Here is a 72089-nt window from a genome sequence, read left to right as displayed (position 1 = left end):
TTGTTGCTTTTTTCTTGATGCTTTTAATATTCTTTCTGTGTGTTTAATCTTTGTTAGTTTGATTAATATGTGTCTTGGCATGTTTCTCCTTGGGTTTATCCTGTATAGGACTCTGCTCTTCTTGGACTTGATTGACTATTTCTTTTCTCATGTAGTGGAAATTTTCAATTATAATCTTAAAAAAATTTTTCCCATATCTTTTTTTTTTTTCTTCTTCTTCTTCTGGGAACACTATAATTCAAGTATTGGTGCATTTAATATTGTCTCAATGGTCTCTGAGACTATCCTCAGTTCTTTTCATTCTTTTTACTTTATTCTGCTCTTCAGCAGTTATTTCCACTATTCTATCTTCCAACTCACTTATTCATTCTTCTGCCTCAGATATTCTGCTATTGATTCCTTCTGGAGTATTTTTAGTTTCAGTAATTATGTTGCTTGTCTCTCTGTGTTTATTCTTTATTTCTTCTAGGTCTTTGCTAATTGATTCTTGCATTTTCTCTGTTCTATTTTTGACGTTTTGGATCATCTTTGCTTTATTATTCTGAACTCTTTTTCAGGTAGTTTGCCTATTTCCTCTTCACTTATTTGGACTTCTGTGTCTCTAGGTTGTTCCTTTGTGCAGTATTTCTGTCTTTTTATTACTATTATTATTTTAAAACTTATTGTTAAAGCCTCCTTTTCCCAGGCTTCATAGTCAAATTCTTTCTTCCTGTTGGTTTCTGGCCTTATACGGATGGTCCAGTGTTTTGTGTAAGCTCCACATAGGGTGTGATTTGTGTTTACACTCTGGTGGGAGGAGGTGAGTTGTTGTGTTTTTTTCCTCTGATGGGCAGGGTTGAGTGAGGTGGTAATCTTGTCTGCTGATAATTAGGTTTCTATTTTTGTCTTGCTTGTTGTTTGGATGGGGCATCCTGCACAAGGTTCTACTGGCAGTTGTGTAATGCCAGGCCTTGTATGCAAGTCATTGCCTTTGTGGGAGTTCTCACTATTTGATACTCCCTAGGGTTAGGCGTTCTCTGTTAGTGTAGGGTATTGGAGTCAGTGCTCCCACTCCAAAGGCTCATTGCTTGATCTCTGGCCAGGAAAAGAGATTCCACAGGTGGTTTGATATGGAGTTAAACAGGATTGAAGCAAATTCACAAAAATGAGATACAGAAGGCAAGCCCCCAGACATATGCCAATTACAAAATCAGGCAAATAAGTAAAGTCATGTAATATATGCACATACATATACACCCATAAGCAAAACCAAAACAGCCCAATAAACAAAATACAATAGAAAAAGCCAGCAGAGGGGAGGAGCCAAGATGGCGGAGGAGTAGGACGGGGAGAACACTTTCTCCCCCACAAATTCATCAAAAGAGCATTTAAACGTCGAGTAAATTCCACAAAACAACTTCTGAATGCCGGCAGAGGACATCAGGCACCCAGAAAAGCAACCCAACTCTTCGAAAGGAGCGCGACTGAACAAGTAAGCCTAAAAAAAAAAAAAAAGTGTCCTCCACCGTGCCCTTTGAGTCAGGGCGGAAACCAGATACTGAAGAGACTAGCAAACAGAAGAAGATATAACAGAGGGAAACGCCTTGGAAGCTACAGGCAATAGATCAAAACCCTGTGGTTACTACGGACTACATAGGAAGGGGCCTATAGATCTTGAGAAATATAAATCTGACCAAGGAACTAGCCAAAAATGAACTGAACCCACAATACCCACAAAAAAAGAAACAAAAAAGTCCTAGATATATTTTTATTATTTTTACGATCATTCTTTCTTTTTTTTTTTTTTTTAAGAGAAAAAAAAAATTTTAAGTCCTCTATTGTTCCTTTAATTTTCACTTTTATAACCTATTACTTTGCAAAAAAAAAAAAAAAAAAAAGACCCTATTTTTTTCTTCTTCAGCAAACTTCATATATATATATTTTATAATTTTTTGACCTTGTTTTTTTTGTTGTTGGTTTTTGGTTTTTTCTTCTTTTCTTTAACATTGTATTTTTGAAATTCCAAACTCTACTCTAGATTTTTAATTTTCGCTTTTTGGTATATGTTATCAATTTTGTACCTATAGTTTTTTTTTATATAATTTCTGTGATTTTTTTTTTTTTCTTCTTCTTCTCTGTTTCTTTCTCTTCTTCTTTTATATAACATTGTATATCTGAAATTCCAAACGTTACTCTAAATTTTCAATTTATGCTTTTTGGTATTTGATATCAATTTTGTACCTGTATTTTCTTTATAATTTTTGTGACATTGTTCGTATTTGTTTGTTTGTTTTCTCTCTTTATTTTTCTTCTTCTTTTTTTTTTTTTTTTTTAACATTGTATTTTTGAAATTCCAAACTCTACTCTAGATTTTTAATTTTTGCTTTCTGGTATTAGTTATCAATTTTGTACCTGTACTTTCTTTATAATTTTCACGACCTTGTTTGTTTTTGTTTGTTCATTTTTTCTCTCTTTCTTTTCCTTCTTCTTTTCTTTAACATCGTATTTTTGAAATTCCAAACTATACTCTAGATTTTTAATTTTCGCTCTCTGGTATTAGTTATCAATTTTGTACCTGTACTTTCTTTATAATTTTTGCGACCTTGTTTGTTTTTGTTTGTTCGTTCTTTCTCTCTTTCTTTTCCTTCTTCTTTTCTTTAACATCGTATTTTTGAAATTCCAAACTCTACTCTAGATTTTTAATTTTTGCTTTTATGTATTTGTTACCAATTTTGTACCTTTAAGGACCCAATCTTCAGGACCCATTTTTCACTAGGGAGTGAGATTACTGGCTTGACTGCTCTCTCTCCCTTTGGACCCTCCTTTTTCTCCACCAGGTCGCCTGTGTCTCCTCCCTAACCTCTCTCTACTCTACCCAACTCTGTGAATTTCTGAGTGTTCCAGACGGTGGAGAACACTTAGGGAACTGATTACTGGCTGGATCTGTCTCCCTCCTTTTCATTCCCCCTTTTATCCTTCTGGCCACCTTTGTTACCTTCCTCCTTCTTCTCTTCTCTGTATAACCCCGTGAACATCTCTGAGTGGTCCAGTTGTGGAGTGCACATAAGGAAGTGACTACTGGCTAGCCCACTCTCTCCACTATTGATTCACCTCATCTCATTTGGGTCACCTCTAACTCCCTCCTCCCTCTTCTGTTCTCCATGTAACCCTGTGAACCTCTCTGAGTGACCCTCACTGTAGAGAAACTTATCATCTTTAATGTAGATGTTTTATCAATGGTGCTGTATAGAAGGAGAAGTTTTGAAACTACTGTAAAAATAAGACCGATAATCGGAAGCAGGAGACTTAAGTCCAAACCCTGACTCCAGGGAACTCCTGACTCCAAGGAACATTCATTCACAGGAGCTCATCAAATGCCTCCATACCGACACTGAAACTAAGCACCACACAAGGGCCAATAAGTTCCAGGGCAAGACATACCAAGCAAATTCTCCAGCAACAAAGGAACACAGTCCTGAGCTTCAAGATACAGGCTGCCCAAAGTCACCCCAAAACTATAGACATCTCATAACTCATTACTGGACATTTCATTGCACTCCAGAGAGAAGAAATACAGCTCCACCCACCAGAACACCGACACAAGCTTCCCTAACCAGGAAACCTTGACAAGCCACCTGTACAAACCCACACACAGTGAGGAAACGCCATAATAAAGAGAACTCCACAAACTGCCAGAATACAGAAAGGACACCCCAAACTCAGCAATTTAAACAAGATGAAGAGACAGAGGAATACTCAGCAGATAAAGGAACAGGATAAATGCCCACCAAACCAAACAAAAGAGGAAGAGATAGGGAATCTACCTGATAAAGAATTCCGAATAATGATAGTGAAATTGATCCAAAATCTTGAAACTAAAATGGAATCACAGATAAATAGCCTGGAGACAAGGATTGAGAAGATGCAAGAAAGGTTTAACAAGGACCTAGAAGAAATAAAAAAGAGTCAATATATAATGAATAATGCAATAAGTGAAATTAAAAACACTCTGGAGGCAACAAATAGTAGAATAACAGAGGCAGAAGACAGGATTAGTGAATTAGAAGATAGAATGGTAGAAATAAATGAATCAGAGAGGATAAAAGAAAAACGAATTAAAAGAAATGAGGACAATCTCAGAGACCTCCAGGACAATATTAAACGCTACAACATTCGAATCATAGGGGTTCCAGAAGAAGAAGACAAAAAGAAAGACCATGAGAAAATACTTGAGGAGATAATAGTGGAAAACTTCCCTAAAATGGGGAAGGAAATAATCACCCAAGTCCAAGAAACCCAGAGAGTACCAAACAGGATAAACCCAAGGAGAAACACCCCAAGACACATATTAATCAAATTAACAAAGATCAAACACAAAGAGCAAATATTAAAAGCAGCAAGGGAAAAACAACAAATAACACACAAGGGAATTCCCATAAGGATAACAGCTGATCTTTCAATAGAAACTCTTCAAGCCAGGAGGGAATGGCAAGACATACTTAAAATGATGAAAGAAAATAACCTACAGCCCAGATTATTGTACCCAGCAAGGATCTCATTCAAGTATGAAGGAGAAATCAAAAGCTTTTCAGACAAGCAAAAGCTGAGAGAATTCTGCACCACCAAACCAGCTCTCCAACAAATACTAAAGGATATTCTCTAGACAGGAAACACAAAAACGGTGTATAAACTCGAACCCAAAACAATAAAGTAAATGGCAACGGGAACATACTTATCAGTAATTACCTTAAATGTAAATGGGTTGAATGCCCCAACCAAAAGACAAAGACTGGCTGAATGGATACAAAAACAAGACCCCTACATATGTTGTCTACAAGAGACCCACCTCAAAACAGGGGACACATACAGACTGAAAGTGAAGGGCTGGAAAAAGATTTTCCATGCAAATAGGGACCAAAAGAAAGCAGGAGTAGCAATACTCATATCAGATAAAATAGACTTTAAAACAAAGGCGGTGAAAAGAGACAAAGAAGGTCACTACATAATGATCAAAGGATCAATCCAAGAAGAAGATATAACAATTATAAACATATATGCACCCAACACGGGAGCACCACAGTACGTAAGACAAATGCTAACAAGTATGAAAGGAGAAATTAACAATAACACAATAATAGTGGGAGACTTTAATACCCCACTTACACCTATGGATAGATCAACTAAACAGAAAATTAACAAGGAAACACAAACTTTAAACGATACAATAGACCAGTTAGACCTAATTGATATCTATAGGTCATTTCATCCCAAAACAATGAATTTCACCTTTTTCTCAAGCGCACATGGAACCTTCTCCAGGATAGATCACATCCTGGGCCATAAAGCTAGCCTTGGTAAATTCAAAAAAATAGAAATCATTCCAAGCATTTTTTCTGACCACAATGCAGTAAGATTAGATCTCAATTACAGGAGAAAAACTATTAAAAATTCCAACATATGGAGGCTGAACAACACGCTGCTGAATAACCAACAAATCACAGAAGAAATCAAAAAAGAAATCAAAATTTGCATAGAAACGAATGAAAATGAAAACACAACAACCCAAAACCTGTGGGACACGGTAAAAGCAGTCCTAAGGGGAAAGTTCATAGCAATACAGGCACACCTCAAGAAACAAGAAAAAAGTCAAATAAATAACCTAACTCTACACCTAAAGCAACTAGAAAAGGAAGAAATGAAGAACCCCAGGGTTAGTAGAAGGAAAGAAATCTTAAAAATTAGAGCAGAAATAAATGCAAAAGAAACAAAAGAGACCATAGCAAAAATCAACAAAACCAAAAGCTGGTTCTTTGAAAGGATAAATAAAATTGACAAACCATTAGCCAGACTCATCAAGAAACAAAGGGAGAAAAATCAAATCAACAAAATTAGAAACGAAAATGGAGAGATCACAACAGACAACACAGAAATACAAAGGATCATAAGAGACTACTATCAACAATTATATGCCAATAAAATGGACAACGTGGAAGAAATGGACAAATTCTTAGAAAAGTACAACTTTCCAAAACTGGACCAGGAAGAAATAGAAAATCTTAACAGACCCATCACAAGCATGGAAATTGAAACTGTAATCAAAAATCTTCCAGCAAACAAAAGCCCCGGTCCAGACGGCTTCACAGCTGAATTCTACCAAAAATTTAGAGAAGAGCTAACACCTATCCTGCTCAAACTCTTCCAGAAAATTGCAGAGGAAGGTAAACTTCCAAACTCATTCTATGAGGCCACCATCACCCTAATACCAAAACCTGACAAAGATCCCACAAAAAAAGAAAACTACAGGCCAATATCACTGATGAACATAGATGCAAAAATCCTTAACAAAATTCTAGCAATCAGAATCCAACAACACATTAAAAAGATCATACACCATGATCAAGTGGGCTTTATCCCAGGGATGCAAGGATTCTTCAATATCCGCAAATCAATCAATGTAATACACCACATTAACAAATTGAAAAATAAAAACCATATGATTATCTCAATAGATGCAGAAAAGCCTTTGACAAAATTCAACATCCATTTATGATAAAAACTCTCCAGAAAGCAGGAATAGAAGGAACATACCTCAACATAATAAAAGCTATATATGACAAACCCACTGCAAACATTATCCTCAATGGTGAAAAATTGAAAGCATTTCCTCTAAAGTCAGGAACAAGACAAGGGTGCCCACTTTCACCATTACTATTCAACATAGTTTTGGAAGTTTTGGCCACAGCAATCAGAGCAGAAAAAGAAATAAAAGGAATCCAAATTGGAAAAGAAGAAGTAAAACTCTCACTATTTGCAGATGACATGATCCTCTACATAGAAAACCCTAAAGAGTCCACCAGAAAATTACTAGAAATAATCAATGACTACAGTAAAGTTGCAGGATATAAAATCAACACACAGAAATCCCTTGCATTCCTATACACTAATAATGAGAAAACAGAAAGAGAAATTAAGGAAACAATTCCATTCACCATTGCAACGGAAAGAATAAAATACTTAGGAATATATCTACCTAAAGAAACTAAAGACCTATATATAGAAAACTATAAAACACTGGTGAAAGAAATCAAAGAGGACACTAATAGATGGAGAAATATACCATGTTCATGGATTGGAAGAATCAATATAGTGAAAATGAGTATACTACCCAAAGCAATTTATAGATTCAACGCAATCCCTATCAAGCTACCAACAGTATTCTTCACAGAGCTAGAACAAATCATTTCACAATTTGTATGGAAATACAAAAAACCTCGAATAGCCAAAGCGATCTTGAGAAAGAAGAATGGAACTGGAGGAATCAACTTACCTGACTTCAGGCTCTACTACAAAGCCACAGTTATCAAGACAGTATGGTACTGGCACAAAGACAGAAATATTGATCAATGGAATAAAATAGAAAGCCCAGAGATAAATCCACGCACATATGGACACCTTATCTTCGACAAAGGAGGCAAGAATATACAATGGATTAAAGACAATCTCTTTAACAAGTGGTGCTGGGAAATCTGGTCAACCACTTGTAAAAGAATGAAACTGGACCACTTTCTAACACCATACACAAAAATAAACTCAAAATGGATTAAAGATCTAAACGTAAGACCAGAAACTATAAAACTCCTAGAGGAGAACATAGGCAAAACACTCTCCGACATACATCACAGCAGGATCCTCTATGACCCACCTCCCAGAATATTGGAAATAAAAGCAAAAATAAACAAATGGGACCTAATTAACCTTAAAAGCTTCTGCACATCAAAGGAAACTATTAGCAAGGTGAAAAGACAGCCTTCAGAATGGGAGAAAATAATAGCAAATGAAGCAACCGACAAACAACTAATCTCAAAAATATACAAGCAACTCCTACAGCTCAACTCCAGAAAAATAAACGACCCAATCAAAAAATGGGCCAAAGAACTAAATAGACATTTCTCCAAAAAGACATACAGATGGCTAACAAACACATGAAAAGATGCTCAACATCACTCATTATCAGAGAAATGCAAATCAAAACCACTATGAGGTACCATTTCACACCAGTCAGAATGGCTGCGATCCAAAAGTCTACAAATAATAAATGCTGGAGAGGGTGTGGAGAAAAGGGAACCCTCTTACACTGTTGGTGGGAATGCAAACTAGTACAGCCACTATGGAGAACAGTGTGGAGATTCCTTAAAAAACTGGAAATAGAACTGCCTTATGACCCAGCAATCCCACTGCTGGGCATACACACTGAGGAAACCAGAAGGGAAAGAGACACGTGTACTCCAATGTTCATCGCAGCACTGTTTATAATAGCCAAGACGTGGAAGCAACCTAGATGTCCATCAGCAGATGAATGGATAAGAAAGCTGTGGTACATATACACAATGGAGTATTACTCAGCCATTAAAAAGAATACATTTGAATCAGTTCTAATGAGGTGGATGAAACTGGAGCCTATTATACAGAGTGAAGTAAGCCAGAAGGAAAAACATAAATACAGTATACTAACACATATATATGGAATTTAGAAAGATGGTAACAATAACCCGGTGTACGAGACAGCAAAAGAGACACTGATGTATAGAACAGTCTTATGGACTCTGTGGGAGAGGGAGAGGGTGGGAAGATGTGGGAGAATGGCAATGAAACATGTAAAATATCATGTAGGAAACGAGTTGCCAGTCCAGGTTCGATGCATGATGCTGGATGCTTGGGGCTGGTGCACTGGGACGGCCCAGAGGGATGGTATGGGGAGGGAGGAGGGAGGAGGGTTCGGGATGGGGAACACATGTATACCTGTGGCGGATTCATTTTGATATTTGGCAAAACTAATACAATTATGTAAAGTTTAAAAATAAAATAAAATTGGAAGAATAAAAAAAAAAATAAATAAATAAATAAATAAAAAAAAAAAAAAAAAAAAAAGCCAGCAAACAAAGGAAACCAAAAATGATATCCAACAGTTAAGAAAAAAACTAATTAAAGCATAAACGAGACAGCAAAAGAGACATTGATGTACAGAACAGTCTTTTGGACTCTGTGGGAGAGGGAGAGGGTGGGATAATTTGGGAGAATGGCATTGAAACATGTATAATATCATATATGAAATGAGTCACCAGTCCAGGTTTAATGCATGATACTGGATGCTTGGGGTAGGTGCACTGGGACGACCCAGAGGGATGGTATGGGAGGGAGGAGGGAGGAGGGTTCAGGATGGGGAACACATGTATACCTGTGTCAGATTCATTTTGACATATGGCAAAACCAATACAATATTGTAAAGTTAAAAAATAAAATAAAAAAATAAACTGGAAAACAAAATTAGGCAAAGTGTCAACTGGGGAATAAAGCAATTAAAACAAAACAATCTAACAAATATGGTTAGAAAAAGAAAGAATAGAAATGCTAAGTTAAATAGTGGTAGATAAAGAAGATTTATATATATTAAACATTAATTGCAATAGGAAAATAAGAGTAGAAAAGCAAACAAAGGAATAAAGGTACAAATAATAATAATACACTTTTATTTAGTCATTTATTTAAATTATTGTATTTGGAGGATAATTACTCTACGATACTTGGTGGTTTTTCCATGTATCGACATGGATCAGACATGAGTATGTATGTGTCTCCCCACCCCATCCTGGAACTCATCCTACCTCCCTCCCCACCCCATCCCTCTGGGTTAAGTGCCCTGCTTCAGGTATCAAACTTGCATTGGTCATCTATTTCACATACAGTAATATACATGTTTCAATGCTATTCTCTCAAATCATACCACCCTCATCTTCTTTCACATAGTCCAACAGTCTGTTTTTACATCTCTCTCTTTTGCTGCCTAGCATATAGAACTATTGTTACTGTCTTTTTAAATTCCATATATATGCATTAATATACTGCATTGGTGTTTCTCTTTCTGACTTAGTTGACTCTGTATAATAGATTCCAGTTTAATCCACCTCATTAGAACTGACTCATGTGTTCCATTTTATAGCTGAGTAATATTCCATTGTGTATACGTACCACAACTTCCTTATCCATTTATCTGCTGATAGACATCTAAGTTGCTTCCATGTCCTAGCTATTATGAACAGTACTGCAACGAACATTGGACATGTATCTCTTTCATTTCTGATTACCTCAGTGTTTATGAACAGAAGTGGGAATGCTGGGTCACATGGCAGTTATGTTTCCAGTTTTTTTAAGGAATCTCCACTTTTTATCTTAAGTTTTATTTTAAAGTTGTTTTTTATTATAAAGAACAGGAATCTGTTCTTTATAATAGCTGTACCAGTTTGCATTTGCACCAACAGTGTTAGAGAGTTCTCTTTTCTCCACACACTCTCAAAAATTTATTGTTTGTAGACTTTTTGATGGCAGCAATTCTGACTAGTGGAAGATGGTACTTCTATGTGTATCTGACTTGCATTACTCCAATATTGAGTGAGGTTGACCATCGTTCAATGTGTTCATAGCCATCTGTATGTCTTGTTTGAAGAAATGTCGGCTTAGTTCTTCAGCCCACTTTCAAAATTAATTAATTTATTTTAATTGGAGAATAATTACATTACAATATTATGGTGGAAGACTAGAGGTCTCATCTCTTCAAGAAAATTAGAGATACCAAGGGAACATTTCATACAAAGACGGGCTTGATAAAGGACAGAAATGGTATGCACCTAACAGAAGCAGAAGGTATTAAGAAGAGGTGACAAGAATACACAGAAGAACTGTAAAAAACGATCTTCATGATCAAGATAATCACGATGGTGTGATCACTTACCTAGAGCGATCACTCACCTTCGCATCTTGGAATGTGAAGTCAAGTGGGCCTTAGCAAGCATCACTATGAACAAAGCTAGTGGAGGTGATGGAATTCCAGTGGAGCTATTTCAAATCCTGAAAAATGATGCTATGAAAGTGCTGCACTCAATATACCAGCAAATTTGGAAAACTCAGCAGTGGCCACAGGACTGGAAAAGGTCACTTTTCATTCCAATCCCAAAGAAAGACAATGCCAAAGAATGCCCAAACTACTGCACAATTGCACTCATCTCACATGCTAGTAAAGTAATGCTCAAAATTCTCCAAGCCAGGCTTCAGAAATATGTGAACCATGAACTTCCAGATGTTCAAGCTGGTTTTAGAAAAGGGAGAGGAACCAGAGATCAAATTGCCAACATCTGCTGGATCATGGAAAAAGAAAGAGAGTTCCAGAAAAACATCTATTTCTGCTTTATTGACTATGCCAAAGCCTTTGACTGTGTGGATCACAATAAACTGTGGAAAATTCTGAAAGAGATGGGAATACCAGACCACCTGACCTGCCTCTTGAGAAATCTGTATGCAGGTCAGGAAGCAACAGTTAGAACTGGACATGGAACAACAGACTAATTCCAAATAGGAAAAGGAGTACGTCAAGGCTGTATATTGTCACCCTGCTTTTTTAACTTCTATGCAGAGTACATCATGAGAAACACTGGGCTGGAAGAAGCACAAGCTGGAATCAAGATTGCCAGGAGAAATATCAATAACCTCAGATATGCAGATGACACCACCCTTATGGCAGGAAAAAAAAAAAAAACTCTCTTGATGAAAGTGAAAGAGAAGAGTGAAAAAGTTGGCTTAAAGTTCAACATTCAGAAAATGAAGATCATGGCATCTGATCCCATCACTTCAAAGGAAATAGTTGGGGAAACAGCGGAAACAGTGTCAGACTTTATTTTTGGGGTCTCCAAAATCACTGCAGATGGTGATTGCAGCCATGAGATTAAAAGATGCTAACCCCTTGGAAGGAGAGTTATAACCAACCTAGATAGCATATTCAAAAGCAGAGACATTACTTTGCCAACAAAGGTCCGTCTAGTAAAGGCTATGGTTTTTCCAGTGGGCATGTATGAATGTGAGAGTTGGACTGTGAAGAAAGCTGAGCACCAAAGAATTGATGCTTTTGAACTGTGGTGTTGGAGAAGACTCTTGAGAATCCCTTGGACTACAAGGAGATCCAACCAGTCCATCCTAAAGTAGATCAGTCCTCAATGTTTATTGGAAGGACTGATGCTAAAGCTGAATCTCCAATACTTTGGCCACTTCACGTGAAGAGTTGACTCGTTGGAAAAGACTCTGATGCTGGGAGGAATTGGGGGCAGGAGGAGAAGGGGATGACAGAGGATGAGATGGCTGGATGGCATCACTGACTTGATGGTCGTGAGTCTGAGTGAACTCTGGGAGTTGGTGATGTACAGGGAGGCCTGGCATGCTGCAATTCATGGGGACCCCAAGAGTCAGACATGACTGAGTGACTGAACTGAACTGATAATGGTGGTGGGAGGGAGGTTCTGGATGAGAGGACACATGTGTACCCATTGCTGATTCATGTCAATGTATGGCCCAATTTTAGATTGTATTGTTCATTTTTCTGGTATTGAGCTGCATGAGTTGCTTGTATATTTTGGAAAATAATCCTTTGTCAGTTGCTCCAGTTACTATTATTTCCTCCCATTCTGAAGGCTGCCTTTTCACCTTGCTTATAATTTCCTTCGTTGTGCAGAAGCTTTTAAGCTTAATTAGGTCCCATTTGTTTTTCTTTTTTTTATTTCCATTACTCTGGGAGATGGATCATAGAGGATCTTGCTGTGTTTTATGTCAGAGAAGGTTCTGCCTATGTTTTCCTCTAAGAGTTTTATAGTTTCTGGTCTCACATTTAGATCTTTAATCCCTTCTGAGTTTTATTTTTGTGTATTGTGTTAAAAAGTGTTCTGGTTTCATTCTTTTACACATGATTCACCAGTTTTCCCAGCACCACTTGTTAAAGAGATTGTCTTTTCTCCATTGTATATTTTTGCCTCCTTTGTCTAAGATAAGTTGTCCATAGGTTTGTGGATTTATCTCTGGGCTTTCCATTTTCTTCCATTGATCTATATTTCTGTCTTTGTGCCAGTACCATACTGTCTTGATGACTGTAGCTTTGTAATATAGTCTGAATCAGGCAGGATGATTCTACCAGTTCCATTCTTCTTTCTCAAGATTGCTTTTGACTATTTGAAGTTTTTTGTGTTTCCATGCTAATTGTGAAATTATTTTCTCTAGTTCTGTGAAAAATACCATTGGTAGCTTGATAGGGATTTCATTGAATCTATAGATTGCTTTGTGTAGTATACTCATTTTGGCTACATTGATTCTTCTAATCCATAGGCATGCTATATTTCTCTATTTATTTGTGTCATCTTTGATTTCTTTCATCAGTGTCTTATACTTTACTATATTTAAGTCCTTTGTTTCTTTAGGTAAATGTAATCCTAAGTAATTTATTTTTCTCATTGCAATGGCGAATGGGATTTTTCTAAATTTCTCTGTTTTTTCATTGTTAGTGTATATGAGTGCAATGGATATCTGTGTATTAATTTTATATCCTGCAACTTTACTATACTAATTGGCTAGCTCTAGTAATTTTCTGGTGGAGTCTTTAAGGCTTTCTATGTAGAGGATCATGTCATCTGCAAATAATGAGGGTTGTACATTTTCTTTTCCAATCTGGATTCCTCTTATTTATTTTTCTTCTCTGCTTGCTGTTGCTAGGACTTCCAAAACTATGTTGAATAGTAATGGTGAGAACGGGCACCCTTGTCCTGATTTTAGAGGAAAGGCTTTCACTTTTTAACCGTTGAGGGTAATGTTTGCTGTGGGTTCCTCATATATGGCTTTTATTATATTGAGGTATGTTCCTTGTATGTCTGCTTTCTGGATAGTTTTTATCACAAATGGATGCTGAATTTCGTCAAAGGCTTTCTCTGCATTTATTGAGATAATCATATGGTTTTTATCTTTCAATTTGTTAATATGATGTATCACATTAATTGATTTGGGAATACTGAAAAATCCTTGCATCCCTGGAATAAAGCTCACTTGGTCATGATGTATGATCTGTTTAATATGTTGTTTGATTCTGTTTGCAAAAGTTGTGTTGAGGATTTTTGCATCTATGTTCATCAGTGGTATTGGCCTGCAGTTTTATGTTTTTGTGGCATTTTTGTCTGGCTTTGGTATCAGGGTGATGGTGGCTTCATAGAATGAGTTTGAGATCTTGCTATCTTCTGCAATTTTCTGGAAGAGTTTGAGTAGCATAGGTGTTAGCCTTTCTCTAAATTCTTGGGAGAATTCACCTGTGAAGCCATCTTCCTGGGCTTTTGTTTGTTGGAAGATTTTTTATCACAGTTTCTATTTCTGTTCTTCTGATGGGTCTGTTGAGACTTTCTGTTTCTCCCTGGTTCAGTTTGGAAGGTTATACTTTTTAAAGAATTTGCCCATTTTTTCTAAGTTGTCCATTTTATTGGCATATAATTACTCATAGTAGTCTCTTATGATCTTTTGTACTTCTGTGTTGTCTATTGTGATTTCTCTATTGTCATTTCTAATTTTACTGATTTTATTCTTCTCCCTTTTCTTCTTGGTAAGTCTGGCTAAAATGTTTGTCTATTCTATTTATCTTCTCAAAAATCCAGCTTTTAGCATTATTGATTTTTGCTTTGGTCTCCTTCATTTCTTTTTAATTTATTCTTGTCTGATTTTTATGATTTCTTTCCTTCTAGTGACCTTGGGATTCTTCTTTTGTTCTTTTTCTGGATGGTGTAGGTGTAAAATTAGGTTGCCTATTTGATGTTTGTCTTTTTTCTTGAGGTAGGCTTGCATTGCTATCAACCTTCTTCTAAGCAATGCTTTTACTGAATCCCATAGGTTTCGGGTTGTTGTGTTTTCATTTTCATTTATTTCTATGCATATTCTGATTTCCTTTTTTTGTTGTTGTTTTTTCCATGATCTTTTGGTTACTGTGAAGCCTGTTGCTTAGCCTCCAGACGTTTGTGGGGTTTTTTTATAGTTTTTTTTTTTTTTCCCCTGTATTCAATATCTAATTTTACCCCATTGTGATCAGAAAAGATGTTTGAAATTATTTCAATTTTTAAAAATTTGCCAAGGTTTTATTCATGTCCCAGGATGTGACCTATCCTGGAGAATATTCCTTGCGCACTTGAGAAAAAGGTGAAATATATTGTTTTGGGGTGAAATGCCCTGTAGATATCAATTAGATCTAACTGGTCAATTGTATCATTTAAAGCTTTTGTTTCCTTGCTAATTTTGTGTTTGGTTGATCTATCCATAGGTGTGAGTTGGATATTAAAGGCCTTCACTATTTTGTGTTACTGGTAATTTCCCCTTTCACACTTTTTAGCATTTGCCTTACATATTGAGGTGTTCCATTGTTGGGTGCTTATATACTTATAATTGTTATATCTTCTTCTTGGATTGATCCCTGGAGCATTATATAGTGTCCTTCTTGTCTCTTATCACAGTCTTTATTTCAAAGTGTATTTTATCTGATAGGAGTATTGCTACTCCTGCTTTCTTTTGGTCTCCATTTGCATGAAATATCTTTTTCCACATCCCCCGCCCCCCACAACTTTCAGTTTGTAAGTTTGAGGTGGGTCTTTTATAGACAGCAAATATAGGGGTTTTGTTTTTGTATCCATTCAGCTAGTCTTTGTCTTTTGGTCAGAGCATTTAACCCTCTTACATTTAAGGTAATTATTGATAAGTATGATCCCATTACCATTTATTTCATTGTTTTGAGTTCGTTTTTATAAACCTTTCCTGTGTTTCCTGTCTGGAGAAAATCCTTGAGCATTTGTTGAAGAGCTGGTTTGGTGGTGCTGAATTCTGTCAGCTTTTGCTAGTCTGTTAAGCTTTTGATTTCTCCTTCATATCTGAAAGAGATCCTTGCTGGGTAGAGTAATCTTGGTTGTAGGTTTTTCTCTTTCATCACTTTAAGTATATCCTGCCATTCCCTTCTGACCTAAAGAGTTTCTATAACATCAGCTATTATCTTTATGGGGATCTTCTTGTGTGTTATTTGTTGCTTTTCCCTTGCTGTTTTTAATATTTGCTCTTTGTGTTTAATTTTTGTTAGTTTTGTCTTGGGATGTTTTGCCTTAGGTTGATCCTCTTTGGGACTCTCTGGGTTCCTTGGACGTGGGTGGCTATTATCTTTCCCATTTTAGGAAAGTTTTTGGCTATTATCTCCTCAGTGATTTCTCATGCCCTTTCTTTTTGTCTTCTTCTTCTGGGACATATATGGTTTTAATGTTGGGGCATTTAACATTGTCCCAGAGGTCTCTGAGGTTGTCTTTATTTCTTTTTATTCTTTTTCCTTTTTTGTCTCTCTGCTTAATTTCTTTCCACCATTCTATCTTCCACCTCACTTATCCTCTCTTCTGCCTCTGTTATTCTACTGCTGATTCCCTCCAGAGTGTTATTAATATGAGTTATTAGGTGGTTCATTATTGATGACTCTTCTTCATTTCTTCTAGCTCCTTGTTAAACATTTCTTAACATCTTTTAAATCTTTGTCTCTAGTCTATTTATCTTTAACTCCATTTGGTGTTCAAGATTTTGGATCCTCTTTACTATCATTATTCTGAATTCTTTTTCAGGTAGACTCCTTATCTCCTCCTCTTTTGTTTGATTTTTATCATGTTCCTTCACCTAGGGAACTTTTTCCTGCCTTTTTGTTTTGTTTAAATTGCTGTGTTTGGGATGCCCTCTCTGAAGGTTGGAACATCATGGTTGCTCTTAATTGTGGAGTCTTCTCTCCGTGGATAGGGTTTTACCAGTGTCTTGTCAAGTTTTCTTGAATGGGGAAACTTGTATCTGTTCTTTGGTGGGTGACGCTTAATCTCTTTTCTCTGGAGTGCTATAAAGTGTCCAGTAGTGAGTTTTGTGGGTGTCTATGGATTTGGTATGGCTTTGGGCAGCCTGTCTTTTAAAGTTCAGAATTGTGTTCTTGTTTTGCTGGAGAATTATCATGATATGCTTTTCAATGGACGTTGTTGGCTCTTGGGTGGAGCTTTGTTTCAGTGTAGGTATGGAGACTTCTGGGTGGGGCCTTGTCTATTAATGTTCCCTGGAGTCAGGACTTCTCTGATGTTATAAACTTCTGGAGGTGAGCCTCCTGCCTCTGGGTTTCAGTCCTCCTCTTACAGTAGCATCAAGATTTCTCCATCCATACTGCACAAAAGATAAAACCCCTAAGTTAGTGGTGAAACAACTCTTCACACCCAGGAGCCCCCAGAGAGATTCACAGAGTTATATAGAGAAGAGGAAGGAAGGAGTCAGAGGTGACCAGGGGGAGAAAAGGGACAGTCAAAAGGGGAGAGAGCAATCAAACCAGTCATCAAATCCCTAAGTGAAAATGGATACTGAAGATTAGATTCTTAAAGGTGCAAAATTGATAACAAATATCAAAAAGCAGAGACTAAAAACCTAGAATAGAGGTTAGGTTCTCAAAGATACAATATAAAAATACAAAACTAAATTGATCACAATAATTGAAAATATATATGTGGAATTTGTCTTTTAAAAACAGTATTTTTTAAAGGTATCAGTATGATACAAAAATGAAAGTTAGAGTAATATGGAATTATTTTTTTTAATTGATAAGTGATAAGAGTAAAAATATATCTAGGACTTTCTTTGGTGCTGTTGTGGACAATGTGGGGTCAGTTCAACATCAGATAGTCCCTTGTTCTTGCTTGCACTTTTTCTCAAGGTCTATAGTTGCCCCTCAAATGCACAGTCTCAGCCTTAACTGCAGTTTTAATCTGTTGTACCTGTCACTTTGGGGACGGTTCCCTCTTCTTTGTTTATTTTTTATTCCTTTATTTGAAAGTCTCTTCAATGTCTAATTTCTTCTCTGACATGAGGATGCAAAGGTGAACACTTATTTAGCCTCACTTGTTCAGCTGTGCTGTGGGGAGGGAGGGACACTGCAAACAAATACTGCTGGCTTGTGTGGGGAGTGCTCACAGTGGATGTACCACCCTGGGTTTGCCTCAACCCAAGGCAGCATGTACTTCATGGGTCCACACTGCACAGGCTCCAGCCCGCTCTGCAAAGGAACTGTCCCAAGTGAGCCCTACATTGCATGCACTTCCCATGTCTATGTGCTCAGGGTCTCCGATGCTCCACAAGGGAACAGACCCAGATGTGCTGTGTGGTTTTTACCTTTACTGGGTCCAAGCCACTAAGGTGACCAGGTTCTTGGTAAGTTCACTGTCCCAGGTTGGCCGTGCATCTTATGCACCTCCCCAGTCCCTGCTACCTTTTTCCCAGGTATGTTGCAAGGGCACCGTTCCAAGTGTTGTCATATATCTGCTCTGTGAAGGTGATCTCAGGCTGTGATCCTCCTGGTGGATGTTGAAAAGTTGTTGCTGCTGCTGCTAAGTCGCATCAGTCGTGTCCAACTCTGTGTGACCCCAGAGACGGCAGCCCACCAGCCTCCCCCGTCCCTGGGATTCTCCAGGCAAGAACACTGGAGTGGGTTGCCATTTCCCTCTCCAATGCATGAAAGTGAGAAGTGAAAGTGAAGTCGCTCAGTACTTACCCACAAAAACATGCCAGGATTCTTGGCCTCTGGAAGAGAAGAAGTCAATCTGGGGCCAGAGATGAGGCTTGATTGCTCAGAGCTTTTGTGCAATAGAGTTTTATTAAAGTATAAAAGACAAAGAAAGCTTCTGACTTAGACATTAGAAGGGGGCAGAAAGAGTACCCCCTTGCTAGTGTTAGCAATGGAGTTATATACCTTTTAATTAGTTGTTACAATGAATCAAAAGAATGTCTCAAGTTTGTGAAAATTTTACCAGACCCACTCCCACAATTTACATTTCAGGATAACAAGATTAGAATTTAACAATAGAAAGATCCTCCAGACCCACTCCCACAATATACATTCTAAGATATCAGGATTAGTCAGTAGGTTTTCAGGAAGGAGAAACTGCCCTCCAGACAGATACATTGTTGTTGTACAATCCCTAGCACAGAGTTTAAACTGAGTTATGTAATTGACTAAGACTAAGGAATGTAGAGAGAAAAAAAAATTTTTTTTTTTTTTTTGTCCTTTTCTCCTCCTTGAGAATACTAGACTCCCAATCTCCACTTTGAGAGTCCCAGACCCCTTTTTCCTCCTTGGGGACCCTAGACTTCTTATCAATCTGCTTAGGAATTGACTCTCTCATTCCCCGCTTTTCTTTTAGGAGAATTATGTTGCCTAGGGAATAGGGCGTCATTCTTATTCCACAATTGCTTCTGAGCTGATAAAGGGTGCTGTCCCTAAATTGGTGAGACAACATATTCCCCTAACCCTCATATTGAAGGTTTCTGATCCAGGGGCCCCAAGTAATAGTTGGAGGAGGCTGTGGCACTCGTAGGAGCTTGTACAACCATTTGTAGCTTAAAAGCTTTCAGACGGTTAGAAACAAGCCCTGTTTTACAGTTACAGATGTAAGTCAAAATAGTAATTAAACCAAGTTAAAACCTAATCAAAATTAAAAGTTACATTATGTCCATAATTATATCAGTCCATCTTAGGATTGTTAGGTGTCATCACAGAGTTGAAGAAAGCCATTTTCTTTGAGTGGAGAAATCCACCACGTTCAGTTCAGTTCGGTTCAGTTCAGTCACTCAGTCATGTCCGACTCTTTGCTGCCCCATGAGTCGCAGCACGCCAGGCCTCCCTGTCCACCACCAACTCCCAGAGTTCACTCAGACTCACGTCCATCAAGTCAGTGATGCCATCCAGCCATCTCATTCTCTGTCGTCCCCTTCTCCTCCTGTCCCCAATCCCTCCCAGCACCAGAGTATTTTCCAATGAGTCAACTCGTTGCATGAGGTGGCCAAAGTACTGGAGTTTCAGCTTTAGCATCATTCCTTCCAAAGAAATCCCAGGGCTGATCTCCTTCAGAATGGACTGGTTGTCAATTGATGAGGAGGGGAGTGCTCTGCAGACCCAGCAATTAGACTGATTGTGGAATGCAGCATAGGAATGAGCCCAGGACAGGAATGCATTATCTTGAGGGTCAAATGGCAGACTCAGGATTTTTGGAGTCAGCAGATGTAGGCTCATATAGATTATCAAGCCCATCTGAAAAGTACAAAGTCAGAGCATAGGAAGTAAAGACATAAAATGATGCCACTTAGTTCTGGTCAGAGTGCCACCTCTTAAGTCAAGAGTGATAAACCCACGAATCAATTCCTGGCACTTTGACAGCTGTGGGAGTAGAAAGAATAACCTGGTAAGGGCCTTCCCAAAGGGGCTTAAGGGATTGGCCCCCAGATCCCAAAGTGTTTATCAGAACCTCGGTTCCTGGTTCAAACAGAGGCTTGCTTGACTCAGAGGCTGGGTCAGGAGTAATCTCCTGAAGTTCTGTTAATGCTTGTTGAAAAGCTGAGAACTGAGGTGCATAATTAGTTAATTCCAAGGCTTCAGGGTATATAACAATGTCTGTGCACAAGAAAGTCCTTCCATAAATATATTCAAAGGGGGATATTTTGGGGGGCAGGCCGAGCCCTCATTAAAGCTATGGGTAGAACTTTAATCCAGTTGTCCTTCAATCTCTTGAGTTAATTTGCACAGATGTCTTTTGATTTAATAATGTCATTAGCCTTTTCCACCTTTCCTGAGGATTGGGGTCTCCAGGAACAGTGTAAGTGATATTCTATTCCTAGGGCTTTAGATACACCCTGAGTTACAGCAGCTTTAAAGGTGGAGCCATTGTCACTCTGAAGATCCCTGATATGATTGGGCCCAGATATCTAACTAATTGTTGACAAAGCTGAGCCTTTTCTCTTGATGCCTTGTAACCACAGCCTGCCAGAAAGTTTAAGACATCTTCTGAGGCTTGTGAACAAGCTTCCCCTGTCTCAGCACAGAGTAGAATATCATCTACATACTGTAGTACCACTGCTTCAGAGCTATTAAAGTTTTGTAGATCCTGTGACAAACTTTGTCAAAATAAGTGAGGACTGTCATGAAATCTCTGGGGCAAAGCTGGCCAGGTTAACTGAGAAGCTGGCTGCTAGGGTCTTCAAAGGCAAATAGAAATTGACTTTTCTCCACCAAAGGGACTGAATAGAAGGCATCTTTTAAATCAATTACTGAGAAATATTTGGCTCATTCAGGAATTTCAGACAATAGAGTATAAGGATTAGGCACCACAGGGTGTAAAGGAACTACAGCCTCATTTATTATACATAAATCTTGAACTAGTCTCCATTTACCATTTGGTTTCTTTATACCCAAAATAGGAGTGTTGTATGGACTGTAACAGGGAATTAATAGCCCCCGCTCCTTTAAATTCTCGATGATGGGTTTTAACCCTTCCATCACCTCAGGTTTCAGTGGATACTGCTTCTTACGTGGAAATAAGTGTGGGTCTTTTAGCCTGACAACTATAGGAATAGCATTTCGTCCTTGACCCACAGATTTTCCAACATCCCACACTCTAGGGTTTGCATTTTGTTCAATTAAAGGGAGAGAAAGGGAGGGCTCCATATTCATGAAAACGGAGGCCTGGATATTGCTCAGTATATCCCTTCCCAAAAGGGGTGAGGGAGACTGGCATGATTAGAAACTCTTGTGAAAATAGCACAGAGTCCCAGTTACAGAACAACAGAAATAACACCTTTTGGCTTGTCCAGACAACTCCATTACGGAAGCGGATCAAGAAGAAAGTGGGCCAGGGGCTTCAGTAAGCACAGAGAAAGTTGCCCAAGTATCTAAAAGGAAATCGACGGATTGGCCCCCTACAGTTATTAATATCTGGGGTTCCTCAGGTGTAATTAGGATGGGAGCTTGTGTGGGGACCCCCGGGCACCTTCAGTCCTGATTGTCTTGAGAGTCTGACCTCTGAAACTTACACCTGTGGGGGCAGTCTCTCCTCCAATGTGGTCCCTTGCAGACCGGATGTGGAGCTGGGGTCAGCTTGGATGCCTGAGGGCAATCCCGCTCGAGGTGCCCCTCCCTTTCACAGTAATAGCAAACCCATCCCTTTTCACCTGGGTCCCTCTGGGCATTTTTCTCAGGTTGTTTAAGAACGGTTCTTACAACAATTATGAGGGCTTCTGCCTGTTCCTTTGTCTTTCTGCATTTCTTTCTATTCCTCATGTTCCCTACCATAATAAACTGTTTGAACCAGTTGTAACAGATTATCTAAAGACTGATTTGGTCCATACGCCTATTTTAACAGCTTACAGCGGATATCTGGAGCTGACTGAATGAGAAATCTATCTTTTAAGATCACTCTTCCCTCTTCAATTTCAGGATCAATCTCAGTGAATCTGCAAAGGGCTTCTCTCAGTTTATCTAGGAATTTACCAGGAGCTTTCTTCTTCTCCTGTTCTGTGTTTGCCAATTTTCCATAGTTTAAAGGCTTAGCACGTGCCTGCCTGAATACATGTAAGAAAAATGTATTCCTTCAAGAATACATTTGAAAAAATGACTCTGATCCCATCTTCCTTTAGCTGTGTTGTAGTCCCAGTCTGGTTCTGTAGTTGGGACCACCTGATTCCCAGTCGGGAGGGCGGATATCTTGTCCTCCCTCTTCCCTACTGACTCATTACAAAACCATTCATCTCCATAAGCAACCGCTTTTTCCAAAACTCGAGTCTTTGAGTCGGGAGTCAGCGTTTGTCCCAAGATATACATCACATACTTCCATGTAAGGTCATAAAGCAGAGTAACACCTTTAAAGGCTCTAATATATTTTTCTGGGTCTTGTAAATAGTCTCCAAGATCCTCCTTGATTCTTTGTATTTCTTGATAAGAAAAGGGCTTATTAACTCTCATAGACTGATTATTTCTCCCAGTGGGTGCTTTATGAAGAGGCAACAGCTTGTGTGGCTGTTCCTCAGCCTCTCTAGCTGTTCTGAGCATATGATCCCAGGGACAGATTGGAGAAACCTGCTTTTCTTTATCTCTTTGTCTCCTGTCCTCCATCTCATCTCTTATTTCGATGGTTTGGGTTTCTACTGAAACCAGAGTAGTCTGAGGTCATGTTGTTTGGACCTCTACTTGGGCAGTTTGAATCTCAGTTTGGGTTTTTACTGAGACAAAGGCAACCCTTCTTGAGGGGGGAGGGGGGAGGGTTCTCTGACTTTGCTCAGTTTGGAGCCCCAGGTAGGGGGCAAAGTAGGAGGACAGGAGGGAGCTGAAGGTTTCACACCTAAATCTATACCCTAAGGACATAAGTCTGGCATATTTCGCAGAGAGAAAAAGGGCAACACATATGCTACTTCTACCCATTTCCCTTGTTTTCTACAGAACCGGTCTAATTGTAAAACAGTATTATAATTAAGAGACCCTCCAACCAGCCACAGATCACCGTCCTCTAATGGGTACCTTGGCTATGCAGTATCACATAGGAAGACCAGATGTGTCTTCTTTAAGCTCTGGGGATCAAATCTATCCCAGTTTTTCAGGATATAGTTCAAAGGAGTGAGGCTGGAATTGTTAGCTCCCATCTGTAAGAGAGAAAAGAAGTGAGCAGAGCCATCTTTCTAACGGAGGCATCCCCTCCTGCTCTAGATGGGGGTGTAGACAGACTAAACACCAAAGCTCTTCTTTCCTGGTCGGACTTAGTCTGTCCCTTACCAGCACAGGCACCGTACTCATCCCTCCCAGTTTTACCACCGAGACGGGGTGGGGATGCATCAGGGGTAGACCTGATGGCATCCCAGTCTGATGTCCAGCTCAACATTAAAACCTTGCTTGCCTTTGATACCGCCCAGGGTGCAATCAGAATAACCTCCCAGAATGCCTCCCAAGCTAAGACCGCTGGGGGAAACATTTGTCACCTGAGTGACTGTGCACCACCCTGAGTATATTCCTGACCACACTAAGACTGGTACGAACATAAAATTGAGATGTTCCTTCCAAGCATCACCATACCAGTATAAAAGCCTCCTCTAGTCCGCTAAGAGCTAGCATTACCAAAGGGGGAAAAAAAAAACCCATTGTAGTTCCAATCTGAGTAACCTTTAACCTCAGAGATGTTCTTGGAGCTAGAGATCCGTCTAGCATCTGAACTTCCGATTCCTAGTGAGGCTAGGCACTTCCTGACTACCAATCCAAGTTTGGGACCTAAGTCACAGTACACAGTAACAGCATAGATCACAAGTCCCTTGAAAGTCTATGATCCAACAGATTAGGTTAGTACTTCTAATTCCCAAGGAGTTATGAAATGGTCAAAAAGTTTGACCAAGAAAGGAGAGATCAGTCCACATACTTTGCCCATTTCTGGCTGGTCCCTGAAGGAGACATTGGGTGCCTCTTGGCACTGGCCTGTCAGTATAAACCTCTGACAGGTTTCTGCCATAAGCCATATGAGGTCACCACGGAAGTGCAGAGCAGGGCTCCTCACTTGCTTCACACAGGGTGTGTCCTTCATTCACACAAGCACACCGTAGAGTTAGTAAAGTACAGCAGAAAACGTGTTTGTTAGAAGAACAAAGAACTAGAGCTCCGAGCATCCTTACCTTGTCCTGAAGAATCCCAGATGAGCCCCAAGATGAAAGGTTGTTGCTGACCCACGAAAAGACTCTGGGATTCTTGGCCTCCAGAAGAGAAGAATTCAATCTGGGCCAGAGACAGGGCTTGATCACTCAGAGCTTTTGTGCAATAGAGTTTTATTAAAGTATAAAAGGGATAGAGAAAGCTTCTGACATAGGCATCAGAAGGGGTCAGAAAGAGTACCCCCTTGCTAGTGTTAGCAAGGGAGTTATATACCTTTTAATTAGTTGTTACAATGAATCAAAAAAAGTCTCAAGTTTGTGGAAATTTTACCAGACCCACTCCCACAATATACATTCTAAGACATCAGGATTAGTCAGCAGGTTTTCAGGAAGGAGAAACTGTCCTCCAGCCAGATACATTGTTGTTGTACAATCCCTAGTACAGAGTTTAATTGAGTTATGTAACTAAAACTAAGGAATGTAGAGGAAAAAAAGTTTGTCCTTTTGTCCTTCTTGAGAATTCCAGACCCCCAATGTCCACTTCGAGAGCTCCAGACCCCTTTCTCCCCCTTTCTCCCCCTTGGGGACCCTGGACTTCTTATCAATCTGCCTAGGAATTGACTCTCTCGATGTGAACCATCCCAGGAAAATGTGTTAGCAACTGGCACCCTGCTCACAGTTTGGTGCTAGTGCTGAGATTGCAGTAGCCCCTTGCTTTTGGGCTCTGGCTGTCACACACCTGCCTCTCTGCCTCTAGGGAGGGAAGTCCCTAAATGGCAGCTGGCTTGCTCTCCTTTGGTATTCACTAGGTCACAATCCTTTATTCAGTGAGCACACCTGGGGTCACTGTGCAGTGTTAGAGCCTTTTGCAAGAAAGGTTCTTTTCCTTTTCGTCTCTCTGGCGATCAAAGGTTTGGGCTGCTATGTCACATTAGCTCCCTCAGATGGTTCTCAGGACATTTAAGCCAGTCCTTACTCTAAGGACCAATAATTGAGCCCACACCTCCCTGACTAGCCCCTACTCACTGCTGGTGGACATTAGAGTCTGAGCAGCTTCTCCACTGGTAGTTGCACTTAGGTGCATATTCTGATTTTTTGTCCTGTTCTATTGCCCTCTGAGATTCTAAAGCTCCCCACTGACATGCCTGTGAGGGTTTCCTATTGTGTGGCAACTTCTTCTGTTTCATGACTTCCTCCCCAGAATGGGTCTCTGTCTCTAATTCTTTTGTGTCTGTTTTTATCTTTTATATTTTGTTCTACCTTTTTTGAAGAGATTGGGCTGCCTTTCTCGGTGCCTGGTGTCCTCTGCCAGAATTCAGAAGCTGTTTTCTGGAAGTTTCTCAACATTCAAATAATCTTTTGATGAATTTGTAGGGGAGAAAGTGGTCTCCCCGTCCTATTCCTCCATCATCTTGGGACCATGCTCCCATCATTTGTTGTAGTACAATCAACCCTGCTTGATTGTTGGTGGGACCTATGAATATGACAGGCTAGTCATTACTGTGATTTTATTGTTTTATAGGAGATTTTGTCTTAACAGACTAGAAGGGGAGATTAAAAGCAAAAGAATTGCTGCCCTGCTGGCCTTGGAGAATTAGGTGCCACATTGTATAGACGAGCCCATGACAGAACCATGGATAGCTTTAAGGAGCTGAGAATGGCTCTGTCTGGCCTCCTCTTCTAGAATTCAACCATCTAGACATCCCCAGGTCCTGGTGATTGAGAATAAACATCTTCCTTAAAGTTGATGGGCCTCAAGTAGTAGCCAGAAAGAAAGATAGTATTTCAGCCCTATAATCGAAGGAGCTGAATTCTACCAACAGCTAAGAAGCCTAGAAGAAGACCTTAAGCCTCAGTTGAAATCATAACCATAGCTAGCACTTTATAGCTTTGTGAGACTGTAAGCAGAGGAACCAGCAAGTTGTGCTGGAGTCCTAACACTTGGAAACTGAGTTAATAAATTCATCTTGTTTTAAGCTGTTAAATTCATGAAAGAGGAGAGTGAAAATGCTGGCTTAGGATCAAAATTCAAAAAACAAACGTCATGGCATCTGGTCCCATTTCTTCACAGTAAATAGATGGGGAAACAATGAAGACAGTAACAGACTTTCTTTTCTTGGGCTCCAAAATTTCATTGCAAATGGTGACCACAGCCACAAAATTAAAAGACACTTGCTCCTTGGAAGAAAATCTATGAGAAACCTAGACAGCATATCAAAAAGCAGAGTCATTACTTTACCAACAAAGGTCTGTATAGTCAAAGTTATGGTTTTCTAGTAGTCATGTATGGATGTGAGAGTTGAACCATGAAGAAGGCTGAGCACTGAAGAATTTATGCTTTTGAACTGTGGTGTTGAAGAAGACTCTTGAGAGTCCCTTGGAGTGCAAGGAGATCAAACCTGTCAATTCTAAAGGAAATCAGTCCTGAATATTCACTGGAAGAACTGATACTGAAGTGAAGCTCCAATATTTTGATGACCTGATGTGAAGAGCCAAATTATTAGAAAATACCCTGATGCTGAGAAGGATTGAAAACAGGAGAAGGGGATGACAGAGGATGAGATGGTTGGATGGCATCACTGACTCAATTGACATGAGTTTGAGCAAGCTCCAGGAGATGGTGAAGGACAAGGAAGCCTGGCATGCCACAGTCCATGGGACAAGACTGAGCGACTGGAGAACAACAAAAACAAAGTTTGTGATACTGTGATAATGTAACAACATAGCAATGGAAAAGTAACCAAAGGATCCTTACCTAGGAATCCAAGTTCTATCATGGATCCTAAAAATTGCCCAGGTTATATTATAAACATTTTAGGACACTGTCAGAAAGAATACCTAAAATTAACTCTTGTTTCTGGAAAATGTTACTGGATGCATTTTATCACTTTATCTAAAGAAATACAAAGTTGAATACCTAAAGCAGAGTAATATAAAAAGTCCTTTCAAAGCAGGACACTGACAGTCATCTATTTGAGAGATGTCTAAGTGAATTCCCAGAGGTTATTTCTGATTTTACTCTAAGTTGCATTTGATAGAAAAGAAAGACTTGGAGATTAAGAAAAGGAAGACTTCATGTTGAGGATGAAATAATGGGGAAGATGTACCTGTCAAACAACTCTTAAGGAAGATTATTTTCTCAATCACCAAGACCTGAAGATGTTTGTATACTTGATTTTGGGGGGAGGAAGCCTGACAGAACCAGCAAGTGTGCCCCTGAGTGTTATTATGCTCTGCCCTGGGCTCTTTGGGATGGGCTTACCTTTTTGGTAAGCAGATGTGACTGAAATCCAAATAATTCTTCTAACTAGGAATATTTACTCAATATTTGTTGACAAGCTAGTTGAAACCATTGTCTAGAATCAGGTTTGTGGATAGAATTTATTCACATTACGATCATCCTCCATTTTTATCAATTATTCAGGATTAGTTTTACTCATTTGAGTTTCCCAGATGGCACTAATGGTAAAGAACCCAACTGCCAATTCAGGAGACATAACACATGGGTTCAGTCCTGGGTCGGAAAAAGTCTCTGGAGGAGGGCATGGCAACTTACTCCATTATTCTTGCCTGCAGAATTCCATGGACAGAGGAACTTGACAGGCTATGGTCCATAGGGTCTCAAAGACTCAGATATGACTGAAGCGATTTAGTACATACTCATTTAATAAGAAAGATACTTGGACAAGATTGTAAATAAGCTGGGGTATGCCAGGTATGCAAGATAGTATGCAATACCCAATTTTAGTCATTTTGGTAACATTTTATTTATACTCAAATATGAAATAGAGAATTTTCCACATACAAAGATGCTAAGAAGTAGAACCAAAAAGTCAAGACACCTCAAAGAAGTGTGAGATTTTAGAAATAATTTTAATGGAGGGCAAGTTTTTAAGATACTTTGAAAGCCAAGACTGGTAATAAAGAATAGAGGAAAGGAATAAAGAATATATATTAATGCATCCATCATTGTAAATAGTTACTGGGCATACTTCAACTTCTTAAAATGTTTTCTGTGTCAAAAATTTATATTCCTTGTTTAATTTCTCTATTTACCTTTCAACATGTATCATATGACCAGAATATCACCCTTATAATTACATTAAAAGGTCAGGCACCCACCTTTCCAAGCCTCAGACCTGGGCCATTAACACTGTGTCTTCCCCTCACCTCCTTTTGGTCCATAAAACATTAGTAGAGAAAGTCCCCAAACTGTGAGATGTCCACAGAGTCTAATCTCATACCTCTAAATGAGTTCTTCATGGATACTCAATATCCTCCTTTCTATTACCTTTAAAGTTCCCTAGCTCAGTTCTGTTTTGTTAATAAGTTCATTTTTTTTAGATTCCAAATATAAGTGGAATAAGATATATACTCTTTCTTTGTCTGACTTACTCTACTTAGTATGATAATCTCTAGGTCCATCCATGTGGCTGCAAAAGGCACTATTTCATTCTTTTTTATGGCTGTGTAGTATTCCATTGCATATGTGTACCACATCTTCTTTATCCATTCATCTATTGATGGGCATTTAGGTTTCCCCATGTCTTGTACACTGTATAGAGCTGCTTTGAGCACTGGAGTGCATATATCTTTTTGAAGTATGTTTATTTCTTAAATATACCCAGGAGTGGGATTGCTGAATCATATGGTAGCTCCATTTTTAGTTTTTAATATAATCACCATACTGTTCTCCATAGTGGCTGTACCAATTCACATGGAGAATGTTTGCTCTTATTGGATTCCAAAAAGCAGAGCTTGGATTAGTAGGTAAAATTATAGGGATGCTCATTTAAGTTCAATATTCAATTATCAACAAATATTTCTGGTACCTACTATATACCAGGCATTATTCTAGGGACTGGGGATTCAGTGGTAATAAAATATAGTTCCTCCTTTCTTGAAGTTTATATTCTGTGCATCATCAACAAATAAACAAATACATCTATAGTGTAAAGTCAGGGAGCAATAAGAATTGTGAAAAAAAATAAAATGGATAAAAGAATAAGAATGACTACAAGTCTTGCTGTCTTGACATTAAAAGTAGACAAATTATTTTGGAAGCAAGTTGTGCAAAGCCTTGGAGGGAGATTGTTCCCATCAGAGCAAGTAAAATCTCCCATTAGAAGAGTAAGTAAAATATCTTAATTTGGAAATATGAGAAATCAGTTTCTTTGTGATTTAGTGGACTCTCTGTCTTGGCACTGTTCAGAGTCTGCCTTACTTGCCAGGGAATTTAAGAAGGCTACTTCTGCATTATTTATGAGGTTGCAACTAGTCAACTTTGATACATATTTCCAGCTTTAAGATGTTGTATATTTGCTTGCCATGATTGTATAATTAGAACTTGAATAAGAGACAGCTAGGAGGAGAAAAGATGCAAAAATCTCTTTGGTGAAGCAAAAAAAGAAAGCTATAGGTTTGGAGACTATGTATGAACTTGCTCTATATTAACACTGAAGTTTGGGAAAAGATGGAGCTAAACATAAAAATAGGGAGGAGGCATGATGAATCAGAAGCTAAAGTAATTTAGGTCACTTAACTATGTACAGATGTGTAACTCTTCTCCAAATGATTCAGAAGTCATAGGAAATGACTTGTAAGAACTGATACTAAACTTCATATGGGAAGTAATTGCATAAGAAACAATTGTCTGTAATTCTCACATGATGTATCATTTCAAATTAGAAAATAAAAAATGGTTGAAAAAGTATTTATAGACTTATTTGTGATCTTCAGAAGAAGAGTATTGCCACAGATTCATTTTCATCAAAATTTTTACTTTTATTTTTAAACATCAGGCAGCACAATTAGGCAGCACACAAAGGTAATTAGAATCAAAAGTTATTTACTGTTGAAATTAAAAAAAAAAAAAAGACTTTTTTGTGTGTGTGTCTTTAGAGCTTCAGCAAAGAAAATGTGTTAGAAAACTAAACTGAAGGATGTTAATATTTCCTATCAAAACCTCTAGAATTATAACATGGTATTTTATCTTTTGGAGTAAAAAATAAATGCCACAGTGATAGGTAAAAATGTGGACATATTTCAACATCAAAACTTGGCATTCACAACAGACTTACAAAGATTATATCTGTACTTCAAATTCTGACTAATCAACTTGTTCTGCAAACCACAAAAACCTCTTTTTTTTTTTTTCTTCACCTGTGTGTAGTTCCTTTCCTAAGTGGATGCACTGAAGTCAGTGAAAACTATACACAGAAATTAGGAACCACAACAGTGGGAGAATGGAGACCAGGAGGCTTCATAGCTGTTTAACAGAAGAGGAAAACTGAGTGACAAAAGGGTAAGATATTTGTGACATATCTCATTGTGAATCAAAAGAAAGTACCCATAATTGAACACAAACCTTTCTAGTTGCTGGACTAGCTTCAAGCTAATTCTTCTCAATTGAAATTTGTGGAGAACAGATGTGCCACAGTGGTACATGTGAAGTTCATTCACCCTACCTCTTTGCTGAACACATTTGTGTATCACACGTGTATATTTAGCTAAAGAAGAGCTACATTTTGCCAAGTTCTCATCCAATGTATTTTTCTAGTGGCATAAGGGGTGACTAGAAGAACTTGGTAATGAAGCCAGGGATGATAAATGAGAGGGGTCAGGCTGAAATGAAGGTGGAGAAATGTAATGCTTTTAGAACAGACAGTTCATAACATTCTTCCTGCTTTGCTTTTGTGTTTTTGAATGAGGATATTGTCAGGAAGAGCAGTGAGCCTGAATTGTATGAAATGTAAAAGATTACAGAAGAGAAACAGCTGCTCAAAGCCAAGTTTAATGTAAAGACTTATCTTTCATGGAGACTACCTGCCTTCATTCTAATGAAGATAGAGAACAATTTAACAGTGAGTGAAATAAAACAATTAACAGGCATTATAGTTTAGGAAGAATACTGTACTTAGGGAATAACAGTTTGTAAAATGATACATATATCACTCTGTTCTTAATTTTTGTAGACTTGTTTTTTATTTTTCTGTAATTAGTATGGGCATAGTAAACTTGTGAAACTTAGAACCTAGGAGAAAAACCTATACTGAGAACTCATCTCACATATACCCATGATAATTAGCACTTTAGACACTGTGAACAAATTGAAACTCAGGATAAGCTAAAGAAGGTTTGTAGGAACTTCTGATCTCCAGGGATCTGCACAGGCTATTTTCTTTGTAAAAAATACTTGTCCACACAAACTCAATTCCCTAATATTTAACTATCTTCCTATATTAGACATTTTCCCTGGAAGCCTTCTATGCTCCCAAGACTGAATTAGGTCTGTGCTTGTATATATGTAGCTTTTATTATACTTATTATAATCCTCATTGATTTTCTTGAAGACAGGAATGGTGTCTGGCTAACCCAGCACAGCTCTTCCTAGCTGAAAGTGTTTCAGATTTACTAGAACTTGAAGTCAGATGAGGAGTCAGGAAAGCTGTAAAAAGTGGCCAAATTATGCAGAATCTCAAAAGAACATTAAGGAATTTGGTTATGATCCAAACATCTACTCAGTGTAAATTAGAGCTCATAAACATCCTAAAACATAGTAGTAATTTGCACTGCCACCAAGTCTTACAGTAACAAAAAATAAAATCAATTGATTAAAAATATGTTTATACTAGATACCAGGAGCCCATGGGGAACTATTTAATTCTGCTGGTACATTATCTTTCCAGGCATATATCTGACATTTGATGAGACAGGGCCCAGCAGTTGTTCCTATTCATAAAATAAACCCTCAGATGCTTAAGAGATGGTGATTGTGTTGTGAAGTGCACACTTGTTCTGCATAGTATCCTGTCCTCTCGTCTTTCTTCTGCATTGTGTATTCTAGGAGCCTAAGGCAGGGACATTTTTACTTTGCAGTTTCCCTTGGATTTGCCCTTGTCAACACATACATATGGGCTCAACCACTGGCAACTCAGAGGTTCAATGATAAAATGCCCCCCTCCCTGGAACAATGACAAATTTCTCTATCCTCATATGATGAAAAAATTGAGAATGATAGTTGTCCTTTTTTGTTTTGGACTCATATATAAGAATAATGGATTTCCCTTGTAGCTCAGTCAGTAAAGAATATGCCTGTAATGCGGGAGTCCTGGGTTCAATTCCTGGGCCAGGAAGATCCCCTAGAAAGGGAATGGCAACCCACTCCAGTATTCTTGAGAATTCTGGAGAAACCCCACGGACAGAGGAGCCTGGCAGGCTACAGTCCATGGGGTCACAAGAGTTGGACACAACTTAGCGACTAAACCACCAAACAACCATAAGAATAACAATATGAATACTTTCTGAAAATGTTGACATGTTTCAGTTTTAAAGAAAAAAGGAATTTCTCTGGCTTTCAGTATTCTAAATGGTATATATCTCTTTTGTTTATATCAATGTCAAAAGGTTGGTAGTCAGTGTCACTTTGGTTTTAATTTTCACAGGATTTGTAATCTGGTCTAGTAGGTTTTGAAGGTAGCAAATCATGACCAGATAGTTTCCTTAAAATAATATGATCGTTTCTTAACAGATTTCTGCTACTAGGGCTTTGGACCATTGAATTAGCCATAAATCTTGCATACCCTTTAGATGTCAACCTAATACAATATGTTGGTGGGGAAAATAGCCCATAAAGGTTGAGTGATATTGGAACCCTTTTGGCCTTAACATGTAGACCATGTGGAAAATCCCGAGGAAGCTCAGATAGAGCCAAAATTACTGGTCCTTAGGCAGGGAAAGAATGCAAGCATGGAAAAGTGTGAATAAGTCATCTCATATATAATAAGAAGTATTAGGAAGGAATAAATAAAGTCACTCTTGGATACAATATGTAAAGCGACAGCAGAGATCACCTTACCTATGATGGGTTGCATATGGAGGGTTAAATTTGCTCTTTATTCTTTGGTGGATTTCAAGAGAAGGTAAAATACCATTTGTGTAAAATTTTTAAAGTACTTCGATTGTAACATTTTGTAAAACGTGAAGGCTAAATTGATATTAATAAAACACATTTTGAAAAAAAGGTAATCTATAAAGTCTGTATGTGCATGCTCAGTCTATTCAGTCTTGTCTAACTCTTTGCTACACATGGACAGTCGCCTGCTCAGCTCCTCCGTCCATGGGATTTTCCCAACAAGAACAGAAGTAGATTGCCATGCCTTCCTCCAGGGGATCTTCCTGATGTAGGGATTGAACATGTGTCTCCTGCGTTGCAGGTGGATTCTTTACCACTGACCCACCAGGGGAGTCTGTGGTTTGACAAATTAAATTTGAAGTTTAATTGTAAACTTTAAATTTAAACTTTTAATTGTAAACTTTAAAATTAACTAAAAATATATTTAAAAGGAAGAAGATATGAAGAAATAGAGGTTTGAATTATTGAATTAACTTTTCCCAAAAAATACGTACTTAAGAAGAAGAATTAAAATTTTAGCACCACGATTACACATTATTTACAATTGATTCAGTGATGTATTAAATCCCCTTCATGGATCACTGCCTGGTCATGGTGAAGGGGCTTGCATAACTCAATGAAACTATGAGCCATGCTGTGTAGGGCTACCCAAGACAGAAGGGTCGTAGTGACGAGTTCTGACAAAATGTGATACACTGGAGAAGGGAATGGCAAACCACTCCAGTATACTTGAGGTGAGAACCCCATGAACTGTATAAAAAAGCACAAAGGTATGACACTGAAAGATGAGCCCTCAAGGTTGGTAGGTGTTCTATATGCTACTGGGGAAGAGCAGAGGACAATGACTAATAGCTCCAGAAAGAATGAAGTGGCTGGGCCAAAGTGTAAATGACGCTCAGTTGTGGATGTGTCTGGTGATGAAAGTAAAATCCAATGCTGTAAGAACAATATTGCATAGGAACATGGACTGTTAGGTCCATGAATCAAGGTGAATTGGATATGGTCAAGCAGGGGATGGCAAGAGTAAACATCGACGACTTAGGAATTAGTGAACTAAAATGGACAGGAATAGGTGAATCTAATTCAGGTGACCCTTATATCTACTATTGTGGGCAAGGATCCCATAGAAGAAATGGAGTAGCCCTCAAAATCAATGAGTCCAAAATGCGGTACTTGGTTGCAACCTCAAAAATGACAGAATGATCTCAGTTCATTTCCAAGGCAAGCCACTCAGCATCACAGTAATCCAAGTCTATGCCTCAACCACCGATGCTGAAGAATCTGAAGTTTTATGAAGTTTTATGAAGACCTATGCTGCTGCTGCTGCTGCTGCTGCTTCTGCTGCTGCTAAGTCGCTTCAGTCATGTCTGACTCTGTGCGACTCCATAGACGGCAGCCCACCAGGCTCTGCCGTCCCTGGGATTCTCCAGGCAAGAACACTGGAGTGGGTTGCCATTTCCTTCTCCATTGCGTGAAAGTGAAAAGTGAAAGTGAAGTCACTCAGTAGCGTCTGACTCGTAGTGACCCCATGGACTGCAGCCTACCAGGCTCCTCCATCCATGGGATTTTCTAGGCAAGAGTACTGGAGTGGCTTGCCATTGCCTTTCTCCGATGAAGACCTATAAGACCTTCTAGAACTAACACCCCCCCCCAAAAAAAAGTTCTGTTTCATTCCAATAGGGAATTGGAATGTGAAAGAAGGAATTCAAGAGATACCTGGAGTAATAGGCAAGTTTGGCCTTGAAGTACAAAATGAGGAAGGGCCAAGGCTAACATAATTCTGTCAGGAGAACACACTAGTCATAACAAACACCCGTTTTCAACAAGACAAGAGATGACTTAACACATGGACATCACCAAATAGTCAACATTGAAATCAAATTGATTGCATTCTTTGCTGCTGATGATGGAGAAGATATGTACAGTCAGCAAAACAAGACCTGGAGCTGACTGTCTCAGATCATCAGCTCCTCATAGCAAACTTTAGGCTTAAAGAAAGTGGGGAAAACCACTAGGCCAATCAGGTGACTTAAATCAAATCCCCTATGAATATACAGTGGAGATGATAAATAGGTTCAAGGGATTAGATCTGTAAACAGAGTGCCTGCAGTACTATGGACAGAGGTTTGTAACATTGTACAGGAGGCAGTAAACAAAGCCATCCCAAAGAAAAAGAAATTCAAGAAGGCAAAGTGGTTGTCTGAGGAGGCTTTACAATTGCCAAGGAAAGAGAAGAAGTTAAAAGCAAGAGAGAGAGGGAAAGGTACACCCAAACTAAATGCAGAGTTCCAGAGAATAACCAGGAGAGACAAGAAAGCCTTCTTCAATGTACAATGCAAAGAAATAGAGGAATACAATAAAAGGGAAAGACTAGAGATCTCTTCAAGAAAATTGGAAATATCAAAGCAACATTCATCCAAAGAAGGGCACAATAAATGACAGAAACAGTAAAGACCTAACGAAAGCAGCAGAGACCAAGAAGAGATGGCAAGATTACAAAGTATAACCCTACATAAAATATCTTAATGACCCAGATAACCACAATGGTATGGCCACTCACTTAGAGCCAGACATTCTGGAGTATGAAGTCAGGTGGGCCTTAGGAAGCACTTTTGCCAATAAAACTAGTGGAGGTGATATAATTCCAGCAGAGCTATTTAAAATCCTAAGAGATGGTGGTGTTAAAGTGCTGCACTCAATATGTCAGCAAATATGGAAAACCCAGCAGTGGCCACAGGACTGGAAAAGATCAATCCTCATTCAAATTCACAAGAAGGGCAGTACTAAAGAATGTTTAAACCACTGGACAATTGCACTCATCTCCCATACTAGTAAGGTTATGCTCAAAATCCTCCAAGCTAGGCTTCAGCATCATGTGACCTAAGAACTTCCAGATGTTCAAGCTTGGTTTAGAAAAGGGAGAGGAACCAGAGATCAAATTGTCAACATTTGCTGAATCATAGAAAAAGCAAGGAATTTCCAAAAAAAAACCCTCTGTTTCATTGAGTACTCTAAAGTCTTTGACTGTGTGGATCATAACAAACTGTGGGAAACTTTTAAAGAGATGAGAAAACCAGAACATCTTACCTGTCTCCTGAAAAACCTGTATGCTGTTCAAGAAGAAACAGTTAGAACCTTATATGGAACAACTGACTGGTTCAGGATTGAGAAAGGAGTACAACAAGGCTGTTTATTGTCACCCTGTTTATTTAACTCATACACAGATCATGTCATGTGAAACGACAGGCTGGATGAATTACAAGCTGGAATCAAGACCGCCTGGAGAAATATCAACAACCTCAGATATGGGGATGATACCACTCTAATGGCAGAAAGTGAAGAAGAACTAAAGAACCTCTTAATGAGGGTGAAAAAGCTGGCTTAAAACTCAGATCATGAAAAAAAACTAAGATCATGGCATCCAGTCCCATCATTTCATGGCAAATAGAAGAGGAAAAGGTGGAAGTAGTGACAGATTTCCCCTTCTTGGGCTCCAACATCACTGTGAATGGTGACTGTAGCCATGAAATAAGAAGACGATTGCTTCTTGGCAGAAAAGCTATGTCAAACTAGCCAGTATGCTAAAAAAGCAAAGACATTACTTTGCCTACAAAATCCTGATAGTCAAGGCTATGGTCTTTCTAGCAGTCGTGTATGGATGTGAGAGCTGGGCAATAAAGAAGACAGAGGGCTGAAGGATTGATGCTTTCAAACTGTGGTGCTGGAGAAGACTCTTGAAAGTCCCTTGGACAACAATGAGATCAGTCAATCTTAAAGGAAATAAATCCTGAATACTCATTGGAAGGACTGATGCTGAAACTGAAGCTTTAATAATTTGACCACCAGATGTGAACAGCCAACTCATTGGAAAAGACCCTGATGTTATAAAGGATTGTAGGCAGGAGAAAAGGGCAACAGAGGATGAGATGGTTGGATCACATCACCAATTCAACAGACATGAACACCTGCCTACAGATTAAATTTGCATCTGTGAAACACTGGAGTAGATCATGGGCATTGTATTAGTCTCTTGTGGCTGCTGAAACAAATTGCTGCAAACATAACAGGGATTTTTCCTTTCATGGTTCTGGAGGACAGAAGTCAAGGTATTGGCAGAATCACACTACCTCTAAAGGTACTAGGGAAAATATTTCATTGCCTCTACCAGCTCTTTGTGGGTCCTTGGCCACATCACTCTAATCTCTGCCTCTGTCTTCAAGTGGCCTTCTCCCCCTGCCTATTCATGTCTTTTTCATTGGATTTAGGGCCAACCCTAAACCAGCATGAGTTCACCTTGCATGGGTGTGTGCTAAGTGGCTTCTGTTTTGTCCGACTCTTTGGGACCCTATGGACTGTATTCCAGGAGGCTACTCAGTCCATGGGATTCTCCAGGCAAGAATACTGGAGTAGGTTGCTATGCCCTCCTCCAGGGGGTATTCTCAATCCAGGGGTCAAACCCCCATCTCTTACATCTCCTGCATTGGCAGGCAAGTTCTTTAACACTAGTGCCACCTGGGAAGCCCATGGGTTCATCTTGATCCTTAAATAATTACATCTGCAAAGCTCCCATTTCCAAATAAGATCAGAGTCTGAAATTCTTGGATAGACAAGAATTTGGTTTGTGGAGTGGGGGAGATGCTCCATCCAACCCACTACACTAAATCTGTCAAAAGATAAGTTATAATCTTTTGGAGTTCTCTCAACTTTCAGGATTCTAGGTCACTGCTTAAAAAATGTTTATCCCATCATATTTAAGCAATTCCTGGGCTCTGAATGAAGATCAGTGTTGAGTGTAAATATTAAAAACATTAGAAACAAACATATCAACAGATGCCCCAGAATTCTAAAATTAGATCAGAACTTATTCCTAAAGAAATTACATGTCATATTTTCCTTTCTACTGAATTTTTACTGAATCTTCATGTAAAATTTTTAATGGGAGAATTTGAAACAGATGTTTGTAGCCTTTCCCTGTATTATAGCAGATATAACAGAAAGAAGGACCCAATGCAAATTTTAGTTTCTTACATGTATGTCTATCTGATGTTTTTCAATAGAATTATCAAAGTAGACATGTTCATTTGTAGATTCTATTTTTTTTTTCAGTAATACAGTTTGGATAGCTCATCAATATTTTCTTATGTTGATATTAGAAAAATACTTTATAATCCTTTATTACTATAAATATAGTGCATAGAACATAAATCCATGAGTGTTTTTCAAAGAGGAATGTCAGTAATTTCAGTGCCTCCTGTAATTGTCATTTAGACTTTTATTAGGTCAAGAATCTCTGATATAAGAGTTTTCTTTCTTATTCAGTTCTATCTTTTCACTCATTTATTGTTTTAACTTGATTTCATTGAACTAGTACTGCATGCCAGTCCTCAACGGTATGAGAACTGTGAAATTCCAGATGTTCTAGCTGGATTTAGAAAAGGCAGAGGAACCAGAAATCAAATTGCGAGCAACCATTGATTCATAGAAAAATCAAGAGAATTCCAGAAAAACGTCTACCTCTCCTTCATTGACTACACTAAAGCCTTGACTGTGTGGACAACTACAAATCATGGGAAATTCTGAAAGAGAGGGGAATACAAGACCACCATACCTGCCTGCCTCCTGAGAAATCTGTTTACAAGTCAAAAAGCAACAGTTAAAACCAGACATGTATACAACGGACTGATTTAAAATCGGGACAGGAGTATGTCAAGGTTGTATATTGTCACCTTGCTTCACTCAGTCATGTCCAACGCTTTGTGACCCCCATGGACTGCATCATGCCAGGCTTCTCTGTCCATCACCAAATCCCTGAGCTTGCTTAAGCTCAAGTCTACTGATTCGGTGATGCCATTCAACCATCTCATCCTCTATCATCCCCTTCTCCTGCCTTCAGTCTTTTCCAGCATCAGGGTATTTTCCATGAGTCAGCTCTTCTCATCGAAGTATTGGAGTTTCAGCTTCTGCTTCAATCCTCCCAATGAATATTCAGGACTGATTTCCTTTGGGATGGACAGCTTGGATTTCCTTGCAGTCCAAGGGACTCTCAAGAATCTTCTCCAACACCACAGTTCAAAAGCATCAATTCTTTAGTACTCAGCTTTCTTTATAGTCCAACTCTCACATCTATAGATGACTACTGGAAAAACTAGTTTTGACTACATGGACCTTTGTTGGTAAAGTAGTGTCTCTTCTTTTTAATATGCTGTCTAGGTTGATCATAACTTTCCTTCCAAGGAGTAAGCGTCTTTTCATTTAATGGCTGTAGTCACCATCTGCAGTGATTTTGGAGCCCAAAAAATTAAAGTTTCTCACTTTCCACTGTTTCCCCATCTATTTGCCATGAAGTGATGGGACCAGATGCCATGATCTTAGTTTTCTGAATGTTGAGTTTTAGGCCAACTTTTTCACTCTCCTCTTTCACTTTGATCAAGAGGCTCTTTAGTTCTTCTTTGCTTTCTGCCATAAGTATGGTGCATGTCTGAGGTTATTGATATTTCTGCTGCCAATCTTGATTCCAGCTTGTGCTTCATCCAGCCCAGCATTTCACATAATGTACTCTGCATATCAGTCAAATAAGCAGGGTGACAAAATACAGCCTTGACGTACTCCTTTCCCTATTTGGAACCAGTCTGTTATTCCATATCCGGTTCTAACTGTTGCATCTCGACCTGCATACAGATTTCTCAGCAAATCTGTTTAGCTATACACAGATTTCTCAGGAAGTTTGTTTAGCTATAGTGGGATATTTTATATTGTAAAACTAAATTTTCTATGTAAGTATATCATTTTAAAAGCAAATTTTTCACACTTATGTTCATAATTGAGATAGACTCTTTGGCACTAAATGAATTTGAGTAAACAAACACATTTTTGTTATGAAATAACAATTTCAGAATTTTTATAAGCTTTTTAACATCATAAATTTGAAAGCTTAAAATATTTCTCTAAAGAGTCGTCAAATTTAACTGATTTCCTTCCCCAGCTGTGGTTGAGAGTAGCTCTTGGATGTTTTTTCAATTTGCTACTGAAATAGTTCTCTGTGAGTTTTCCAGTTTAGTTCTGTAGATTTCATACTAAAATTTACTATAAGCTTATCATTCTCATCTTGATTTTCAAGTTTATTATACTTATGTTCATATTCTTTAAATTTGAAACAATAAACTTTTTCATAACTGATTAATTTTGTCTATTCAAAATAAAAGAATGCAAATTATTATTTTTATTTTCTAGTAGAAATGTTTTAGTTGTATACACTGTATTTATATTCACTATTTTCATCTTTTGAAATATATTCTTAATTTTTTCTTCAATTTGTTATTTTATTAAGATTATTTTATTATTTAATTTTATTATTTCCACTCACAAGTGTTTTACTTTTAATTTATAAATTAATATATTGTCAATATAGTAAAAGTAAGAATACATCTATGTCTTATATTTAGTTTTTTTTTTTTTTACTAGATGTAAAATGAGATTATATTCATTCCTCCATTCTGTTCAACAGAATAATACAGAATAAGTCTGTATTCTAACAAATTACATAATATAATGAATATATACACATTATATATGTATATATAATGAATATATATATACATTATATGTGTATATATATAATGAATATATATACATAATATAATGAATATAAATATACGTCTTATATTTAGTTGTTTTTTTTTACTAGATGTAAAATGAGAATATATTCATTCCTCCATTCTGTTCTAACAGAATAATACAGAATAATTCTGTATTCTAACAGAATTACATAATGTAATGAATATAAGTATAAATATACATATATATACATATACTTATATTTGAAGTAGTCTTGATCAAAATCTAAAAAACTATTTATAGATAGTGACAATGTGATTCTGAAATTTATATGGAAATGGACTTGAATAGCCAACACAGCTTTAAATGTGAAGAAAATGCTGGAAACCTTCAAGACTATAAAGTTACAGAAATCTGTGTGATATTGGTGAAAAGATAGACCCATAGAGAACATAAACCAGAATAGAGTCCACAAATAGACCAACAGAAAGTGTAAGTGAAAGTTTCTAAGTCGTGTCTGACTCTTTGTGACCCCAGAGACTATACAGTCCATGGAATTCCCCAGGCCAGAATACTACAGGCAGATTCTTTTCCAAACGAGCTATGAGGGAAGCCCCACACCAACAGTGATATGGTCAAATATTTGTTTTTAAAAGGTGTAAGGCAAGACAGTTTTTCAACAAATGGTGCTGAAATAATTACAAATTCATAGGGCAAAGAAAAGTACCTTGACTCATACATTGTACTTCACACAAAAAATAAGCACCAATTTATACCCCCCAAAAAAGCTCATTTCACATGCTAGCAAGGTATACAAGCCTGATTTAGAAAAGACAGAAGAACCAGAATGCAAATTGCCAATAACTGCTGGATCATAGGAAAACTAAGGGAACTCCAGAAAAACATTCATTTCTTCATTGAGTACACTAAAGCCTCAATGACTTTGTGGACCACAAAAAAACTGTGGAAAAAGTTTAGACTACATAAGGTAAGTAGAAAGATACTACTTATTTAGGTCTTCTTCGATTTTTTTCAACAGTCTTTGTAATTTTCAGCATATACATCTAGCACATACTTTTATAGGCTTATACCTAAGTATTTTATTTTTGATGTATTATATTTATTTCCATTTCAATTAACCATTGCTGATATATAGAAACATAAATTTTTGCATAATAATACATTATTTTGCATAATAATCATGCATCCTGTGACCTTCTTAAACTCACTTGCTAGAGGAACATTTTTTAACAGATTGTTTAGAATTAAATACATAATTGTTCACTTGCTGAGTTATAACTGACTCTTTGCAACTCCATGGACTGTAACATGCCAGGCTTCATGGGGTTCTTTTTGTGAGCAGCTAAGTAAATGGTCATATGAATATTGGCATATGCTATAAAATAAGATACATTTCTTGTTTCAGGTTGATATTTACTATGCCTACTTATTCTATTAATTAATTTTATTTATGATAGTGTGTTTTTTTATTTTATTTTGAAGTGTCAATTATGGTCAAACCTTTAGCTAAATCTCTGTGTATTTTCCTTGCAGTTTAATGGATTTTGATTAATAGTTTCCATTCTGTTTACCACAAGTTATCTTCCATATATTCTTCTTCATTATTTACCATGCCTTGTACAATTATACAGTGGTTCTATCTTTTATGACATTTTGATAGTTATAATGCTATGTTTTTTCTTATTCAATACTTATTTAGTCTTACACCAACTCTTGTTTGTAGTATTTATTTGTCTTATAGTCAGAATACTGTTTCAATTTTTTTTAGTCTATTATTTTTTTTTTTAGTTTTTTTTTTTTTTATTCCTTTATTTCTCATGTGTTCCCCATCCTGAACCCTCCTCCCTCCTCCCTCCCGATACCATCCCTCTGGGTCATCCCAGTGCACCAGCCCCAAGCATCCAGCATCGTGCATTGAACCTGGACTGGCATCTCGTTTCATACATGACATTTCACATGTTTCAATGCCATTCTCCCAAATCTTCCCACCCTCTCCCTCTCCCACAGAGTCCATAAGCCTGTTCTATACATCAGTGTCTCTTTTGCTATCTCGTATACAGGGTTATCGTTACCATCTTTCTAAATTCCATATATATGCGTTAGTATACTGTATTGGTGTTTTTCCTTCTGGCTTACTTCACTCTGTATAATAGGATGGGAATACCAGACCACCTTACCTGGTTCCTGAGAAACCTGGATGCAGGTCAAGAAGCAACAGTTAGAATCAGACATGGGACAGCGAATTGTTTCAAAATTGGGAAAGGAGTATGTCAAGGCTGTATATTATCATCCTGCTTATTGAACTTATATGCAGAGTACATCATGTGAAATGCTGGGCTGGATGAAGCACACTGGAATCAAGTTTGCTGGGAGAAATATTAACAGCCTCAGATATGCAAATGATACCACTCTAATGGCAGAAAGCAAAGAGGAACTGAACAGCCTCTTGATGAGGGTTAGAGAAGAGAGTGAAAAATCTGGTCTAAAACTCAACATTCAGAAATGATGATTATGCACCCTGTCCCATCATTTCATGGCAAATAGATGGGGAAACAGTGGAAACAGTGGCAGATTTTATTTTCTTGTGCTCCAAAATCACTGCAGACAGTGACTGCAGCCATGAAATTAAAAGACACTTGCTACTTGAAAGTAAAACTATGAAAAACCTAGACAGCATATTAAAAAGCAGACATCACTTTGCCAGCAAAGGTCTGTATAATCAAAGCCATGGTTTTTCCAGTAGTTATGTACAGATACAAGTGAGGATTGGACCCTGAAAAAGACTGAGTGCTGAAGAACTGATGCTTTTGAACTGTGGTGCTGGAAAAGACTCTTGACAGTCCCTTGGAGAGCAAGGAGATCAAACCAGTCAATCCTGAAGAAAATCAACCCTGAATATTCATTGGAAGGACTGATGCTGAAGCTCCAATTTGGCCACCTGATAAGACTGAAGGCAGGAGGAGAAGGGGATAACAGAGGACAAGATGATTGGATGGCATCACCGACTCAATGGATATGTGTTTGAGCAAGCTTTGGGAGTTGGTTATAGACAGGGAAGCCTGGCATGCTGCAGTCCATGGGTTTGCAAAGAGTCAGACATGATTGCACAGCTGAATTGAACTGAACTGATGCTTCATTATAACTATTTTTGTTTTTGAAATTCAAATTGTGCCAAATTTTGCTAATAGGATCCCTTTTCAGTCAGGTCATAAGTTTTTTGATATGTTTACATCATTCTTGTAGAATTTTCTTATTTTCTGAATAAGATATTCCAGGTTTAACTGGACTTTTCCTGCTTCAGAATGTACAGTTCTTGAATTTGACATAAAACAATCAATATATGGAATAGCTCCATCACCTCCCAGAATACCTTATACAACCAGTTCCTCAAAATCACTGACCCACTTTATATTCCTATTATTTTACCTTTTCCAAAAAGTAGAATCATACAGTACATTGTCTTATGAGCCTGGTTACTTTCATTCAGTGTAATGTACTTACAGTTCATTACTGTATGTAAATTTTAAAAATGAATAAAGCAAACAAACAAAAAAATTGTTCTATGAAGAATGGTAAAAAATATCAGATAAAGTTAGGAAAAAGAAATGTAGAGGTTTATTAAGTAATAATTAGAATTTTATGCCTTTTGCATTTTTGATGATTTTGGAGTTAATTTTTTTTAGTTAAAATTTCTCACAAAAAGAATCTTGCATCAACCTCTTGACATTCCATAAATGCTTGTTTAAAGAAATAGGTAATTATTTGCAAATTTAACACAATACTAACGTGATATTTCAACAAACATTCTTCAATCATTTTGAACTCTATGTATAAATAACAATTTAATTTTTAAATTGAAGTAAGTCTTAGCACTAACAGGGACTCCATAAATAAAGTATGAAATCATGTACTTAATTTTGCCTTTAGTTTTTGTTGCTATTGTTCATCCGGACACTTTTCACATATATGAATCTAACAACATTCTGTACTCTTTTTTTACTTCATTTTAATACAAAATATTTGATTATTATATTTATTAACAATGATATTTCTCCTCTTAATGACCATTTTCTCACTTCTGAAGAAGTTCAGTATCAATTCAATGATCATTATACAACTCTACAATAATAATAATATAGTGATATGAAACATAAAATTTTACTTTTTTATTTAAATTCCATTTTTTATGCTTATTTCAAAACTCTTATTACTGAATGATCTTATTATTCTTTCAAGTGCTGATTTTGTCTCATTTTATTCAATTCATTTTGATTTCCTTGAGAATTTCTATTAACACTGTGAATATGATACAGTTGAGTCTGGTTTTTGGTTTGTTTGTTTTGTTTTAATCCATACAGTCACTCTGTGTCTTTTGACTGAAAATTTTGATCTATTTACCACTAGAGCAAATTTTTATTAGTAAAGACTTAGTAATGTATCTTATTGTTTTTGGTTGTCTTGTAGTTCTCTGTTCTTTTCTTCCTCTCTTGATGCCTTTCTTTGTGAATATATTATTTCCTGTAGTGGTTTACTTTGATTCCCTTTTCTTTATTTTTTGCAAATTTACTGTAACGTTATTGCTTTGTGATTATCATGAGGCTTACAAAAAGTAGCTCATAGACACAGTAGTCTTTTTTATGTTGATACTGATTTAACTTCAATCATATACAAAGTTCTGCCTTTCTCCAATCTTCCTTTTATGTTTTTTAAGTCACAACTTAGATCTTTTTATATTTTATATCCTTTGTTACTATAGCTATTTTTAATATTTTTGTCCATTAACCTTTATATGAGGATTAAGTGCTTTAACACACCATCATATTAGAAAATTATGAGTCTGAGTCCATGCCTGTGTTGTATGTTTCCATATGTTTTTATATTAAAGTAATGTACTTTCATCTCAGTTTGAAGAACTCCTTTTTGAATTTTCTGTAAGGCAGTTCTAGTGATGATGAGCTCTCTTAGTTCTGTTTGTTAGGAAGAGTATCACACCTTCATTTCTGAAAGGCAACTTTTTTGGGGTAAAGTATTCTTGATTCATAGTTTTCTTTTTCTACATTTTGAAAATATCATCCCACTCCCTCCTGACCACTACTGAGAATTCAGCTGATAGTGTTATGGGTGTTTCCTTGCATGAGAGGTTTTTTTTTTTTTTTTTTTTTTTCTTTTGGTTCTTTCAAAACTTTATTTTTTTGTCTTTGATTATAGTTTCTTTTTTTTTTTTTTAATTTATTATGTTTTACAGAAGGTCATTTTGTATTGAAATTTGGGGATGACCTATTAGCTTCACGAACCTGGGTGTCCAAGTCTATCCCCAGATTTGGGAAGTTCTCTGTCACTGTTTCTTTATTTAAGCATCCTATCCTCCCTCTTTCTCTTCTTCTGAGCCACCAATGATGTAAAAAATTGCTTCTCCTAATGGAGTCCTGTAAGTCATGTAGGCTTTCTTCATTGCTTTTCATTCTTCATTCCATTTTTTTTTTTTCTTTTTGCACTTCTGATTGGGTAATTTTAATTGATCTGTCCTTGAAATCACTGATTCTTTCTTCTGTTTAGTCAAGTCTGCTATTCAAACTCTCTATTGAATTTTTTAGTTCAGTCCTTGGATTATTTGTCTCCAAAACTTCTTTTTGGTTCTTCTTCATACTTTTATCTCTTAGATAAACTCATTTCACTCTTATATTTTTTCTGTTTATATTTTTACAGTTTTTTTTTTTTTTTAATTTGTATTTGCATTTTCTTGAAGATCTCTGAGCATCTTCAGAACAAATATTTTGAACTCCTTTTCAGGCAATTTCTGAATCTCCATTTCTTTGTATTTATTTGGTGGAATCATGTTCCCTGACTGTTTGTGATCCCTATAGATTTGCATAGGTGTTTGCGCATTTGAAGAAGCAGCCACATCTTCCAGACTTTATGAGCTAATTTAATAAGAGAAGACATTTATCTGTGGGCAGAGGCATGTTTGAACATGCTATGACTCTGAGTCTAATAGTACAGGGTGTCATGTGCAAGAGTGTGTAGTGGCACCAGGTCCAAGTGTAACAGAGCATGACAGAACCCAGTCCTTAGCACAGAGCCATTGCTGTGGACCATTACTACACTTACCACCCCACTGCACCTTGTTACCAGGCAATGGTTGCCATGGGACCATTAGCAGTCCTATTCAGCCATTGGAGTGCACAAAAGTGGGCCCTGCCCACAAGCAACTAACACTTAATAAAAAAGACAGTTAATGAGAGGATTCAGACAACAGTGGAGTGGTGATCCCGAGGTGGAGAATGAGGTAAGAGGTGGATGCTATCCTTCTCCCTGAGGCCCTCCAGCTCACCCAGACTTGGGTTAGTGGGTGAGCTGGGGGACCCAGATAACAAGCTTGGAGCTGTGTCCTGCAAGGGCTTCAGAGCCTTCACAAAGGTCACCCACTAACCTTGGCCCAGGCAATGGTGAACCTCTTCCCTATCAAGGTCTCTGTGATGTAATAACAGTGGCAGTCTGCCTGGGTTGTAACCTGTGGGACTTAAGTCTCCCCACTTTGGGTGGCTTGACACGCCTGAAGTTGGGTTGGATGCCTGGCTCTCTCAGGGACGACAGTTGAGCAGAGTCTGGGGACTTGGTCCTGAGTGAGCTGCCAATTGAGCGCTGCCTCCTCTTAGCCAGGCCCAGGACCTTGGAGGGTGAAAGTTATACCCTGGGACCTTGCCCTTTCTTGTCAGGACAGATAGTAACATTCTTTGGTGAAAATTTACAGAAACATCATTACCTGACCATGATCTGACTTCGAGAACAAAGGATCTGACACCAGGAAGTTTGCAACTAACCACGCTCCTTTCTCCCCATTTTGCTTTTAAAAGGGCTTTGCTGAAAGCCTTCAGTAACTTTGGGGCTCTTAAGACATGAGCCACTCATCTCCTTGCATGGCCCTATAATAAGCCTTTCTCTGTTCCAAATTCCAATGTTTTATTATTGTTTGGCCTTACTGTGCATTGGGCACATGGACTTGGCAATGTTTTGTAACATTGCCATGGGAGCATGGCACTGGGGGTTGTTGAGAGACAGAAGGCTGGGGGAGACAGTTGCTGGACATCCTAGCTACAGTGGTACAGCCCAGTGACAGACACAGGCCTGATACAGGCCCACGACAGATTTGGGACTTTGGCTATTGGCATGTTCTCCTACAGCTGTACAGTCTCCCCACAGAGGCATACACTGCACTGGAAGGTGGAGACAAGTGGAAGGTCAGTGGCATGCCAGTGCACAGCTGGAGAGGTTAGCTCTGAGTATGTCTATGGTACTGAATGTCACCCACAGTGGTCTAGAGTAGTGTCTTTGTATTTGTACAGCTCCAGAGGCTTGGGCTGACAGCTGATACAGTTTCTGGGCCCCAGTGAGGCTGGGGAGCAGGAAGTAGGGAGGTACTGAGATGGCAAATGTTAATACTTGTGGGGTCAAAGCTGGTGAAATCTTCAGGGTTGGTTCCTTCAGTGGTGAAAGCCGCTGGGTTTGTTTGCAGAGCAGGTCACTGTGAAATGTGACCACTCTTTCTGAGTGACTGCTACTAGTAGCCCCTGTTTTTTACCCTTGTTTCTAGCTGTTTCTATACACCTCAGCTTTGCCAGTCTAGGTTGGGTGAAAGTAAGGGGGGCCTTCACACAGTGCTACGAATGACTTGGGAGGTGGTTGCTCACTCCACCAATCCCATGAGGAAAATTCTTCTGTAGCTGGGAAGTTTCCTCTTGGCTTAGAGCAGTGCTGGCTTGAGGAATGGGATGAAGCAGTCTGCTTTTTCTTCTTGTTCAGTTATTCTGAGATTTTTGAGCCTGAAACTTCTTAAATGGACTCTAGAGCTCTTCCCAGTGTTGTTTTTGTTGTAGAAAACTCTTTAATTGTTGGTCTTTTGAGAAAGGTGCAGTCTGGGGACTCCTACACTATTTATATATCATGTCTGTTTTCATCTAAAAATTCTTACTATTTTATTGCTGAATAATGTTTTCATAGATCCATGACTAATTTTGCTTAATGATATATATTTAAATATAATTTGTTAATTTTTCTGAATGATAAAGATTTTCTCATTGAAATCATTTTACGTGTGTTTAGTAGAAGTTTTTTTTTTTTTTTTTTTTTTTGATTTATTTTAAATTGGAGGATAATTGCCTTACAATGCTGTGTTGGCTTCTGTCAAACAACAACATGGATGGATCAGCCATAAGTATACATAAGTCCCTTCCATCTTGAATCTCCCTCCCACTCCCCACCACATCCCACCTTTTTCAGTCAATTCAATTCAGTTCAGTCGCTCAGTCGTGTCTGACTCTTTGCAACCCCATGGACTGCAGCAGGCCAGGCCTCCCTGTCCATCACCAACTCCTGGAGTTTACCCAAATTCATGTCCGTTGTGTTGGTGACGCCATCCAACCATCTCATCCTCTGTAATTCCCTTCTCCTCATGCCTTCAGTCTTTCCCAGCATCAGGGTCTTTTCAAATGAGTCAGTTTTTGCATCAGGTGGCCAAAGTATTGGATTTTCAGCTTCAACATCAGTCCTTCCAATGAATATTCAGGACTGATTTCCTTTAGAATGGGCTGGTTGGATCTCCTTGCGTCCAACGGACTCTCACGAGTCTTCTCCAACACCACAGTTCAAAAGCAGCAATTCTTTAGTGCTCAGCTTTCTTTATAGTCCAACTCTCACATCCATACATGACCAGTGGAAAAACAATAGCCTTGACTCTATGGATGTTTGTTGACAAAGTCATCTGCTTTTTAATATGCTGTCTAGGTTGGTCATAACTTTCCTTCCAAGTCATAAGCATCTTTTCATTTCATGGCTGCATTTACCATCTGCAGTGATTTTGGAGCCCCCAAAAATAAAGTCTGACACTGTTTCCACTGTTTCCCCATCTGTTTGCCAAGAAGTGATGGGACCAGATGCCATGATCTTTGTTTTCTGAATGTTGAGCTTTAAGCCAACTTTTTCACTCTCTTCTTTCACTTTCATCAAGAGGTTCTTTAGTTTTTCCTCACTTTCTACCATAAGGGTGATGTCATCTGCATATCTGAGGTTATTGATATTTCTCCCGACAATCTTGATTCCAGCTTGTGTTTCTTCCAGCCCAGTGTTTCTCATTATGTACTCTGCATATAAGTTAAATAAGCAGGGTGACAATATACAGCCTTGACGTACTCCTTTTCCTATTTGGAACCAGTCTGTTGTTCCATGTCCAGTTCTAACTGTTACTTCCTGACCTGCATATAGGTTTCTCAAGAGGCAGGTCAGGTGGTTTGGTATTCCCATCTCTTTCAGAATTTTCCACAGTTTCTTGTGATCCACACAGTCAAAGGCTTTGACATAGTCAAGAAGGCAGAAATAGATGTTATTCTGGAACTCTCTGGCTTTCTCAATGATCCAACAGATGCTGGCAATTTGATCTCTGGTTCCTCTGCCTTTTCTAAACCCAACTTGAACATCTGGAAGTTCACAGTTCATGTATTGTTGAAGCCTGGCTTGGAGGATTTTGAACATTACTTTATTAGTGTTTGAGATGAGTGCAGTTGTGCAGTAGTTTGAGCATTCTTTGGCATTGCCTTTCTTTGGGATTGGACTGAAAACTGACCTTTTCCAGTCCTGTGGCCATGGCTGAATTTTCCAATTTTCCAACCCACGCTCCCAGGTTGTCACAAAGCACCAGGTTGAGCTCTCTGTGTTACAGAGGAATAGAAGAAAAGTTTTGCCACTGCTCCTCATTCATATGTGGTTGCTAAAGCTGTACAACTTGCATGTGTATAGTAAATGTTATTAGTTTTTAAATTAAAGTTATAATTACTAATATAATTATAGTTTTTAGCAAAACATAATGGAAATTTCAAGACTTGTTGATTTTTTGGCACTTACGTATCTTCCCTGATAGCTCAGTTGTAAAGAATCCACCTGCAATGCAGGTCAGGAAGATCTGCTGGAGAAGGGATAGGCTACCCACTCCAGTATTCTTGGGCTTCCTTTGTGGCTCAGCTGGTAAAGAATCTGCCTGCAATTCAGGAGGCCCAGGTTTGATCCCTGGATTGGGAAGATCTCCTGGAAAAAGGAAAGGTCCCCACTCCAGTGTTCTGGTCTGTAGAATTCCATGGACTGTATAGTCCATGGGGTCACAAAGAGTCAGATATGATCATTCTATTGTTATTTGGTCAGTAACTCATGTCCAATTCTTTGTGACTCCATGCCATAGTCATTTGTCCTTCACTATCTCCAGGAGTTTGCTCAAAAATCTATTGGTCTGTGTGGGAGAAGGTGATGGTGGGATGATTTGAGAGAATAGCATTGAAACATGTATACTACCATATGTAAAACAGATGACAGTGCAAGTGCTCTGGGGTAACCCAGAGGGATGGGGTGGGTAGGGAAGTGAGAGGGGTTCAGGATGGGGGGACACATGTACACCTGTGGCTGATTTATGTTGATGTATGGCAAAAAAAACACCATAATATTGTAAAGTAACCTCCAATTAAAATAAATTAATTTTATAAAATTAATGTCCATTGAGTTGGCAATGCTATCAACCATCTCATCCTCTGTCACCCATTCTCCTTTTCCCTTCAATTCTTTCCCAGCACTGAGATCTTTTCCAATGAGTGAGCTGTTCACATCAGGTGGCCAAAGTATTGGAGTTTCCTGTTGAATATCTATTTTTTTTAATTAGAAACTAGAATTCTATTAATACAAAGTCAAACATGTGGGATCAAAATGTCATAGAATTTTTAGTTAAGCAAAAAGTCATAACTTTTCTAAAATATATACATGATATGTATTATTTTATATATATGTATATGAAAGCTTTACTACTATGTTTGATAAAGGCTTGAAAAAGAACATCAAAAAAAGAGAGAGGAGGTGGTCCTAAGATGGCAGAGGAATAGTACAGGGAGATCACTTTCTCCCCCACAAATTCATCAAAAGAACATTTGAACACTGAGTAAATTCAACAAAACAACTTCTGAATGCTGGCAGAGGACATCAGGCACCCAGAAAAGCATTGTCTTTGAAAGGACGTAGGAAAAACTATTAAAAAAAAAAAGAGAGAGAGAGAGAGAGAGAGAAAAGAGGTAGGGATGAACCTCCATCCCAGGAAGGGAGTCTTAAAAAGAGAGAAGTTTCCAAACACCAGGAAACACTCTCACTGCTGAGTCTGTGGCGAGCCTTGGAACCACAGAGGGCAACATAACCAGGAGGAGAAATAAATAAATAATTAAAACCCACAGATTATGTGCCCAATGGTAACTTCCCCAGTGGAGAAGCAGTACAGACGTCTGCATCCGCCACTAGCAACCGGGGGCTGGGCAGGGAGGCGTGGGATGCATTGCTTAGAGTAAGGACTGGGCCTGAATGCCCCAAGGGCAATCTGAAGGAACTAACTTGGGCTAGCAAACCAGACTGTGGGATAGCTACCAAGCAAAAAGCCCTAACCTAAGACACCACCAGGTCCGCTCATAGAAGAAAAGACTGACTAGAGCTACGCAAAAAGCCCTACCCTAAGACACCATCAGGCCCATTCACAGAACAAAAGACTGAGCAGAGCTAGCCAGCTGCAGACCATCCCCCTCCGGTGAAAGGCAGCCAGAGCCAGAAGGGATCAATCATGGCCCCAGAGAGGCATTATTTACCAAACTGCAAGCAGGCTTCATTGTTAACCAAGACTTCTTGGGATTCTGGATGGTCAACATCCGCCTGAGAAGGTGTGCCTGTTGTACACCCAGAAAACTGAATCGCAGGGATGGGGAAGGTGATAAGTCCTGGTGACCGTACTCGCCAAACACCTGAGCTGCTCGGACCTGAAGGGCACAAAACGCAGGCCCAACCGAGTCTGCACCTCTGAGGACTATCCAAGTACCTGAACCTGAGCTGCTCAGACCTGCGAAGTGCATACAACCCACGGCCAGCCTCAGACAGTTCCCGGCAAAGCAACCCAGAGCCTAAGCAGTGTTGACAGGGAAAGCACACACACCATGAGCGAGGGCAAACCCAGTGTGGCCGAGACACTGTGAGCAGATGCCAGTGTTATTTGTTTGCAGCGTCCCTCCCTCCCCACAGCACGACTGAACAAGTGAGCCTAAAAAAGTTTCCACCACCGCCCCCTTGTGTCAGGGTGGGAATTGGACACTGAAGAGACCAGCAAACAGAAGCTAAAACAGAGGGACCCTCCTTGGAAGTGACAGGTGCAATAGATTAAAACCCTGTAGTTAATACCAACTACATAGGAAGGGGCCCATAGATCTTAAGAAATATAAGCCGGATCAAGGAACTATCCAAAAATGAACTGACCCCACACTGCCCACAACACCAGAGGAAGCCCTAGATATATTTTTACTATTTTTACTATCATTCTGTACTTTTTAAATTTTTTTAATTTTAAGTCCTCTATTACTCCTTTAATTCTTATTTTTATAACCTACTATTACTTTGAAGAAAAAAAAAAGAGACCCTATTTTTTAAAGAAAACTTCACAATATATATATATATTATAATTTTTGAGACTTTGCTTTTTTTTTTCTTCTTTAGTATTATATTTTTGAAAATCCAACCTCTACTTTAGATTTTTAATCTTTGCTTTTTGGTATTTGTTATCAATTTTGTACATTTAAGAACCCAATCTTCAGTACCCACTTTTACTTTGGAGCGAGATTACTGGCTTGACTGCTCTCTCCCCTTTGGACTCTCCTTTCTTCAACAGGTCACCTCTATCTCCAACCTCCCCCTTCTCTTCTCTACCCAACTCTGTGAATCTCTTTGTGTTCTGGACAGTGGAGAACACTTAGGAAACTGATTACTGGATGGATCTGTCTCTCTCCTTTTGATTCCCCCCTTTATCCTCCTGGCCACCTCTGTCTCGTTCCTCCCTCTTTTCTTCTCTGTATAACTCTGTGAACATCTCTGGGAGGTCCAGACTGTGGAGCACATAAGGAAGTGATTACAGACTAGCTTGCTCTCTCCTCTTTTTATTCCACCTCACCTCATTCGGGTCACCTCTATCTCTCTCCTCCCTCTTCTCTTCTCCATGTAACTCTGTGAACCTCTCTGGGTGTCCCTCACCATGGAGAAACTTTTCATCTTTAACCTAGATGTTTTATCAATGGTTCTGTATAGATGGAGACATCTTGAAGCTACTGTAAAAATAAGACTGAAAACCAGAAGCAGAAGGCTTAAGTCCAAATCCTGAGAACACCAGAGAACTCCTGACTCCAGGGAACATTAATAAACAGGAGCTCATCAACTGCCTCCATACCTACACTGAAAGCAAGCACCACCCAAGGGCCAACGAGTTCCAGAGCAAGACATACCACACAAATTCTCCAGCAACACAGGAATACAGCACTGAGCTTCAATATACAGACTGCCTAAAGTCACTCCAAACCCAGTGACATCTCATAACTCATTACTGGACATTTCATTGCACTTCAGAGAGAAGAAATCCAGCTCCACCCACCAGAACACTGACGCAAGCTTCCCTAACCAGGAAACCCTGAGAAGCCACCCATACAACCCCACCCACAGCAAGGAAACTCCACAATAAAAAGATTCCACAAACTGCCAGAATACAGAAATCCCACCCCAAACATAGCAACATAAACAAGATGAAGAGACAGAGGAATACCCAGCAGGTAAAGGAACAAGATAAATGCCCACCAAACCAAACAAAAGAGGAAGAGATAGGGAATCTACCTGATAAAGAATTCCAAATAATGATACTGAAAATGATCCAAAATACTGAAAACAAAATGGAATCACAGGTAAATAGCCTAGATTAAGGATTAAGAAGATGGAAGAAAGGTTTAACAAGGGCCTAGAAGAAATAAAAAAAGAGTGAATATATAATGAATAATGCAATAAATGAGATCAAAAACACTCTGGAGGGAACCAACAGTAGAATAATGGAGGCAGAAGAGAGGATTAGTGAGGTAGAAGATAGAATGGTAGAAATAAATGAATCAGAGAGGAAAAAAGAAAAATGAATTAAAAGAAATGAGGACAAACTCAGAGACCTCTGGGACAATGTTAAAAGCCCCAACATTCGAATCATAGGAGTCCCAGAAGAATAAGGCAAAAATAAAGACCATGAGAAAATACTTGAGGAGATAATAGTTGAAAACTTCCCTAAAATGGGGAAGGAAATAATCACCCAAGTCCAAGAAACCCAGAGAGTCCCAAACAGGATAAGCCGAAGGCAAAACAGCCCAAGACACTTATTAATCAAATTAACAAAGATCAAACACAAAGAACAAATATTAAAAGCAGCAAGGGAAAAACAACAAATAACAACAAGGGTATTCCCATAAGGATAACAGCTGATCTTTCAATAGAAACTCTTCAGGCCAAAAGGGAATGGCAGGACATACTTAAAGTGAGGAAAGAAAATAATCTACAGCCCAGATTACTGTACCCAGCAAGGATCTCATTCAAATATGAAGGAGTAATTAAAAGCTTTACAGACAAGCAAAAGCTGAGGGAATTCAGCACCACCAAACCAGCTCTCCAACAAATGCTAAAGGATCTTCTCTAGACAGGAAACAGAAAAAGGGTGTATAAACTCGAACCCAAAACAATAAAGCAAATGGCAATGGGATCATACTTATCAATAATTACCTTAAACGTAAATGGGTTGAATGCCCCAACCAAAGGACAAAGACTGGCTGAATGGACACAAAAACAAGATGCTTATATACATTGTCTACAAGAGACCCACTCAAAACAAGGGAAACATACAGACTGAAAGTGAAGGGCTGGAAAAAGATATTCTACTCAAATAGAGATCAAAGAAAGCAAGAGTAGCAATACTCATATCAGATAAAATAGACTTTAAAACAAAGGCTGTGAAAAGAGACAAAGAAGGACACTACATAATGATCAAAGGATCAATCCAAGAAGAAGATATAACAATTATAAATATATATGCACCCAACATAGGAGCACAGCAATATGTAAGACAAATGCTAACAAGTATGAAAGGGAAAATTAACAATAACACAATAATAGCAGGAGACTTTAATACCTCACTCACACCTATGGATAGATCAACTAAACAGAAAATTAACAAGGAAACACAAACTTTAAAGGATACAATAGACCAGTTAGACCTAATTGATATGTATAGGACATTTCACCCAAAAACAGTGAATTTCACCTTTTTCTCGAGCACACACGGAAACTTCTCCAGGATAGATCACATCCTAGGCCATAAATCTAGTCTTGGTAAATTCAAAAAAAAAGAAATCATTCCAAGCATGTTTTCTGACAACAATGCAGTAAGATTAGATCTCAATTACAGGAGAAAAACTATTAAAAATTCCAACATATGGAGGCTGAACAACACGCTGCTGAATAACCAACGAATCACAGAAGAAGTCAAAAAAGAAATCAAAGTATACACAAAAACAAATGAAAAAGAAAACAAAACAACCCAAAACCTGTGGGACACTGTAAAAGCAGTGTTAAGGGGAAAGTTCATAGCAATACAGGCATACCTAAAGAAACAAGAAAAAAGTCAAATAAATAACCTAACTCTACACCTAAAGCAACTAGAAAAGGAAGAAATGAAAAACCCCAGGGTTAGTAGAAGGAAAGAAATCTTAAAAATTAAGGCAGAACTAAATGCAAAAGAAACAAAAGAGACCATAGCAAAAATCAACAAAGCCAAAAGATGGTTCTTTGAAGGATAAATAAAATTGACAAACCATTAGCTAGATTTATCAAGAAACAAAGGAAGAAAAATCAAATCAATAAAATTAGAAATGAAAAAGGAGAGATCACAACAGACAACACAGAAATACAAAGGATCATAAGAGACTACTATCAGCAATTATATGCCAATAAAATGGACAATGTGGAAGAAATGGACAAATTCTTAGAAAAGTACAACTTTCCAAAACTGGACCAGGAACAAATAGAAAATCTTAACAGACCAATCTCAAGCATAGAAATGAAACTGTAATCAGAAATCTTCCAGTAAAAAAAAAGCCCAGGTCCAGACAGTTTCACAGATGAATTCTACCAAAAATTTGGAGAAGAGTTAGCATCTATCCTACTCAAACTCTTCTAGAAAATTGCAGAGGAAGGTAAACTTCCAAACTCATTCTATGAGGCCACCATCACCCTAATACCAAAACCTGACAAAGATCCCACAAAAAAAGAAAACTACAGGCCAATATCACTGATGAACACAGATGCAAAAATCTTTAACAAAATTCTAGCAAACAGAATCCAACAACACATTTAAAAGATCATACATCATGACCAAGTAGGCTTTATCCCAGGGATGCAAGTATTCTTCAATATCCACAAAACAGTCAATGTTAATACACCACATGAACAAACTGAAAAATAAAAGCCATATGATTATCTCAATAGATGCAGAGAAAGCCTTTGACAAAATTTAACATCCATTTATGATAAAAACTCTCCAGAAATCAGGAATAGAAGGAACATACCTCAACATAAGGTGGAGAGATCTGACAGAATGTGGTCCACTGGAGAAGGGAATGGAAAAACACTTCAGTATTCTTTCGTAAGAACCCCATGAACAGTATGAAAAGGCAAAAATGATAGGATACTGAAAGAGAAACACACCAGGTCAGTAGTTGCCCAAAGTGCTACTGGAGATGAGTGGAGAAATAACCCCAGAAATAATGAAGGGATGGAGCCAAAGCAAAAAGAATACCCAGCTGTGGATGTGACTGGTGATAGAAGCAAGGTCCGATGCTATAAAAAGCAATATTGCATAGGAACCTGGAATGTTAGGTCCATGAATCAAGGCAAATTGAAAGTGGTCAAACAAGAGATGGCAAGAGTGAATGTCGACATTCTAGGAATCAGCAAACTGAAATGGACTGGAATGGGTGAATTCAACTCAGATGACCATTATATCTACTACTGTGGGTAGGAATCCCTCAAAGAAATGGAGTAGCCATCATGGTCAACAAAAGAGTCTGAAATGCAGTACTTGGATGCAATCTCAAAAACGACAGAATGATCTCTGTTTGTTTCCAAGGCAAACCATTCAATAATACAGTAATCCAAGTCTATGCCCCAACCAGTAATGCTGAAGAAGCTGAAGTTGAAGGGTTCTATGAAGACCTACAAGACCTTTCAGAACTAACGCCCAAAAAAGATGTCCTTTTCATTATAGGGGACTGGAATGCAAAAGTAGGAAGTCAAGAAACACCTGGAGAAACAGGAAAATTTGGCCTTGGAATATGGAATGAAGCAAGGCAAAGACTAACAGAGTTGTGCCAAGAAAATGCACTGGTCATAACAAACACCCTCTTCCAACAACACAAAGAAGACTCTATACATGGACGTCACCAGATGGTCAACACCAAAATCAGATTAATTATATTCTTTGCAGCCAAAGATGGAGAAGCTCTATACAGTCAGCAAAAACAAGACCAGGAGCTGACTGTGGCTCAGATCATGAACTCCTTATTGCCAAATTCAGACTGAAATTGAAGAAAGTAGGGAAAACCACTAGACCATTCAGGTAGGACCTAAATCAAATCCCTTATGATTATACAGTGGAAGTGAGAAATAGATTTCGGGCCTAGATCTGATAGATAGAGTGCCTGATGAACTATGGAATGAGGTTCGTGACATTGTACAGGAGACAGGGATCAAGACCATCCTCATGGAAAAGAAATGCAAAAAAGCAAAATTGCTGTCTGGGGAGGCCTTACAAATAGCTGTGAAAAGAAGAGAAGCAAAAAGCAGAGGAGAAAAGGAAAGATATAAAAATCTGAATGCAGAATTCCAAAGAATAGCAAGAAGAGATAAGAAAGCCTTCTTCAGCAATCAATGCAAAGAAATAGAGAAAAACAACAGAATGGGAAAGACTAGAGATCTCTTCAGGAAAATCAGAGATACCAAAGGAACATTTCATGCAAAGATGGGTTCAATAAAGGACAGAAATTGTATGGACCTAACTGAAGCAGAAGATATTAAGAAGAGGTGGCAAGAATACACAGAAGAACTGTACAAAAAAGAGCTTCACGACCCAGATCATCACGATGGTGTGATCACTCACCTAGAGCCAGACATCCTGGAATGTAAAGTCAAGTGGGCCTTACAAAGCATCACTACGAACAAAGCTAGTGGAGGTGATGGAATTCCAGTTGAGTTATTCCAAATCCTGGAAGATGATGCTGTGAAAGTGCTGCATTCAGTATGCCAGCAAATTTGGAAAACTCAGCAGTGGCCACAGGACTGGAAAAGGTCAGTTTTCATTCCAATCCCAAAGAAAGGCAATGCCAAAGAATGCTAAAACTACCGCACAATTGCACTCATCTCATACGCTAGTAAAGTAATGCTCAAAATTCTCCAAGCCAGGCTTCAGAAATATGTGAACCATGAACTTCCTAATGTTCAAGCTGGTTTTAGAAAAGGAAGAGGAACAAGAGATCAAATTGCCAACATCCGCTGGATTATGGAAAAAGCAGGAGAGTTCCAGAAAAATATCTGTTTCTGCTTCATTGACTATGCCAAAGCCTTTGACTGTGTGGATCATAAGAAACTGTGGAAAATTCTGAAAGAGATGTGAATACCAGACCACCTGATCTGCCTCTTGAGAAGTTTGTATGCAGGTCAGGAAGCAACAGTTAGAACTGGACATGGAACAACAGACTGGTTCCAAATAGGAAAAGGAGTACGTCAAGGCTGTATATTGTCACCCTGTTTATTTAACTTATATGCAGAGTACATGATGAGAAACACTGGACTGGAAGAAACACAAGCTGGAATCAAGATTGCCAGGAGAAATATCAATAACCTCAGATATGCAGATGACACCATCCTTATGGCAGAAAGTGAAGAGGAACTAAAAAGCCTCTTGACGAAGGTGAAAGCGGAGAGTGAAAAAGTTGGCTTAAGCTCAACATTCAGAAAACGAAGATCATGGCATCCGGTCCCATCACTTCATGGGAAACAGACAGGGAAACAGTGGAAACAGTGTCAGATTTTAGTTTTCTGGGCTCCAAAATCACTGCAGATGGTGACTGCAGCCATGAAATTAAAAGACACCTACTCCTTGGAAGGAAAGTTATGACCAACCTAGATAGCATATTCAAAAGCAGAGACATTACTTTGTCAACAAAGGTTCGTCTAGTCAAGGCTATGGTTTTTCCAGTGTTCATGTATGGATGTGAGAATTGGACTGTGTAGAAGGCTGAGCACCGAAGAATTGATGCTTTTGAACTGTGGTGTTGGAGAAGACTCTTGAGAGTCCCTTGGACTGCAAGGAGATCCAAGCAGTCCATTCTGAAGGAGATCAGCCCTGGGATTTCTTTGGAGGGAATGATGCCAACGCTGAAACTCCAGTACTTTGGCCACCTCATGCGAAGAGTTGACTCATTGGAAAGGACTCTGATGCTGGGAGGGATTGGGGGCAAGAGGAGAAGGGGACGGCAGAGGATGAGACGGCTGGATGGCATCACTGACTCGATGGACGTGAGTCTGAGTGAACTCCGGGAGTGGGTGATGGACAGGGAGGCCTGGCGTGCTGCAATTCATGGGGTCGCAAAGAGTTGGACACGACTGAGCGACTGATCTGATCTGATCTGATGACAAACCCACAGCAAACATTATCCTCAATGGTGAGAAATTGAAAGCATTTCCCTTAAAGTCAGGAACAAGACAAGGGTGCCCACTTTTACCACTACTATTCAACATAGTTTTCGCAGTTTTGGTTAGAGCAATCAGAGCAGAAAAAGAAATAAAAGTAATCCAAATTGGAAGAGAAAAAGTAAAACTCTCACTGTTTGCAGATGACATATTCCTCTACATAGAAAACCCTAAAGACTCCACCAGAAAATTACTAGAGCTAATCAATGAATATAGTAAAGTTGCAGTATATAAAATCAACACACAGAAATCCCTGCATTCCTATACAGTAATAATGAGAAAACAGAAAGAAAAATTAAGGAAACAATCTCATTCACCATTGCTATGAAAATAATAAAATACTTAGGAATATATCTACCCAAAGAAACTAAAGACCTATATATAGAAAACTATAAAACACTGGTGAAAGTAATCAAAGAGAACACTAATAGATGGAGAAATATACCATGTTCATGGATCAGAAGAATCAATATAATGAAAATGAGTATACTCCCCAAAGCAATCTATAGATTCAATGCAATCCCTATCAAGCTACCAACGGTATTTTTCACAGAGCCAGAGAGAATAATATCACAATTTGTATGGAAATACAAAAAACCTCAAATAGCCAAAGCAATCTTGAGAAAGAAGAATGGAATTGGAGGAATCAGCCTGCCTGACTTCAGGCTCTACTACAAAGCCACAGTCATCAAGACAGCGTTGTACTGGCACAAAGACAGAAATATAGAAAGCCCAGAGATAAATCCATGCACCTATGGACACCTTATCTTTGACAAAGGAAGCAAGAATATACAATGCAGAAAAGACAACTCTTTAACAAGTGGTGGGGGGAAAACTGATCAACCACTTGTAAAAGAATGAAAGTAGAACACTTTCTAACACCATACACAAAAATAAACTCAAAATGGATTAAGTATCTAAACGTAAGACCAGAAACTATAAAATTCCTAGAGGAGAACATAGGCAAAACATTCTCTGACATAAATCACAGCAGGATCCTCTATTACCCACCTCCCAGAATATTGGAAATAAAAGCAAAAATAAACAAATGGGACATAATTAAAATTAAAAGCTTCTGCACAACAAAGGAAACTACAAGCAAGGTGAAAAGACAGCCTTCACAATGGGAGTAAATAACAGCAAATGAAGCAACTGACAAAGAATTAATCTTTAAAATATACAAGCAACTCCTGAAGCTCAATTCCAGAGAAATAAATGACCCAATCAAAAAATGAGCCAAAGAACTAAACAGACATTTCTCCAAAGAAGACGTACAGACAGCTAACAAACACATGAAAAGATGCTCAACATCACTCATTATCAGAGAAATGCAAATCAAAACCACAATGAGGTATCATTTCACAAAAGTCTACAAGCAATAAATGCTGGAGAGGGTGTGGAGAAAAGGGAACCCTCTTACACTGTTGGTGGGAATGCAAACTAGTACAGCCACTATGGAGAACAGTCTGGAGATTCCTTTAAAAACTGGAACTAGAACTGCCATATGACCCAGCAATCACACTGCTGGGCATACACACGGAGAAAACCAGAATTGAAAGGGACACATGTACCCCTATGTTCATTGCAGCACTGTTTATAATAGCCAGGACATGGAAGCAACCTAGATGCCCATCAGCAGATGAATGGATAAGAAAGCTGTGGTACATATACACAATGGAGTATTACTCAGCCTTTAAAAAGAATGCATTTGAATCAGTTCTAATGAGGTGGATGAAACTGGAGCCAATTATACAAAGTGAAGTAAGCCAGAAATTAAAACATCAATACAGTATACTAATTCATATATATGGATTTAGAAAGATGGCAATGATAACCCTGTACACGAGACAGGAAAAGAGACACAGATGTATAGAGCAGTCTTTTGGACTCTGTGGGCAAGGGTGAGGGTGGGATGATTTGAGAGAATGACTTTGAAACATGTATAATATCATATGTGAAAAGAATCTCCAGTCCAGGTTCGATGCATGATACAGGATGCTCTGGCCTGGTGCACTGGGATGACCCAAAGGGATGGTATGGGGAGGGAGCTAGAAGCGGGGTTCAGGATGGGGAATACGTGCACACCCGTGATAGATTCATGTTGATGTATGGAAAAGCCAATACAGTATTGTAAAGTAATTAACCTCCACTTAAAATAAATAAATTTGTATTAAAAGAGAGAGAGATGGAGAAATTGAAAAAACATAGACTAAATTAAATGGGAGCAGTGAATATGAAATAGAAAAAGTGAAACAAACAGGATAAAAGAAAATGATCCTCATACAGTCCAATTGTTTTTAAACATGGCTGCTTATTAGAAACATATCTGAGTTTCCCTGCTTTATTTTGTACTCCAAGGCCAAACTTGCATGTTATTATGAGTATCTCTTGGGTCTATACTTTTGCATTCTAATCCTGTATGATGAGAAAGATATCATTTTTTTTTTTTTAATTCGGTGTTCATTCTAGAAAGTGTTGTAGGCTTTTATAGAACTGATCAACATCAGCTTCTTTGGCATCAGTGGTTCGACATAGACTTAGATTACTATGATGTTGAATGGTTTGCCTTGGAAATGAATGAAGGACATTCTGTCATTTTTGAGATTGCACCCAAGTACTGCATTTCGGTCTCTTGTTGACTATGGAGGCTACTCCATTTTTTAAGGGATCCTTGCTCATAGTAGTTCATACACTGGTTATCTAAATTAAATTCACCCTTTCCCATCCATTTTAGTTCACTGATTCTTATGATATCAATGTTCAACCTTGCCATCTCCTGCTTGATCATATCCAATTTACCTTGATTCATGGACCTAATATTCCAGATGATGTGCCATGATAAGTTACTTCAGTCATGTCTGACTCTGTGTGATCCTATGGAAAGTAGCCCATCAGGTTCCTCTTTCCATTGGGATTCTACAGGCAAGAATACTGAAGTGGGTTGCCATGCCCTTCTCCAAGGGATTCTCCCAACATAGGGATCGAACCCATGTAACTTATATCTCCTGAATTGGCAGGTGGGTTCTTTACCACTAGCACCACCTGGGAAGCTCAACATTCCAGGTGCCTATGCAATATTACTCTTTACAGTATTAGACTTTACTTTCACCACTAGACACACCTACAACAGAGCATCGTTTCTGCTTTGGCCCAGCCACTTCATTTTTTCTAGAGCTATTAGTAACTGCCCTCTGCTCTTCCCTAGTGGCATATTGGACACCTTCCAACCTAGGGTGGCTCGTCTCCCAGCATCATATCTTTTTGCCTTTTCATATTTATTGTCCATGGAGTTTTCCAAGCAAGAATACTGGAGTGGGTTGTAATTTTTTCTCCTGTGGACCACATTTTGTCAGAACTCTTCAATATGATCCATGCATCTTGGGTTATCCTTCATGGCATGATTCATAGCTTCATTGAATTATGCAAGCCCCTTTACCATGACAAGGCTGTGATACATGAAAGGGAAGGGTAGTAATGCCACTACCCACAGTCAAACACTGTTAACAGATTTATGCATATTTTTGTTATATAAATTTATTTAAAGTAAATTTATATATATATTAAAAAGTATATGTACACATGTTCACACACATGTATACACGTACTGATTTTTAATTGCTAAAAATGCTATATAATGTATCTTTCTTTATTAATAAATCATGACTATCTTCTGATTTATCTATACCTTTAAAAAAAATAAATATAAAGTTCATGCTTACCAATTTCAAAGCATAAGTTATATGATAGCAATTTCAACAAAACTTCAATTCTTTTCTGATATTATTTCATTGTGAGTACAGAAAGGAAGGAGACAAATTTAATAAAAAAAAAGTGATTGTGTTCTGGGGTTTAAAAACTTTTTAGTTACATTACATATAATGATTCTCTTCCTTTTTTTGAAAGTTTTTGTTGAAGAATAGTTGATTTACAATGTTGTATTAATTTCTTATATACAGCAAAATGACTCAGTTATACATATATGTGTCCCATATATATGTAATTACTTGCCCCTTCTAATCCTAGAGTCCCATTCCATCACTCCAACCCCTTCCTTCTTGGCAACCACAAGTCTGTTCTCTAAATCTGTGACAATTTTTATTTTGTAGATACACTGATTTGTACTCTATTTGAGATTCCACATGTAAGTGATATCATACGATATATGTCTTTCTCCTTATGACTTACTTCATATAAAATGGCATTATTTGATTCTTTCTGATGGCTTAGTAATATCTCATGAAATAATACTCATACACACGCACACACACAGTATCTTCTGTATCCATTCTGTTGATAAACATTTAGGTATTTAGGTTGTTTTCATGTCTTTCTTAGCTATTGTAAATACTGCTTCTAGGAACATAAGTGTGTCTGTATCCTTCTGAATTATAGTTTTGTCTGGGTATATGCCCAGGGGTGAGATTGCTATATCATATGGCCACTCTATTTTTAGGTTTTTGAGGAATATCAATACTGTTTTACATAGTGGCTGCATCAATGTACATTCTCAGCAACAAAATAAGAGTATTCCCTTTTCTCTACACTCTCTACAGCATTTGTTACTTGGTGATGTTCTAATGATGGCTATTCTGATTGGTCTGAGGTGGTACTTCACCGTACTTTTTTTTTTAATTAATTAATTTATTTTAATCAGAGGCTAACTACTTTACAATATTGTAGTAATTTTTGCCATACATTGACATGAACCAGCCATGGGTGTACATATGTAGAGTGTCCTGACTCAGTGTAGTTTTTATTTGCATTTGTTTAATAATTAGCAATGTTGAGCATATTTTCATGTGCTTATTGGCCATCTGCAGGTCTTTTTTGGAGAAATGTCTATTTATGTCTTCTTCCCCTTTTTGATTGGGTTGTTTTTGTTGTTGTTTTGCTGTTGTTGTTGTTGTTGAGTTGTATAAGCCTTTGTCAGCTCCATTTTTGCAACTATTTTCTCCCATTCTGAAGGTTGTCTTTTCATTTTGTTTATGGTTTCCTTTATTGTGCAAAAAGTGTAAGTTTGATTAGATACTATTTGTTCATTTTCACTTTTATTTCTATTACCTTGGGAGACTGGCCTAAGAAAACATTGTTGCAACTATGTCAGAAGATGTTTTGCCTATGATTGCTACAGCAAAGGTCTTAATGACCTGGATAACCACAATGGTATGAACCAGACATCCTGCAGTGTGAAATGAAGTGGGCCTTTAAGAAAAAATACTACAAACAAAGCTAGTGGAGGTAACAGAATTCTAGCTGAGCTATTTCAAATCTTAAAAGATGATGCTGTGAAAGTGCTATACTAAATATGATAGCAAATTTGGAAAATTCAGCAGTGACCACAGGACTGGAAAACATCCAGTTTTCATTCTAATACCAAAGAAAGACAAGGCCAAACAATGTTCAAACTACCATAAAATTGCACTCATTTAATATGCTAGCAAGATTTTGCTGAGAATCCTTCAAGCTAGGCTTCAATGGTATGTGAACTGAGAAATTCCATATGTTCAAGCTGGGCTTAGAAAAGGCAGAGGAACCAGAGGTCAAATTGCCAACATCCATTGGATCATAGAAAAAACAAGGCAATTCCAAAAGAACGTCTACTTCTCCTTCATTGACTATGCTATCACAACAAACTGTGGAAAATTCTTAGACATGGGAAACCAGACAATCTAAACTGCCTCCTGAGAAACATGTATGCAGGTTAAGAAGCAACAGTTAGAATTGTACATGGAACCATGGACTGATTCTAAGTTTGGAAAGGAGTATAACAAGGCTGTTTATTGTCATCCTGCTTATTTAACTTGCATGCAGAGTGTGATGTGTGCTGTGCTTAGTTGCTCAGTTGTGTCCAACTCTTTGCAACCCCATGGACTGTAGTCCACTAGGCTCCTCTGTTCATGGGTATTCTCCAGGCAAAAAAACTGGACTGGGTCACAATGCCCTCTTCCAGGGGGTCTTCCCAACCCAGGTATTGAAGCCAGGTATCCCTCATTAAAGGCAGATTATTCACCATCTGAACCACCAGGGAAGCCCAAGAATACTTGACTGGGTAGCCTATCCCTTCTCCAGAGGAATTTCCCAACCCAGGTATCAAACCAGGGTCTCCTGCATTGCGGCCAGATTCTTTACTACCTGAGCTACACAGTAAGCCCTACATGCAGAGTACATCATGCAAAACGCTGGGCTGGATGAAGCTGGAATCAAGATTGCTGGGAGGAATACCAATAACCTCAGATATGCAGATAACACCACCCAAATGACAGAAAGCTTAGAGGAACTAAAGAGCTTCTTCATGAGGGTGAAAGAAGAGAGTGAAAAAGCTGGCTTAAAATCCAACATTCAAAAATCTAAGATAATGGCATAGGTTCCCAACATTTCATGGCAAATAGATGGGGAAAAACAGAATCAGTGACAGACTTTATTTTGGGCTCCAAAATAACTGTGAGAGTGACTGTAGCCATGAAATTAAAAGACATTTACTCCTTGGAAGAAAAGCTATGACAAACCTAGACAGTGTATTAAAAAGCAGAGACATTACTTTAACAATGAAGCTCTGTCTACTCAAGTTATAGTTTTTCCAATAGTCACGTATAGATGTGAGAGTTGGACCATAAAGACGGCTGAGCACTGAAGAATTGATGCTTTTGAAATGTGGTGCTAGAGAAGACTCTTGAGAGATCCTTGGAGAGCAAGGAGATCAAACCAGTCAATCTTAAAATAAATCAACCCTGAATATTCTCATTGGAAGGACTGATACTGAAGCTCCAATACTTGACCACCTGATGGGAAGAGCTGATTCACTGAAAACATCTTTAATGCTGGGAAACATTGAGGGCAGGAGGAGAAAAGGGCAACAGCGAATGAGATGGTTAGATGGCATTGTCGACTCAATGGATGTGAGTTTGAGCAAATTATGGACGATAGTGAAGGACATGGAAGCCTGGAGTGCTGCAGTCCATGGGGTCGCAAACAATCAGACACAAGTGAACGACAGAACAAGGAGTTTTATGGTGTCATGTCTTATGTTGAAGTCCTTAAGCTGTTTTGGGTTTACTTTTGTGAATGATATGAGTGTGTGTTCTAACGTGATTGATTTACCTGCAGAAGCCCAACTTCCCAACACCACTTGCTGAAGAGACTGTTTCTCAATTCACATTATTGCCTCCTAATTAATCATAAGCATGCAGGTTTCCTTCTGGGTTCTCTATTCTGTTGCATTGATCTATGAGTCTGTTTTTGTGCCAACATTTGATAACTGTAGCTTTTGATTACTGTGTCTAAAATCTGGGAGGGTTATGCCTTCTGACTTGTTCTTTTTCCTCAGGATTGCCTTGGCAATTCTGGGTCTTTTTTGGTTCCACATGAATTTTAGGATTACTTGTTCTAGTTCTATGAAAAGTGTCCTGAGTAATTTGATAGGGATCACTTAAATCTCTATATTGCTTTGAGTAGTTCTATGATTTTTACACTATTCTTCCAATCCAAGAGCATGGAATATCTTCCCATTTCTTTGAATCATCTTTAATTTGCTTTTTAATGCTTTCTCAGTATATAAATATAAGTTCTCAGCATATAAATCTTCCAACTTCTTGGTAAGGTTTCCTCTAGGAATTTTATTTTTTGATGTATTTTTAAAAGAGATTATTTCTTATGTTTCGTTGTTAGTGTAAAGAAGTTCAACTTATTTCTGTATGTTAATCTTGTATTCTGCTACCTTGCTAACTTCATTTATCAGTTCTTGTAGTTTTTTCCAGGAGTTTTTGGGAATTTCTACATATATATATATAGTATCAATTCATCATGTATACTGACAGTTTTACCTCTTCCTTCCCAATTTGAATACCTTTGAGTTCTTTTTATTAGCTGATTGTTGTGGCTCAGACTCCCAATACTATATTGAAGAGAACTGGTGAGAGTGGGCATCCTTGAGTTGTTTCAGTTTTCATCTTTTCACACTTTAGTATTGTATTGCTATGGATTTGTTATAAACAGCTTTTCTTGTGTTAAGATGTATTCCCTCTGTACCCACTTTCATAAATCTTTATTTTATTTATTTTAAAAATACAAAGTAATACTTTTTAATGAGGATATACTATCTAAAGTTTTTTTTTCTGCTTTAACTATATAAAAATGAAAAAATTTTAATCTACCCCATATTTAAATTATGGAAATTTCAGAGAAAAAAATGTCTGACTGGTAGTTGGAAATGTATTCTAGTCATGATACCTCAGTTATTTCATGCTTAGCTCCAAGAACTTTTCATACAAAGATGGGCACAATAAAGGAGAGAAATGGTATGGACCTAACAGAAGCAGAAGATATTAAGAAGAGGTGGCAAGAATACACAGAAGAACTATACAAAAAAGATCTTCATGACCCAGATAATCACAATGCTGTGATCACTCACCTAGAGCCAGACATCCTGGAGTGCAAAGTCAATTGGGCCTTTAGGAAACATCACTCCGAACAAAGCTAGTGGAGGTGATGGAATTCCAGTTGAGATATTTCAAATCCTGAAAGATGATGCTGTGAAAGTGCTGAACTCAATATGCCAGCAAATTTGGAAAACTCAGCAGGACTAGAAAAGGTCAGTTTTCATTCAAATCCCAAAGAAAGGCAATGACAAAGAATGCTCATACTACCACACAATTGCACTCATCTCATGTGCTATCAAAGTAATGCTCAAAATTCTTCAAGCCAGGCTTCAACAGTATGTGAATCTTGAACTTCCAGGTGTTCAAGCTGGTTTTAGAAAAGGCAAAGGAAACAGAGATCACATTGCCAACATCCGCTGGATCATTGAAAAGGCAAAAGAGTCCCAGAAAAACATCTATTTCTGCTTTATTGACTATGCCAAAACTTTTGACTGTGTAGATCTCAACAAACTATGGAAAATTCTGAAAGAGATTGGAATACCAGACCATCTGCCCTGCCTCTTGAGAAATCTGTATGAAGGTCAAGAAGCAACAGTTAGAAGTGAACATGGAACAGACTGGTTCCAAATAGGGAAAGGAATACATTACCTTGGGTGAATATTAACACCATGCTTGCTGCTGCTGCTGCTGCTAAGTCGCTTCAGTCGTGTCCGACTCTATGTGACCCCATAGACTGCAGCCCACCAGGCTCCTCTGTCCATGGGATTCTCCAGGCAAGAACACTGGAGTGGGTTGCCATTTCCTCTTCCAATGCACGAAAGTGAAAAGTCAAAGTGAAGTCGCTCAGTCGTGTCCTACTCTTAGCGACCCCATGGACTGCAGCCTACCAGGCACCTCTGTCCATGGGATTTTCCAGGCAAGAGTACTGGAGTGGGGTGCCATTAACTTATATTCAGAGTACATCATGAGAAATACTGCACTGGATGAAGCACAAGCTGGAATCAAGGTTGCCAGAAGAAATAACCTCAGATATGCAGATGACACCACCCTTATGACAGAAAGTGAAGAAGAACTAAAGAGCCTCTTGAGGAAAGTGAAAGAGGAGAGTGAAAAAGTTGGCTTAAAACTCAACATTCAGAAAACTAAGATAATGGCAGCCAGTCCCATCACTTCATGGGAAACCGGGAAACAGTGGAAACAGTGACAGACTTTATTTTTGGGGGAGGGGTCCAAAATCACTGCAGATGGTAACTGCAGCCATGAAATTAAAAGACGCTTGCTCCTTGGATGGAAAGTTATGATCAACTTAGCATGTTGAAAAGCAGAGACATGACTTTGCCAACAAGGGTCCATCTAGTCAAGGCTATGGTTTTTCCAGTAGTCATGTATGGATGTGAGAGTTGGACTATAAAGAAAGCTGAGCACTGAAGAATTGATGCTTTTTACTGTAGTGTTAGAGAAGATTCTTGAAAGCCCCTTGAACTTCAAGGAGATCCAACCAGCCCATCCTAAAGGAAATCAGTCCTGAGTGCTCATTGGAAGGACTGATGCTGAAGCTGAAACTCTATTACTTTGATTCAAATAGCTGACTCATTGAAAAAGATCCTCATGCTGGGAAAGATTGTAGGCAGGAGGAGAAGGGAACAACAGAGGATGAGATTGTTAGATGGCATCACCGACTCAATGGACATGAGTTTGAGTAAACTCCAGGAGTTGGTGATGGACAGAGAGGCCTGGTGTGCTGTAGTCCATGAGGTTCCAAAGAGTTAGACATGACTGAATGACTGAACTGTAGTGAACTAGCTCCAAATACATAACAATAGTAGATAAAGTATAAAGCAGTTAACCAGAAACTAGAAAAATCTTACTGTTGAACAATAATGGCTTATCTATTGGGCTTCAGATCCACAAGCATGTAGTAGCAGCTTTGAGTTCTACTGCAAAGGAGTTCTATTGTAAAGTTCACTGTAAAGGAGACCAAAGTATTTGTGGGGTGAGTGATAAGTGATTTACACACTGTTATAATTCTGAAATGGAGGCTTATAAGGAATGTACAGAGACCCTTGTAATCATCTTTGTGTCTAGATCTGAGATATCATGACAGGACAGATAGCCCAAAATATCGTTTCAATAGCTAGTACTGGAAAGGCAGCCCATGGGTTGGATAAAAGCAGCACAGAGGAAACAAAAGTGAGACCAATGTAATAAAAATACCTTTGACTTACATTAAGCCTATTAAAATAATTCTAAAAATGTTTGAAGAAACCTAATATTAATCAAGATGGTAAATGAAAAATATAGTCAATACCATGAATTTACTTCAGAAAAATTTAAGGAATAGCTTACAATAAGCCTGTCTAGATGTTTTTCATAAAAAGCTAAGTGGTCCCAGACTAAGTACATAATATAAATCAGCATAAATGATTATTAAACAGGACAAGTTATATAAAATAATTCCTTTCAGACTCTGAATAAAAGGTGCAAGACTGCAATTCCTCGGTTGTGCATATAACATGAAGTTCTAGGATGTCTCTGGCTTTCTGTTTGAAGACACTTTCTCATCAAAATAGGGGAAAGCCACCTTGAGCACAGTGGTCTTGCTGACCTGATATAGCAGAAATCAAAGTTTGGGTTAGTGAAGCAGCTAGATTGTCTGGAAAATTTACCCTGGAGGAGAAACTGCAAAGAAGAGTTCATTAAATCTAAGTTGCACAATAGCCAAGACAAAGGAACCAAATGGAAAATTTTGAACTGAAATATATATATATATAATATGAAAAATACCATCATTTCTACAGCTGTAGTGTCCTTCAGGTTCTAAATAAACCACACAATATCTTCTGAATGAATATAAAAAATAAAAGGATATATAAGGATCCAGGAGTTAATCATACCATGAAGGAGTTTCAGTAAAAACTGAAAAGCTTTCAGAAACTAAGGCAGCTATTGTCTCAGCTTCTCTGTGACCAAATACCTTGTGTCTCAATTTCCTTCTGTATGTCTTCAAAGCTCTGTGTGTCACAATTTTCCCTGCAAACATGACTATGCCATATCTCCTAAGTGTAAATACTAGTTCTGCCTGCAAACTAAGGAAACTATTTTCTTTTTATCACAATTACTAATTCCTGTGAAAGAGAATCTAAGTCATGTGCCTATCCCTGATTGAATCTTCTTGGTGATCATGCTTGCTCAGGCAACATTAATTGGCCTGGGGACAATAACATTAATGTTGCCTAAACAAGCATAATCAC

The 72089-nt window shown here is 38.3% G+C and overlaps 1 long non-coding RNA gene across 1 annotated transcript; it reads right to left on the bottom strand.

Annotated features, from left to right (window-relative positions):
* Positions 1–18508: 18508 nt before the first annotated feature.
* LOC133228482 (uncharacterized) lies at positions 18509–71785 on the bottom strand. Its single transcript, XR_009730214.1, has 6 exons — positions 71623–71785; positions 71444–71517; positions 25579–25792; positions 24343–24442; positions 23207–23328; positions 18509–19951 (listed from the first exon to the last, which is right to left on the bottom strand). It is a non-coding gene; the product is annotated as an uncharacterized LOC133228482 (long non-coding RNA).
* Positions 71786–72089: the final 304 nt, after the last annotated feature.

The sequence above is a fragment of the Bos javanicus genome, chromosome 17 (genome assembly GCF_032452875.1).
Source record: "Bos javanicus breed banteng chromosome 17, ARS-OSU_banteng_1.0, whole genome shotgun sequence".
In the NCBI taxonomy this organism is placed as follows: Eukaryota; Metazoa; Chordata; class Mammalia; order Artiodactyla; family Bovidae; genus Bos; species Bos javanicus.
Note: the sequence above shows the minus strand (reverse complement) of the source record. Positions and strands in the feature narration are given on the sequence as shown.